This window comes from Amblyraja radiata, chromosome 14 (genome assembly GCF_010909765.2).
Source record: "Amblyraja radiata isolate CabotCenter1 chromosome 14, sAmbRad1.1.pri, whole genome shotgun sequence".
In the NCBI taxonomy this organism is placed as follows: Eukaryota; Metazoa; Chordata; class Chondrichthyes; order Rajiformes; family Rajidae; genus Amblyraja; species Amblyraja radiata.
In genome coordinates, this window is record NC_045969.1 from 14,823,097 (window position 1) to 14,895,185 (window position 72,089).

The 72,089-nt window shown below is 43.0% G+C and overlaps 1 protein-coding gene across 1 annotated transcript; it reads right to left on the reverse strand.

Annotated features, from left to right (window-relative positions):
• Window positions 1-14,629: 14,629 nt before the first annotated feature.
• LOC116980414 lies at window positions 14,630-26,671 on the reverse strand. Its single transcript, XM_033032596.1, has 5 exons — window positions 26,473-26,671; window positions 25,557-25,889; window positions 25,385-25,459; window positions 16,699-16,794; window positions 14,630-15,397 (listed from the first exon to the last, which is right to left on the reverse strand). Exons 1-5 carry the CDS (start codon window positions 26,525-26,527, stop codon window positions 15,270-15,272), a joined length of 687 nt encoding a protein of 228 aa, XP_032888487.1. The 5' UTR covers window positions 26,528-26,671; the 3' UTR covers window positions 14,630-15,269.
• Between the last annotated feature and the right edge of the window lie 45,418 nt (window positions 26,672-72,089).

Consider the following 72,089-nt stretch of genomic DNA (forward strand, 5'->3'; position numbering starts at 1 on the left):
CTGAGACCCCAGAATTAACATATTGGAGAACACCATCTCATATTTCGCTCGGGCAGCTTACAGCCCAGTGGTATGAATATTGATTTCTCTAACTTCAGGCAGCCCCGGCATTCCCTCTCTCTCTATCATTCCCTCACCCAAGTCGCACTAACTTCTCATATTCACCCTACAAACAGCTTACAATGGCCTGTTTCGTTTATCATCATTACCTTTTTTGCATATCTTTCATTCATTGTTCTTTATCTCTCCATATCACCGTCTGTATCTCTCGTTTCCCTTATCCCTAACCAGTCTGAATAATGGGCCTGTCCCACTTAGGCAACTTTTTAGGCGAGTGCAGGAGACTCTGTTGAAAAATTTTGGTCGCAATGGAGAAAATCGATAATCCTGTAGTTGTAGGTGCAGTTGTAGTGCAGTCGCCATATAGTTATGCGTAGTCGTAGGTAGTTTTAGTTAATCGCCTTTGCTGACCAGTCATTTTCATTAGCTCATTGGGGGGAAAAAAAGTAAGCAGGAGTTTTCAGAACCAAGGATAAACGACCGGTTTTTTAAATGTCCGCCGATCTTCACAGTTGTGTATCTCTGGCTTATTAAAAGTTGTCTGGTTTCCTAAAAGTTGTCTCCACTCCTTCTCCCCCCCCCCCCCACCCCACTTCTCCCCCCTTCTCCCCCCCCCTCTCCCGCCCTTTCCCCCCTTCTCCACTCTTTTAAAGGACTTACCGTACACTGTGCTAGCCATCTTAATGACAGCACCAACCTTCCTGTTCTTTGCGGTGTGTGTCTAGATCACCTTGGCTTTGTAGCGTGTGAATTTCAGACAGTGCTCCCCCACTTGCCCTGGCCCCCGTCTTTGCGATGTGTTTGTGTGTGTGTGTGTGTGTGTGTGTGTGTGTGTGTGTGTGTGTGTGTGTGTGTGTGTGTGTGTGTGTGTGTGTGTGTGTGTGTGTGTGTGTGTGTGTGTGTGTGTGTGTGTGTGTGTGTGTGTGTGTGTGTGTGTGGACAGTCGCCGTTCCAGTTCCCGGTTTTTCAGGCGACTTGACAGTCGTCGGCAGTACACTGAAAAATTGCCTAAGTGGGACAGGCCCATTGATTCTCAACCTGAAATGTCACCCATTCCTTCTCTCCAGAGGTGCTGCCTGTCCTGCTGGGCTACTCCAGATTTTTGTGTCCTGTTTCAGTCTACTGGTGAGGATCAAGTTTATTACCAATTTCTTTGGCTTTTTTGTCATGTAGAAGTAGTTCAGCACTCTTGAAAATTAAAAAACAGCAAATTTAAAAGCTAAGCTAGACACAAAATGCTGGAGTAACTCAGCGGGACGGGCAACATCTCTGGATAGAAAGAATGGGTGATGTTTCGGGTTGAGATCCTTCTTCTCGACATTCCTTCTATCCAGTGATGCTGCTTATCCCGCTGAGTTACTCCCGCATTTTATGTCTATGTTCAATGTAAATCAACATCTGTAGCTCCTTTCTGCATATCTACAAGGCTCAAGTCAGGAGTGTAACAGAATACTCTCCCCTTTTCCTAAACAGTTAATAGAAATCACTGGAGATCATCCTCAGGTATTATGGAGAGAAAGATAAGAGTAAGGGTGTCTGGGGTTAGGGGGAGAAGGCAGGAGAATAGGGTTCCCTCAATCTATCTTTAAGCAAAAGATACAGTAAATCAGCCATGTTTGCATGGCAGAGTCGACCTGATGGGCCGAATGGCCTAATTCTGCTCCTACAACATGAACTTACGAGAGAGAGTGAGAGAGAGAGAGACTGGATACCATGTTGATATGGTTGCTTGTTTCTGCTGAGCCATTTCAGTAAAGATGTGATACGGCTTGTAACATAATTGACATTAGTGTCCTTGGTCTTGATGAGTTGAGATTTGTGCTGATTGAAGTGACCTTTGATGATGAAGACGTGTATGATATTGATTTAGAATAGCTTTAGACCTTGGAGTGATTTGTGGTTCGATTAGCTTTTCCCAGATATTGCCTGTGCTTTCAGCTAGAAAATGGTCACTAAGGTTGCGTGATGTACAGTGCTTGTGAAATTAAATTTTAGGATGCATCTTGGCTTTCATGAGAAAAGCCATGAAACAGAGTGGATACAAAAATATATATATTTCATTCTCGTGCCTTATACTGATCATGTGTAGATGGCATTCATTCTGATTAGTCTGAGAGAAAGGAGGTCAGTAATGGATGAACAGTTCATTGTTATTACATTAAGAACCAGGACAAGGGGTCACAGCTTAAGGATAAGGGGGAAATCCTTTAAAACCGAGATGAGAAGAATTTTTTTCACACAGAGAGTGGTGAATCTCTGGAACTCTCTGCCACAGAGGGTAGTCGAGGCCAGTTCATTGGCTATATTTAAGAGGGAGTTAGATGTGGCCCTTGTGGCTAAGGGGATCAGAGGGTATGGAGAGAAGGCAGGTACGGGATACTGAGTTGGATGATCAGCCATGATCATATTGAATGGCGGTGCTGGCTCGAAGGGCCGAATGGCCTACTCCTGCACCTAATTTCTATGTTTCTATGTTTCTAAGACAGGATGGCAAAGCCAACTGAGCTGAGACTGGGGAGTGAGTGGAAATCAAAACAGACTGTGGCAGATAGAGAGAGGCTGCCTTTCATTTAGTTTTAGAGATACAGCGTGGAAACAGGCCCACCATGTCCACTCCGACCAGCAATCACACATACACTCCTTCTATCCTACACGCCTGGGCCAATTTACAGAAGCCAATTAACCTATAAACCTGCAAGTCTTGGGTAACTTCTACAAACACCTCCCTTCTCCTCCCTTCCCTCTCCCCCCATCTCCCCCTACCTCTACTAAAAGTCTGTAAACCAGTTCCGCAGTTCACACCAATGTATCCTTCTTGGGCTCACACTGCCCCTAGGCAATCATTTGCCTATCAGGGAACCTCCTTGCCTGACATCATCTGGTGCCGGTCCCGATTTGTCCTAGTTTTTTTCTTGCTTCCAATTATCCCCCCCCCCCCCCCAACACCCCCCCCCCCCCAACTACAATATGACAAAGTGTTCCAATCTGAAATACCACCTATGCATTTCCTTCAGAGATGCTACCTGACCTTCTGAGTTACCCCAGAATGTTGTTTCTTTTTAGTTTAATTAGTTTAGAGATACAGCGCGGAAACAGGCCCTTTGGTCCACTGGGTCCGCGCCGACCAGCGATCCCTGCATATTAACACTATCCTACACACACTAGGGACAATGTTTAGTTTTACCAAGCCAATTAACCTACATATCTGTATGCCTTTGGAGTGTGGGAGGAAACGAAAGATCTCGGAGAAAACCCACGCAGGTCACGGGGCAAACGTACAAACAGACAGCACCTGTAGTCGGGATCGAACCCTGATCTCCGGCGCTGCATTCGCTGTAAGTCAGCAACTCTACCGCTGCACCACCGTGACGCCCATCTTTGGTGTGAACCAGCATCTGCAGTTCATTGTTATTACATTAAGAATCAAGGAAGCACGGGAAACAGATTCAGATGAGTTTTACAAGGGAGCATTAGAAACAAGGCCCCTGTGAATATCAGAGAAATGCTGGAACAGGACCCTGGGGAATTTCAAGACAGAATAATTCTTTAATCTTCTTATCCTCAAAGGTGCCATTTTCTGACTAGAATCTGTAATTGCAGTAAACTGTTTACATAAAAGAATTCTATCTAAATGTGGCATGAATTTGAATGTTAAATTTGCCCAAAATATGTGACTATATGTAGAAGATAAGAAGCACAGCAGCCAAGAATCCGTCAGGAATCCTGGCGACTGCACAGGACTGGCAGCTTTCTGTAGACCTGGTGAAACAGCTGAAGTTCCCACAGCACATTGCCATGACCACCTTGAGGCCAGATATCCTCCTGGTCTCAGAGGGGACCAAAAACATCGTCTTGTTGGAACTGACAGAGGACCGTCTGGAGGAGGCCCACGAGAGGAAGATGACGGAGTATGAAGAGCTGGTCATAGACTGCCGTAAGCAGGGCTGGAAGGCAAGGTGTATGCCCATCGAGGTTGGCTGCAGAGGTTTTGCAGGGCAATCGCTCTACAAAGCCTTGAGTGCACTGGGCATCAACGGAGTGGCGAGGAGAAGAACCATCAAGAACACCAAAATTTTGGAAAGGTCCTATTACCCCCACAATTAAAATGTGGATTGTGGAAATGTCGGAGACCTTACATTTGGAAAGAATCAGACTTGGCTTAATGGACAAACAAGAACTTTTTTTATCAGAATATGGTCTCCGTTCATTGACTACTTGAAGGGGCAGACTGGCTCGGCACGTGAACCTGACTGAAACTCGAATTAAGGATTAGATGAAAAGTTATACTTAATAATTTACGAACTTATCTCCAAAGTTGTATTTCTAGTAAATTATTCCATTCTTCTTTTTTTTATTTCTCTTTCTTATTTTCTACCTATATAAAAAAAAATAATAATACTAGAAGCAGACTTAATATCAATGGATAATATTAGTAATGTAGGAATGATATACATGAAATGTTTTTAATATGATATGTACCGGCCTCTAATAAAAAGATTATTAAAAAAAAGAACATCACAGAGGCAGCGAAGAAGGCCTCGAGATGGCTCTGGATCAGGAGAGAAGGTCTATGGGGAGGAGTGAATGCCACCTGAACACAAGTCGTGGTCTGATCAACCACGGCTGGGTCGCCTGGGTGAGGGTGTCTGATGTTGAAAGACCCGAAACATCCAACGACCCCAGGTTACATCACTGATGATGTGTTCAGGAGCATCAATAGATGTATTTTCATCAATCAATAATATCAATACAATATATGGGAAGTGTTTATATGCAGACAATTTGTAATCGTGTACAGAAAGATGGCTGTGTTTGTTTAAGTGATGTGCTTGGAAAACGTAGTTCAATGAAATATCTTCAGGCTCCTCATAAAGGAGTAGAGAGTAGAACTTTTCAGTATAAATAAAAGTTCTAATTTAGTAAATTGGATAATTATCCTAAAAAAATCTGGATTTTTTTTTGTGCATGATACTATTACTTGAAGGTATAAATCTTGATGAAGGCACTTTTCAAAACCCCTGTGGTGAAAACAACTCATGTTTTTTTTCAACACCTTGGTCATCCTCAAATATAAAATAGCATGTAAATTTATTTCTTCAAATATTTGTCCTTCTGAATTGCCTTGAATCTGCCTACAGTTTTGCTTCTTCACTGAACTAGATTTATTCTTCGGGGAATTGGGATAATTACCCGTCTGTTCCAATGAGCCGTAGCTATCTTAACAGCAGATGATACATCGCTTCTCAACGTACTTGGAAAACAGGCAGCATGGAAGCTCTTTTGTGTGCGCCAACTCAAGCTGAAACAATGTTATCTCAAAATGATAAAGGCTTTTATGGAAGAGCATAGTGAATCCTGAGACAATTTCTTCACAAATATGTTAATAAAAGGAAGGCACAGGGTGATGTTATCATGCTGATAGCATTATCAGAAGGAGGGGGTAAAACGGCTGGAAGATGGCAGATCATAATCATCAGCCAGAATAAAACATTACAAGCACTGCAATCTCCACTGATACCATTTGATAGGTTCAGCTTCTATCATGACTTCAGATCCCGATCACAGTTCATCCTGTCGCCATGATTTTCAGCTTGATTTGACAATTTCAGAGTGACTAATTAACACAACCCCTCAAGATATGTTTTTAGTTTAGTTCAGTTTAGTTTAGAGATACAGCGCGGAAACAGTCCCTCTGCCCCACCAATTCCACACTGACCAGCGATCCCCGCACATTAACATTACCTTACGCACACTAGGGACAATTTTACATTTTAAACCAAGCCAATTCACCTACAGACCTGCACGTCTTTGGAGTGTGGGAGAAAACCGAAGATCTCAGAAAAATCCCACGCAGGTCACAGGGAGAACATACAGACAGCACCCGTGGGCAAATTGAACCCGGGTCTCTGGCGCTGTAATGCCCCTGTCCCACTTGATCATGATGATTATAATTAAGATTTTACAGTCCTGGTGTGATGGACTGGAAGTTTATTGACCACAGGCAGTCTTGAGTTGGGAGATAGGTTCATGAGATGCCTGCTTGTTTCTCTTTCTTCAAGGGTAAATGGTGTGATATAGAACTAGGATTCATTGAAAATGTTAATGAGAATGCAACAAGAGTTAATGGTTTGAAGGATAAAGGATATTTCCGGGTTTAGTTTAGTTTAGTTCAGTTTAGTTTAGTTTAGTGGTACAACGCGGAAACAGGCTCTTCGGCCCACTGAGTCCGCACCGACCAGCGATCCCCGCACATTAGCACTATCCTATACATGCTAAGGGACAATTTACACTTATACCAAGCCAAGTTACCTATATACCTGTACGTCTATGGAGTGTGGGAAGAAACCGAAGATCTCGGAGAAAAACAAGATCATGGGGAGAAAGCACAAACTCCGTACAGACAGCACCCTTGGTCGGGATCGAACCCGGGTCTCTGGTACTGCAAGCACTGTCAGGCAGTAACTCTATTGCTGTGCCTCCATACAGCCAGATTCAGTTCAATTAAATTAAAAATGAATGTAAGCTCTTCATGTTTAGCCCTCTTCAAAACCTTCAGTGAAGCTTTTACAGAAGTTCATTCATTGATTTTCCAGTTGGTTGTTTTTTTCTCTACTTTCGAAAAATGCAGCTGTTTATTTCAAAGTTAACCCCAGATGTTGGAAAAGAGACAGTGACCCTAACATAGGAAACTTCGTTTAAAGTTAAGAATAAACATTTTCCAAGGCAAGGTTAAAAACAAATGGAATGTATCGTTTTCTAAAGTAGTGAACCCAGGAACTGTAGACCTGCTTAAAAGATGATCTGAAGAGGAAATTGTATGGTATAAACCTAGATCTAGGTTAAGATAATACTAAGTTTATGACACATTGTATAATTCCTTCTTGTCGGCAAAAAGTGGTATTTTGAATGCCACGTGTCTGGCTAATATGTTTCACATTATATGTATCTATTATTGCAAATAAACACAGAATTTTAGATTTGATGGTCACGGTATAGCATTTCTGCTTGCATTTTAATCTCATCAATTATTTACTTTTATTTAAAATTATTTGTTCTAAAAAATAAAGTTAACATTAACATGGAATAGATGGCTAACAACATGGAATTGCTCAGAGTACAGAGATGAATGGGGCATAAAACTGTATCATCTTCTGACTGATTTTAATCTTCCGTAGTTCACACGCACGATTTTAAAATTAGATTAGTTGCGGCAGTCATCTGGAGGAGGAGAAGTGTCAACAGTTTAATTCTGTAAATCCAGCAGTATAATCGTAATGGATGTGGTGATACCAGAGAGCAAATTGGAGCCAAAATGCCGTTGGGTTGTTTTTCTGTACCATCACCATTTTGAGAAAATTCTGCCTTCAAAGTTGTTCTTGAGGCACAATAGTATTTTCAGATCATTTTGCTTTCTTCTCAACATTCAGTATCTGAATATTATGGTATTTCATTACAACAGGCAGTTTTATGAGTGTTGCCAACCAACATGGCTGGAAGAAGGACTGATTCCTGGGATGGCAGGACTTTCATATGAAGAAAGACTGGATAGACTCGGCTTGTACTCGCTAGAATTTAGAAGATTGAGGGGGTATCTTATAGAAACTTACAAAATTCTTAAGGGGTTGGACAGGCTAGATGCAGGAAGATTGTTCCCGATGTTGGGGAAGTCCAGAACAAGGGGTCACAGTTTAAGGATAAAGGGGAAATCTTTTAGGAACGAGATGAGGAAAACATATTTCACACAGAGAGTGGTGAATCTCTGGAATTCACTGGCATAGAAGGTAGTTGAGGCCAGTTCATTGGCTATATTTAAGAGGGAGCTAGATGTGGCCCTTGTGGCTAAAGGGAACAGGGGGTATGGAGAGAAGGCAGGTACAGGATACTGAGTTGGATGATCAGCCATGATCATATTGAATGGCGGTGCAGGCTCGAAGGGCCGAATGGCCTACTCCTGCACCTATTTTCTATGTTTCTATGATACTCAAGGGAGCCATCTTTGGGACAATGCACTGGTCCATAAACAAAAACCTTTTTCATCCGATGTGCTGTTTATGTACTAATGTTGCGACCACATTCACACTGATGAATAAAATCAACCTCAAGAATTTAGTAATAAATCTTCATGGTATCTTAATCAGATACTGATACTAATACTTATATGATTCACCTGAAATACCTTTACTTCTATTTTCATAATGGTATTATGTTATTTAAAATGTTGAGTCAGAACAGGGTGAAGAGTTTGTGATTACATTAATTAATTAGTATCTTCTCTTCCCATTTCAGTAACCGATTTGAAAATGATGGTTAACGGAGACTTGATTTTAAATACATTAATTTAACAACATGGTACTAATAAAACCTAATATTTCTGCATAGGATTTTATTTCATGGCACTTTTCTAAAGCACTTCCTATCAAAATAAAATAAATATCTATAGATGTTCTGGCAGAACCACAGATGAATATAGAGATATAAGAGGAAGACTACTAACCAAAATGGTAATATTACAGACAGATCAGCATCCATTGAAATAAATAGGAAATAATACGTTAACAGAAAATAATGACTATCTACTAATGGTGATTAGTTCGAAAGTGATGACTAGCTGATAACTAATCCTAGTTTCTTATTTTCCATCACTTGTGGGTGGTTATTATTTTTCCATTGACTTATTATTTCCTGTTTGTTTAAGAATTAGTCATTAATGAAGAGCCATTACAAGGTATGTCTTTGAATCTATTACTATTGTAATTTCTAGAGTTCAGAAATTTAATTTGCCATCTTGTTGCCAATATACCGTATATTGTTGATTCACATTCCAGTCATTCAACCATTGCCAGCAACGTAAATGTGGCCTGACTCAATATAAGCTTTGGCATTTACCAAATGGCAATTATTTTCTACATAGTAACCACACGAGAAGCATTTTTTTAGTTAGCCCAGTACTCAATCAGAGCAAATGTGACTCTTACATTTTCAGAAATGTACTGGAAATAGCAATAAAACCCAGAGCAGAAATAACGTGGATGTGTTTGGACCTGACTTCTGTCTTGAGTCACATATCTTAGGGGGTAGCACAATGGTGCAGTGGTACAATTGTGAATTGTCTGAATGTGTAGGATTGTGCAAGTCTTTTTTTGTAAAGTTTTTATTTTTTTTAATGAAATTCCACTCCTTAAAATGGCAGACATTGCAGCAAGCCTTGTCCTTGGCTTGGTATAAATGTCAATTGTCCCTGGTGTGTGTAGGATATTAGTGTGTGTTAGTGTATGGGGATTGCTGGTGAGTGCAGACTCATTGGGCCGAAGGGCCTATTCCCATGCTGTATCTCTAAACTAACCTTAACTCTTATCTCTAAAATCTAAAGTAAAGTCTTTCTTGTTAGTTCAGTTTAGTTTAGAGATACAGCGCGGAAACAGGCCCTTCGGCCCACCGAGTCCGCACCGATCAGGATCCCCACACACTAACACTATCCTACACACACCAGGGACAATTTACATTTATACCAAGCCAATTAACCTACAAACTTCTTTGGAGTCTTAGGTTTCAGCATTGTGTTGATAAAAATTGAGGTTGCCACCATCTGACATGTGAGAAACCTAGTCAGATGACCAGTTTGCAATCGAGAGCATGTGACTGAAAAGCCAGACTGATCAGAGATGCAGCAGAAGAGATTAATTCTTCTGAAGCAGTTATTTGGAGTACTATGCAGGAAAACAACAGTCTTAGTGAAATCAGGAATATTCATTCACTCTGTTAGCCATTCATCTAATCACATGAATGGATAACCAATTAAAAAAATTGATAGGGTACATGTTTTGACTAATATGACGGTACCTGGTGTGACAGGATTGCTTGCAACAATAGACCTTAGACTATTATGACTGTATGGGTGTAAAGAAAATAATATATTTGAGTATCCTTGCAATTTGATGGTTTAGGAAAGATTAGGTAATGAGGAAGCTATAGAAACATAGAAAATAGGTGCAGGAGGAGGCCATTCGGCCCTTCAAGCCAGCACCGCCATCATGGCGGGTCATCCACAATCAGTAACCCGTGCCTGCTTTCTCCCCATACCCCTTGATTCCCAAGAGCTCTATCTAACTCTCTTTTAAATTCATCCAGTGAATTGGCCTCCACTGCCTTCCGTGGCAGAGAATTCCACAAATTCACAACTCTCTGGGTGAAAAAGATTTTTCTCATCTCAGTTTTAAATGGCCTCCCCTTTTTTCTTAGACTGTGGCCCCTGGTTCTGGACTCCCCCAACATTGGGAACATTTTTCCTGCATCTAGCCTGTCCAGTCCTTTTATAATTTTATACGTTTCTATAAGATTCCTCCTCATCCTTCTAAATTCCAGTGAATACAAGCCCAGTCTTTCCAATCTTTCCTCATGTGACAGTCCCGCCATCCCAGGGATTAACCTCGTGAACCTACGCTGCACTCCCTCAATAGCAAGGGTGTCCTTCCTCAAATGGAAAGACACCACGGACAAAGTGTCACATTAAATGGAGCTGGAAAATAGAACATTTATAATATTTAATTGCAGCACATTCTGACCATATCCCTCGGGGCTCCAGTTTAAAGTAACACGTCCATCCTGTTCATTGTCCACCCACTTCCTGTTGTAGCTACGGTGGAGTCATTCGAAGTAGTGGATTATATTTTAGTCTTGGCAACTTTCCAATTTTATCATCTTACAATGTTAAAGCATCGCGAGATCTTAGGCTGGGAGTATATCATGTAGTAAGCCATATGAATAATTATTATTATGAAAGGATAAAGTTATTAAAACAAAAAAAACCAAAACCAATCATTTTAAGACAATGTATTGCATTGTAATAAAATAATTGCCATACATATTTATAAAAGACAGGAGGGAACAATAGATGCTTTGTAGTTTGAGAAAGGAAATTATGGATGCTGATTTAGAAAAATGGAAGCAAGTGTATCGAACCTTTTTAGATATGTGGAGCTTTTCAAAATATATATAAAACGTATATTTGGATAGAAAGGGGAGAATTTAAATGTTTGTGAACACAGCAAATGTTATAAACAAACCACTGAAATGAACAGGAACATAATGTGCAATTTAAATTAGAGGTGTGAAATGATTCATTTTGAAATGATTCATTTTAGTCAGAACAATAAAAAGTGCAGTTATAAACTAACTGACACAATTTTAAAGCACGTGCAGGAATGAGGAGACCTAGCGACGTTATTTATATAAGACTCTGAACATGGTAGAAGTCGTTGAGAAGACTATTAAAACGGAACATAAGTTCCTCGGTACAGGAAGAGAGTTGAAAAGTAAAGGGAGAATCTTAACAATATATTGGTTAGGACAATTCAGTAGTGTTCTTGGTAGTGTATTGGTTTAGCAGCAGCAGTTGCCGATGTTTCAGTCTGACCACCAATGCTGTCGTCTAGACTGAGCATGTATATATATTCATTGTGGTTTCTTGGGTTTTCCTCGGTGGTCCATTCCTCCCACGTCCCAAAGACATTTCATTCGGTAGGTGGATACTGTAAATTACCCCGAGTGCAGGTGGCTGGTGGGAGAAACTTGAAGGTGTTAATGGGCATGCATGATCAAATAGGCGGCACAGTTTTGCAGCTGGTAGAGCTGCTGCTTCTAGATACAGTGACACGGGTTAAATCCTCACCTCTGGTGCTGTCTGTTGGGAGTTTGCAAATCTTCTTGTAACCACAAGGGTTTCCTCAGTGTGCCCAAGTTTCTTTTCACATTCCGAGGACATCAATTTTGTCATGTTGAAAACACAGATTGCTGGAAGACCTCAGCAGGTTAGGGTGCATATGGGGAGGGAATGGACAGACTTCAGAATCCGGTCGGAAACCTTTTTCTGAAGAAGGTCCCAACCCTAAATGTTGTCTGTCCATTTTCTCAGTAGTTGCTGTCTGACCTGCTGAGTTCCTCCAGTACTTTGTGCTTTGCACAAGGTTCCAACATTTGCAGCCTCTTGTGACTCCAGGGTTGTAATATTAAATTGTTCCTGATGTGTCAGTGAGTGGTAGAATCTAGTTTAGTTTAGTTTTGTTTAGAGATACAGCGCAGAAACAGGCCCTTCGGCCCAAAGACTCCGCACCGACCAGCGATCCCCGCACATTAACACTATCCTACACACACTCGGGACAATTTACACATGCACTGCTGCAGTTTTGTGTGGCACTAAAGTTCTATTGTATCTTGTGAATTGTGTATAAACTGGAAAGTGTTAATCGTGATTTCAACAGATGTGTCCTGCTTTATATTTCAACATGAGAGATCTCATAACACAGCACACAGTTAACTACCAATAAAAATATGAAAATCTCATTTTATTTTGCACGTTTTGTTCCACTTTATATGTAGTCACAATTTGTTTCACATAGTTGAATATTTTAGTGTGCATAACATGTTCATTTTCAGCATTGTAACTTTACATTTTGTTTGCTGTCTTTCTAACATACAAGATAAGGCAACATTATATTTGTGTGTGTCACAACATACAGGTGCACAACCTTTTATCCGAAGATCCAAATAACGAAAAGCTCCGAATAGCGGACATTTTTTTCGGTCCTTGAAGAAAGGTCCTTGAAGACGTTCACCGAGGGCGGCCCGCAGAGGTGACAGCGGAACCTCCGGTCGGTCCTCGAAGAAAGGGGAACTAAATCCCCATTCATAAAAGAGAAGATGAGGGTATATTGCGCGGGAGGGTTAATAATTGACAATCTGCTGCTGCCTGCCCGCTGAGTTAAAAAGTTCCCACGGTAGACTCACGATACACAGTGTATCATGAGTCTTGCGTGGGAACTTTTTAACTCAGTGGGCAGGCAGCAGCAGATTATCGCTCCCTTCAGTTTCACCCCACCTACACCCCTCTGCTTCCCGGCCATGTGTGTGACCCCTTCCCTCCCCTCTCCAGCTCCCCGCCCATTGCACCGGCGCGGGGGCTTTGCACTGTCTTCACGTCGGCGATGCCAGCAGGTCAGTGCCAGTCACCAGAGACGTCAGGACCAACGGGACACCGACCCCCAGGCCCACTGCAAGCACGGAGATCCCAGATCAGCAACTCCAGCCCAGCCCCGCTCCAACTCCAGAGGAACACGCTCCCCGTAGGGGCAGAAGCTGATGGTGTGCAAGGTACGTCTTGTTCTTGGGGTGGCGCAGCTCGGGCTGTGGGCGAACTGCCACTTGTCGCCGTAGCGGCCCATCGGGGAGTGGATTCCTCTGGAGTTGGAGGGGGAGGGGGGTATTGTGCTGTTTGATCGACCCCTATTATCCCAGGGACAGGGAGACACAGCGGCTTTTGAGAATGGTGGGCAATCGCTTCCAAAGTTCTGCCCACACAGTCAGTACACCTCTCCTACACTTGTCTCCCGCACTAAGATCATCTCGCAGACTAACCCTCCCTATTCTCTCCTATTCTGCAAGAAAAAACTACATTGAAGACTCAAACTCGCGATCTAGTAACTGCCGGGATCGAGGCGCAAACTCGCGACCTTGCGGATATGAGCCGAGCACTCTACCACTGAGCCAGCCGTTAAAATCTACGCTAAAAATCTTCCATTCTGAAAGCCGATAAATTCCGAATTACGAAATGTGTCTGGTCCCAAGGCTTTCGGATAAAAGGTTGTGCACCTGTAGTTCATTATTCTAAGGTAACATCAACATGATCAATTTGGTGAGAAAAAACCCCCCCATGTAAACAGGCATTAAATCTAAACATTTTAATTTAAGTGGTGCATTTAATCAGCGGTTTGAATATTAAATGTGCCATTTCTTTACAAATTCGACCTGAGAGCTCAACACAAGTAACCTCCTTCATGACTTTGCTATATTACCTGACACTGAACAGATCACTGACCAGTTCCCTTAGTCTCGAAAATTGACACAAAATGATGGAGTAACTCAGCAGCATCTCTGGAGAGGTGGGAGAGGTGGTATGGGTGACATTTCGGGTCGAGACCCTTCTTCAGACAGAAAGTCAGTGGAGAGAGAGTTCTTACCTATGGAGGGGTAAGGTTTGAAAACGACATATCAAAGCAGACGAAGATAAGGAAATGCAGAATGGGTCGTTGTTAGCTGAGGGAAAGGTGATAAGGAGCATACAATCAGTAAAATTAATCAGAAATCTCCAACCCTATTTGAAGATGGATGGGTCAAAATACGTTCTCCAGTGCTAACCATAAGCTTCCCAACTACAAAGACAACTGAGGCTGCAGCAATCGTGACCCCACTGAAATCATGAGAGGAATAGATCAGTTAGATGCACACAGTCTCTTGCCCAGAGTAGGTGAATCGAGGACCAGTGGACATAGGTTTAAGGTGAAAGGGAAAAGATTTAGTCGGAATCTGAGGGGTAACTTTTTCACACAAAAGGTGGAGGGTGTATGGAACAAGCTGCCAGAGGAAGTAGTTAAGGCTGGGAGTACCCCAACATTTAAGAAACAGTTGGACAGATACATGGATAGGACAGGTTTGGAGGGATGTGGACCAAACGCTAGCAGGTGAGACTAGTGTAGCTGAGACATTTTGGCAGGTGTGGGCAAATTGGGCCGAAGGGTCTGTTTCCACATTGTATCATGACTATGACTCTACGACTCTAAAATCAACTCTGTAGAAAGGCAATATAAATCAATGCACAGACTGCCTGTTTAAATGAACATGTTCTGTGCTGGTAAATATTTGACTTCAGCTATAACGGGTGGAAGGAAGCATCAATTTAATGTTTCCTTTGGCATCCTCTTGTGAGCTGACGTCTCTTCATTTTAACCATCCAGTCCTACTTACCATTGACTTTATGACAAGATTCAAAATGCTGGTAAGTGCTGATCTGACCGCACTGATTTCTTCTCCGGGTGGATTTAGAATAGAAACAACCCCCTGTGTGTGCGCAGTACACCAGTCAAAAATGGGCCCATTCAAACAGGCACACTGTGTTCAACTCAGCACTGTGGCTATTGCTGGCTGCAACTGCCGAGGAGAAAGTTATTATGGTGTTTTGGGGCGGTGATGGATCCATTTGCAGGTGGGTGCTGGGCAGGCAGATGTGCTTGTATTTAAGCTGCCCCACAACACAAACCTGTGTAGACTAACTAACAAGATGGATAACAGGAGTCCAAATGTGCTAAGACGTTCTACTGTGCTCTTTTAAATAACAGACAAGTTCATCAAATAATTTTCACAGTAGATTTCTTGTCTTGTCATGTTTGATCCAAAGAAGTTGTTTGATGTGACTTCCCATAGTTAACAAAGGCACCAACATAGGTTGAATAAACAATCTCTGGAACATAGCTATTTTGGTTCTCGTTCCTCTTCACACCTTGACCATCTGCAATAAAAATGATAACATTCATGAAATTCATTGTAATCATTCTCTTCACATCTAGATCTCAAAGTAGAAACCAAGTTCATCTTCAGGACCAATATCATTTGAAATTACAATATCATTCGTAGTGTTCAATAGTCTGATGGTTATTGGGAAGAAGCTGTTTCTAAACCTGCATGTTACAATTTTCAAATCCCTATACCACCTTCTCAATAGCTGGACTGAAATGAGAGTTGCTAGGCTGCTGTGGGTCCTTGATAATGCTGGCGGTCTTTTTGAGATGGCACCTCTTGTAGATCCCTTTGATGGTGGGAAGATCAGTACCCGTGATGGACTGGACAGTGTCCACCACTTTATGTAATCTCCTATGTTCCTGGGTGTTAAGGTTGCTGAAACAGGCTGCGGGTGATATCCCCTTCCTTTTTTAGGGGTGTCTTCATCACACCCTGTTCCCCAATGTGCAGCAGCGGAAGGACCCTAGACTGTTGTCCTCCCCCACAGAGCCTTGCCGTTGACTGCACCAAGCTTCAGTGCGTCCCTCAGCACGTACTCTTGCAGTCCGCAGCAGGCCAGTTGGAAGCATTCCTCGACGGACATCTTGCTCTGCTGGATGGTCAACAAGACGTCCGTCTCTGAATGTATCCCTGGGTACAGTTCTTAAATCAGAGTCCTCTGTTGCGGAGCTGTTCGGGATAAACCGTGACAAGGACCCTTGCATCCTTCTCCGGACTCTCTTTGCAAATCCACACTCTCATTTTTTAAATTTCAAAATAGACTTTATTCGAGAAATAAATATATACAATGCATGATCTTTACAAAACTCCATCCGACATTCTCGGAGGCTATACATACATTCAATACAGTTTACACAAATCACACAATATTTCCCCCCACCCTGACCACTCATGTGGCAAATCCACACTCTAGCCTGTGCTATGTATTCCCCATTTAGAGTCAACAATGATTGTTTCTTTGTGGTGTCTTCCCTAACATCTCATAATATAGCCATAGGGTCGTGGCAACCATATACAGAAGCATAACCATATTCCTAGCTGAGACCGAAATCAAGGTTGGCGGCTACCTTATTGTCCAACCACCAAACTGATGAGCGAACAGTGGAAATAGAAATCAATAAAGGGAGTTATGAAACCCTCCTACTTCCACAAGACTTAAATTTGCATATCATTGCTATGTGCTCTCACATCACAAATGCATAAAACTAGATTAAAAAATTATTTAAAAAATGTTACCATATAAACAAATTATTAGGTCGCAGGGCATTATATATGTTTGGAAAGACTCACCAGTCTCTGTATTTTTCTGCAGTCTTCTCCATATGAAGTATATAAGTGTGACACAGATTACAATTGCTCCAAGCAGACTAACACCAATGATAATGGCTACGGGGGAAGACACAAAATTCAATGTCAACGCAAACAAAGTAGATAGCGTGCCTAAGGGCTAAATTAGTAAATCTGAAACTCCAGCAATGCTTTTCCAATGATGCAAATCTTTTTATCAGCTTCAAGTTTCGGGAGTCCTACCAAATGACATCCAAGGAAATAGATGATCTTAAGTGGAACAGTTATAAATAGCATCCTATTATCAAGATGAACATAAAGTGCCAAAATGATTAAGAAATGCTTCCTCTCATTCAAAGAACAGCAAAGACTCTTTATATTTTCTTTAACGGTGGAAACAACCTATGACTCATTCATTTATTGTCCCCGTGAAACGTTGAAACCAAGAACAAACGTTATAACAATTTCATTTTAGCAATACCCTAAGTGCGTGTGCATTTGTGAACTCTGAAGGCATAGTTTATTGTTGGTGTGTATTAGCCTGATCGTACCAAGAACAAACGACCATGAAACTTGGAAGGCCATTCAGCCCTGAGGCTGTTACACTATTCAAAAAGATAATTAATGATCTGGCAATTTTTTGTTCATGTGCCTGCCCTTTCCCCAAAAACCCTTGAATCCTTTACTGATTAGAATCCTTTACTGATTAGAATCCTTTACTGATCTCAGCTGCCGATATACAGGACTCAGCGCTCTGAAATATGTAAAGAGCTTCTGATACACTGGATTTGCATGTAATTATTCTTATCTTTCAGCATTGATCTGAAGATCCCCTGCCATATTTCACTTAACTGCCTCAGCAAAAAGCTAAGAAAAACATCATATCCCAAGACCATTCCACATTGAAGGAAGGAATGGAGCAGAACTAAGCTCCATTTTTAAAATAGACACAAAGTGCTGGAGTAACTCATTGGGTCAGGCAGCTGCTGCATGCTGCCTGACCAGCTGAGTTAATCCAGCACTTTGTGTCTATCTTTGGTGTAATCCAGCACCTGCAGTTCCTTTCTACACATACATTTACACCAAGCCACGTAATAATCCAAAAATTCAAAATTCAGTTTGATGTAGCTCTGAAAATTGCAATAGTAAAGGAACATTTGATAAGATGTCTTTTTTCCGTCACTGGCTTTCTACAAATGCAACATGGATAGAGATATATAAATAATTTTCTATTCATTGATCAAAGTAAGTTACAAAATGTAAAAGAGAGGCCCTGACCTGAAAAGTCACCTTTCCGTGTTCTCTGGAGATGCTGCCTGACCTGCTAATTTGCACCAGTATCTTGGGTCCGTTTTTTTTGAAATGTAAAGGTTTCTTATAGCAGTGCTTCCAGAAACCCCATTTTAAATAATAAAAATTTTCAAATAATTTTCTGATCCAACTACTTTTAATAACAAAGTTCGACTGTAGCTGTTATCCAAAGTAAAAATGGAGTTAAACAGCACCATGCTTATGGGGCGAAGGCAGGAGAATGGGTTTAGGAGGGAGAGATAAATCAGCCATGATTGAATGGCGGAGCAGACTTGATGGGCCGAATGGCCCAATTCTACTCATAGCCCTTAAGAAATTAAAATTTATTTATAAGCTTATATTAATGACGTCTTGACTGATTATCTTGACCAATTTTAAAGTAATATTTGGGAGTTACCTGAATTCAACTACTCAACTTACAAGTGGGGCAAGACAGGGAAATTTTCAGATGATGCAATAACTGTCCGTGTCATCATCAGTGAGGATGGAAGTTGCATTGTGCTGGGATATACGGATGAAATATAATGGAATTGAATCTGGGAAATGTGAAATTTTCCATTTATAGAGGTGTTACACAGCAGGGTAATGTGCAACTATTGTGATTATGGAGTTGTTTAATTCTGGAGAAGTACTAAAAGACTATATTGTTAGGTTCACAGGTCTTTATAGGTAACAGGACAGGCTGATAATAGAATTAAAAAGGCTAATTGGATACTTTATTTTATTTACCGGGGCCCAGAATATAAGAACAGGGAAGATATTAAATAATTCTATACGATGCTAGTTGGTATAGCGATTGAATATTGCAGGCAATTCTTGTCATTACCTCACGGGAGAGATGTAATTGTACTGGAGAACATGCAGAGGACATAGACCAGAGAACAGTACAGCACAAGAGCAGGCCCTTTTACCAACAATATATGTGCCGAACATAAAGCCAAGACCATCTCTCCATTCCCTGCATATCCATATGTCTATCCAAAAGTCTCTTAATAAGTCTCCTATTTGCCTCCACCACCACCCCAGACAGTGAGTTCCAGGCATTAAAAATAAACTTGCCAGTGTATTAAAAAAACTTGCCATGCACATCTTCTTAAGACTTTGTAAAGATTGATAAAAATATCACCAGGAATGGAAAGTTTTAGTTAAAAGGAAAGATTGGCTAAGGTAGAGCTGCTTTCATGGGAGGAAAGACTTAATTCAAGTATATCAAATTATGAAGGACTTTGTGATAAAATATAGGAAAATCTACCAGACTAAGGAGAGGTTCAAAAAATAATGGATATAATTTTAAAGTCATTAAATGAAGGAATAGAGAAGAAATAAGAAAAAAATGCAACCAGAGACTGGATAGGATAGTGGACGGAGAAACACTCTCATCTTTTAAAGGCACTTGGAATTGCACTTGAAAAGTTGTGATGAACAGAGCTACAGATCTGATGCTGGAAGGTGGGATTAGAGCGGGATTAGATTATTTTACGCTGGCATAAACAAGATAGATTGGATCAAGTCAAGTCAAGTTTATTCGCCACATACGCATACAAGATGTGCAGTGAAGTGAAAAGTGGCAATGCAGTGACAAAACAGTGACAAAACAGAATGGGTCAGAATCAGTAATTACATATTTGTGGGAGAGAAAAAAAAGAAGAAACAGCAATTTAAAAAGACAACTCACAACAGCAAATTGGTACAGTAGTTTAGTCCCTGGTGAGATAGGAGTTTACAGTCCTAATGGCCTCTAGGAAGAAACTCCTTCTCATCCTCTCCGCTTTCACAGCATGGCAACGGAGGCGTTTGCCTGACCGTAGCAGCTGGAACAGCCTGTTGCTGGGGTGGAAGGGGTCCCCCATGATCTTGTTGCCTCAAGATTTGCACCTTCAGATGTATGGTTCCTGCAGGGGGGCGAGTGTAGTTCTCATAGTGCGTTCGGCCGAATGCACTACTCTCTGCAGAGCCTTCTTATCCTGGGCAGAGCAGTTCCCAAACCAAATTGTGATGTTTCCAGCCAAGATGGCCTCATGTTAAAATACTTTATATCAACTCTATGTCTACTTTAGCCTACGCAAGCTTTGCTTGTAGAGATTCTACTTGCTGTCTACTACAGTCTGTGTCAATGTGCCATGCATGTTTTTAGGACGTGTAGCTCAGATAATGCAACCAACACCGATTTTATTATAGTTTGAAAAGAGCTTTAAGACACTCTCATGTATTAGTGAAGAAGGGTCTCAACTCGAAAAGTTACCCATTCCTTCTCTCCAGAGATGCTGCCTGTCCCGCTGGGTTATTCCAGCTTTTTGTGTCTATCTTAGTGAAATGAATGTCAATTAAGAAAATAATAGCAATTTCCATGTAGTTAGCACTGTAAATGTCAAAGCAAAAGTACAGACTGAAGACTTGGAAGCTTCCAAATATTTTGGATCTTATATTTGTGAAATCTTGCTTTGGTTTAGTAACGTATCACCAGATGATGATAATGATCTTATTATTTTATACATAAAAAAAATACGCCCTAACATTAAAAATCTAGATTAGGGGTATTAGCGGCAAGGAGACAATCTTGGATTATTTTCTCTAGAACATCGGAGGTTGAGGGGAGACCTGATATATAAATTATGAGAGGCACATATAGAGTAGACAGTCAGGACCTTTTTCCAAGGATGGAAATATCAAATAGTAAAGGGCATAGCCTTTAGATGAGAGGGGCAAAATTTAAAGGATGTGTGCACGGCAAACCTTTTTTTTTACACAGAGAGTGGGGAGTGTTGCCAGGGGTGCTGGTGGAGGCATATAGGAGGGAGGCATTAAAAAAACTTTTGGATAGGCACATGGATAGGCATGGGATAGCGAAGATAGATAAGACAGACACATAATGCTGAAGTAACTCAGCGGGTTAGTCAGCATCTCTGGAGAGAAGGAATGGGGGATGTTTCGGGTCGAGACCCTTCTTCATAAGATAGATAAGAGTTGGTCTTGGAACATTATATTCGATACAGACCTGCTGGACTGAAGGGCTGTTCCTATGCTGTACTGTTTTTAAGCAAACATCTTGGAAACATTCAGTTGGTCAGGATTTCTCACATATTCTGTTTTTACTTCAGATTTCCAACGAGTACAACTTTTTGATTTTCATACACTAAAAGACATGTCATATTCAGCATAGCACAAAGCCAACAATACTGAGCTACCCCAAACGTTCTTGAAACTAGTTGTTTAAAAGCAAAGTTAGTAAAGCAGTTTTTTGACTTTACAATTTGACAACATCAACTGCAGGGAAGCTTACTAATAAAACACTGTTGCTATTTCATACACATTGGTGAGTAACTCACCTCTTAACTCCACAAAGTTTGTTCACCATCTACAAGGGGCTGAAAAAGGGTCCCAACCCAAAATGTCACCCATCCCTTTTCTCCAGAGATGCTGCCTGACCCACAGAGTTACTCCAGCACTTTATGCCTATCTTTGGTTATATGCAGTACTAGCATCTACAGTTCTTTTCTACACATCTACAAAGCTCAAATCAGGAGTGTAACAAAATACTCTCCACTTGTCTGGATGTTGTTAAGTTGGAAAGGGTGCAGAGAAGATTTCCAAGGATGTGTAGGAAAGAACTGCAGCTGCTGGTTTAAATCAAAGGTGGACATAACATGCTAGAAGAACTCATTGGGATAGGGAGCATCTCTGGAGAGAAGGAATGGGAGATGTTTTGGGTCGAGACCCTTCTTCAGACTGATTGTAAATAGGATAGGAGCGCAATAGGATAAGGGATGATCTTATAGAGGTGTATAAGATAATGAGAAGAATAGATAGGGTAAATGCACAGTCTATACCCAGAGTAAGGGAATAAAAAACCAGAGGACATAGGTTTAAGGAAAGGAAACTCGGGTGGTCACGGGGAGAATGTACAAACTCCATACAGAGAGCACCTGTGGTTGGGATCGAACCCAAGTCTATGGTGCTGTTAGTGCTGTGGCAGCAACTCTACTGCTGCTCCACCGTGCTGCCCTAAATCTTAAATTTTTTTTTTTAATGTATTTCAATCAAGATTCATCAGTCTGCTGAAGATTCCTGGCTGACCCACAGATGATGCCTGACCCACTGAGTTCCTCCTGCGATTTGTGTTTTGCTGAAGATTCCAGCATCTGCGGTCTCTAGTGTCTCCATCTTTCAATCTCCCTAACCTAATTCACCAGTCTTCCGTAAATTAAAATCCTTCTTGTAGAATATCCCAGACTCTATCCTGAATTCACCCTATCTATTCCAGATTAAAAGAGTTCTTTACCCACAGTAGGGGAATCAAAAACCAGAAGACATAGGTTTACAGTGAGAGAGGCAAGATTTAATAGATGATGTTTCGGGTCAAGACCCTTCTTCAGACTGGAAGAAGGGTCTCGAAGATGCTGCCTGCCCTGCTGAGTTACTCCAGCATTTTGTGTCTATCTTAGGTGTAAACCAGCATTTGCATTTCCTTCCTACCCAAGATTTAATAGGAACCTGAGGGGCAATGTTTTCACTCAGAGGGTGGTGGGTATAAGGAACGAGCTGCCTGAAGAGGGTAGTTGAGACATGTAAAATAACAGCATTTAAAAAACACGGGCAGGTACATGTATAAGAAGGGGTTAGAGGGCTAAATACTAGCAAATGGAACTAGATTAGATGGGGCATCTTGGCCAGCATGGACGAGTTGGTTTGCAGGATCTGTTTCCATTATGACTCTATGTTTCTATGTTGTATCGAAAGGTTCAGGCTGGTTTAAGCAATAAGCCTGATGTAAACAATGCCCCATCAGCAAAGTAACACTGTTGAGCAGCTAAAAATGTTTAAACATTATTCCTTTGAGGCTGCTGGTAGAAGTTCCACATGGATGTAAATTCCCAAACTTCCCTCTGTTCACAATGAATCTGAGCAGGTAGTGACATTTCCATCCACTTTTCCTTTGCTCCACTGAGAATTTCAAAACATGAAATATGATATTATCATTATATGAACTGCGATGACATTGATTTGCCCCATTCGGTGGAAAAATAATAATAAAAAAATCATTGCCTTTCTCCAAGTAAATAAACAAAATAATCATAGGTTATACCTGGTTTAATGTCAGGCTGTAAAGCATGGTCAATCATTTTAAAATCTGAGTCAATAAATTACTTCCAGATTCAGGGACAGTTTCTTCCAGGCAACTGAACAAGCCTCTCATCAGCCAGAGTGCAGTCCTGACCTTCATCTATGGTACCTCATTGAGATCTTTGAACTATCTTTAATCGGACTTTATCTTGTACTAAATGTTGTACCCTTTATCCTTCATCTGTGCGCTGTGGACAGCTTGATTGTATTCCCGTACACTCTTTTCTTTGACTGGGTAGCACGTAAACAAAATATTTTCACTGTAGCTCGATACACCTAGCAATAATATATTGAACTAAAATAAACTCATTATAGCTTTAATGCAATATTATTTTCTACAAAGTAACCTGGGTCCGTCATGTACATCACTTTCTTGTTAATACCTGGATATTTCTTTGTATCAAACTAAACTTTAATTTAATTCACATTTGTTATTTAATTCCTTGGAACATTCGGGTGGGCAGAACATTGAGCTGGAGGTACTAGGCCACTTGCAAGTTAGCCCTGACTGCTTTTAAGTGGCAAATATTTAAACCGTTAAAAAAAAAGGTACTATTAATTTTGTTATCTGGTTTTTGTATATGATTTATTTAGCTTATATAAATGAATGCAGGCACATGAATATGTTAGTCAGCCCTTTAATGCTATCCCACAATTTGCTTAAATGGAGACTGATCCATCTCAACTCAGCTTACGTATTATTGATTTAGTTGTCCTGATAAACAATTAATGAAAATCCTCTAAACATAATTTTGAAAATTTCAAGTGAACCCCTATCCACTATTCTTTGAGAAAAGAACTTCAAACTACCACAATCATTTGTGTAAAAATATGCTTCCTGATTTCCGCTAGAAACATTTTTTCTAGAACAGAACATAGAGCATTGAATAGCACAGAAGATAGACACAAAATGCTGGAGTAACTCAGCGGGACAGGCAGAAACTCTGGAGAGATGGAATGGGTGACGTTTCAGGTCAAGACACTATGTCCTGCTGAGTTACTCCAGTATTTTATATCTATCTTCGATTTAAACTAGCATCTGCAGTTCCTTCCTACGCAGCTCAGTAACGGGCCGTTTGACCTACAATGAGAGTGCCGAACGTGATGACAAGATAAATTGATCTCATCTGACTGAACATGATCCACATCCCTCCATTCTCTGCATAACCCATGTGCTGATCTAAATGTGCTGATCTAAATGCCATTATTGTATCTGTCTCCACCCTACCCATCTTAGCGTGTTTATGCAAAAAACATGCCACACTCATCTCCTCTAAACTTTGTACCTCTCAGTTTAAAAGTTTGCTCTCTAGTCTTTCACATCTCTACCGTAGGGCCAGGGTTCTGACTGTCTATCTATGTCTCTCATAACTTTATATATTTCTATCAAAACACTCCTTAACGTCTGGTGCTCTGGAGAAAACTGTCCAAGTCTGTCCAACCTCTCCTTGAAGCTAATACTCCTTAATCCAATACACATTCTTGTAAAGTTATAAGATTTAAATAAAATCTAGTTACATTTTAATAAAATCTAGCTCAGTTATAAGATTTTATGGTCTTGTTGGTTTAACCAGTAGCGGATAAAGCTTGTGTAGGAAGGAACTGCAGATGCTGGTTTAAACCGAAGATGGACTCAAGTGCTGGAATAACTCAGCGGGACTGGCAGCATCACTGGAGAAAAAGAATGGGTGACGTTTCAGGTTCAGACCCTTCTTCAGAGTGAGGGGAGAGGGAAACTAGAGGTATGAAACCAGATAAAAATGAGGCATACATCTGGTTTTGCTCTCCCCTGATTCTCAGCCTGAACAAGGGTCTCGACCCAAAGCATCACCTATTCCTTTTCTCCAGCGGATAAACCTTCTCTGTTTATCTAGACAAAATAATGTTATTATTTTAAACATCTCAGTTAAATAATTTCTTGAACACCACAACCAGAGAGCAGTGCTGAACTACAATCTACCTCATTGGTAACCCTCGAACTATCCCTGATCGGACTTTGCTGGTTTTCCCCTGCACTAAATGTTATTCCCTTATCATGTATCTATACACTATAAATGGGTTGATCATAATCACGCTTTGTCTTTCTGCTGACTGGTTAGCACGCAACAAAATATTTGCACAATACCTCTGTACATGTGACAATAAACTAAACCAAACTAATGTTCATTATACTGTATTATTCTGAGAAACTTAAGTCAGTACCATTCAAAGTACACCCCGCATCAGTCAGATTGAATAAATGATGTTATAAACATACCATTGAGTTTCCCACTTTTGTTGCCCTTGGTCGTATTTCCTCCATGCTTATAGTGGTCATCTTTGCGACCATTTGCTTTGAAAAGAGGATATAGGAGTCTGTTACTGGAACAGCCCAGGAAAAACAAAGTCTCTTTTTTTTTAATGTTATTCCAAACAGGTGAAAAACTTACCAGTGACAAACAACTTTTTGGTTTTTGTGATTTCCTTCCCTTCAGTGTCCACCAGTGTCACAGTGTAATACCCTGTATCATTTAGTCGAATGTTGGTTAATAAAAAGGAGCAATTTTTAAAATCTGTCACCCGTTCCCTGTAATCGGCAAAGATGGTGCGATCGCCTACGATGTCATCGACCATGATATTTTTTATGGTTGACCCGTTCATCTTCCATTCTATTGATCGATTCATGTAGGATGTACAGTTCACAGAAAATAGCACATTTCCTCCAATGGTGGCGTTGATCAGCTCTACCGTCTCAGTGGCTTTCGATGGGGCCACGATCTGATCTGCAATCCAAAACAAAAACACCGGCTGTGATTTAATCTGGTTTTACTGATTAAATGATCAGAATAATTAATTATCCAACAGGTAGACAAAGTGATACGATCGTGTACACCATCTTTTGCCTTTGCCAATGCTAAATGCAGCATTCGTATCAAATTATTTCGAAAGCAGAAACCAGGTAAAGTAATGTGGCTGTACACTGTAAGGCAAAGTTTGTGCCACATGCTTTCAAACAGAGATTCAGGGCTTAATACTTAACCGTGTTAAGAATGTTCTCTTTAACTCCCCTCAGAATCGTTCGCCTATTATTTTAAGTTAGCGACAGGCACAAAAAGCCGGAGTAACTCAGTTGCGTTACTCCAGCTTTTTGTGTCTATCTTCGGTTTAAACCAGCATCTGCAGTTCCTTCCTGCACATATCTTAAATCAGCACTCTTTGACTATGTGCCCCTCAATCATTTAAAATGTTGTCTCCTTACATTAAAATCTTTCCTCCTTTTTAAAAATATTATCTATTTTCCCCTTAATCTTCTCTGCTCCAAGGAAAAACAATCCCCCGATTTTGAGAAAGAAAATTATCACTTACTTTTAAATAACAAAATGCAAAGCTTGAACATTACAGCTTTAATTATATATGTCATGCTGCCGAGATCGCAGTTCTGCACTGAAACAAGGTAAAAAACGACGTTGGTGATTTTAGTAAAGCTGACGCGTGCATGTGTGGTTAGACCAGCTTTGTCAAGACGCTGTCTCACCCACACATTAACACAGCGCGATGAGTTCTTGCCATTCGTGTTTCTCTGCAAGGGGAAGGGAATATAAAGTTCACTCTGTATGCTATAAAAAGCACGAGAACCGAAACGATTATTTCAATGTAATGTCACACCGGCCAGAATCCGCACTACCAACTAGTCCATATGTGGATATTGTCAATAAAAAAAGTGTCATTGTGATCAAATTTAAGAATCATGTTTTCACAGGAATGCACATTTTCCAAAGTAAGTAATTTTTTCCAAAGTAAGTAATTTTAAAATATTTAAATCAGAATAATAACCATCGCAATGGAACAAAAACTAACAGTTCACGGATTGAGACTGACAACTGAGTAATGCTGGAATCATGTTCATACGTTCCAGAAGCATAATTAGGCCATTCGGCCCATCACGACTACTCTGCCATTCAATCATGACTGATCTATCGTTCCCTCTCAACCCCATTCTCCTGCCTTCTCCCCATAACCACTGACACCCGTACTAATTGAGAATCTGGAATCATGAGGAGTTACCTTCTCAATATGTTTTACACTACACTGCTTGCTTGCTGCACAACTGCACTGGAATGTTTAATTCAACTTTCAATCATTGACCTGGTATTGAACCAGAATTGTACTGCATTTTAAAACAGCATCCATCTCACTAACTGCTGGTTCTGAAACTTTTTAATCTAGTTATATGAACCAGCAATAAAGCAAGGTTAATTGTGTAATCCTTTTCTTACTTCTCAGATAGATTAAAACCTATTAATATTGGATTTTAAAAGAGGTTTCACTTTCAATTTACAATATGATTTTGTTCTGATGATTTAAAAAATTCAATAAAAAATAACAAACAAACAACCAAACAAACTACAAACAGAATAGAACAGAATCACATATTCTTTTTCATATTAAATATTATGGGCGGAAGGAAAAAAAACAACAATTTTTTAAAAAGCAGCAGAGTGGTACAGTGAAGTTAGTCCCTGTTGAGATAGGAGTTTACAGTCCTAATGGCCTCTGAGAAGAAACTCCTTCTCAACCTCTCCGTTCTCACAGCATGGCAACGGAGGCGTTTGCCTGACCGTAGCAGCTGGAACAGACCGTTGCAGGGGTGGAAGGGGTCTCCCATGATCATATTGGCTCTGGAGTTGCACCTTCTGATGTATAGTTCCTGCAAGGGGCGAGTGAAGTTCCCATAGTGCGTTCAGCCGAGCAAGAGCCTTCTTGTCCTGGGCAGAACAATTCCCAAACCAGATTGTAATAATTCCGGACAAGATGCTTTCCACAGCCGCTGAGTAGAAGCACTGGAGGATCCTCGGAGACACTCTGAATTTCCTCAATTGCCTGAGGTGGTAAAGGCGCTGCCTTGCCTTACTCACAAGTGCTGCGGCGTGTGATGTCCATGTCATATCCTCAGAGATGTGGACTCCCAGGTATTTAAAAAAGCTCACCCTATCCACAGTATCCCCTCAATGGTGTGTACGTCCTCGGATGATGTGCCCTCCTAAAGTCCACGATCAGCTCCTTAGTTTTTTTGATGTCCAAGAGGAAGCTGTTGTCCTGACACCAGAGTGCCAGATCAGCCACCTCCTCCCTGTAGGCCTTCTCATCGTTGTCTGAGATCAGGCCCACCACCACAGTGTCATCAGCAAACTTGATTATTGAGTTGGAGCTGAACCTAGCCACACAGTCATGTGTGTACAGGGAGTACAATAGGAGGCTGAGGACGCAACCCTGGGGGGATCCTGTGCTCAGGGTGAGGGACTTCAATGTATTCCCTCCCATCTTGACTACCTGGGGCCTGGTGGTGAGAAAGTCCAGGGCCCAGGCACACAGGGGGGTGTTGAGCCCTAATTCCAGTAGCTTCTCAGCCAGTCTGGTGGGGACTATCGTGTTGAAGGTGGAACTATGAACAGCATCCTCACGTAGCCCCCCTTCTGGCTGTCAAGATGAGAGAGAGCAGTGTGCAAAACCTGGGAGACCGCATCGTCCGGTGATCTGTTTGGACGGTATGCGAATTGTAACGGGTCCATGTTGCGAGGGGCTGTCCCACTTGGGCGACCTAAGCTGCAAGTTTAGAAAAGTTTGCCCAGGACTCAAACTCGCAGCATGGTCGACACGAGGTCCTAGGAGGTTGTATGAGGTGGCTGGAACTCTCCTTCATGCTTGAGGGAGGTTCCCGCCTACTCGCGGCCTCAGCTAGGTTGCGGAAAAATTTTCAGCATATTGAAACATTTTCCCCTAGTAAAATTTGGTCGGCATGGGTCTTTTTCACTCGTAGTGCAGTGGAGTGGGGTAGCTATTTACTTACAGGCACTCGTGGGCAGCCGTAGGCCATCTTCTTCGCTGACCGGCCATTTTGATCAAAGATCCTATAGCAAGCAAGATAGATCACTCGATGAAAAAGACGTAGTACGGTCATGGGCAGATTATTGGGTAATTTTCGGCCCCATTTCCGTAACCGGCTTCCGTCTCCGCACCAAAGGTCCCATAACGGAGCAAAGATACTAGTGTGGGGACGGAAACCGGTTATGGAAACATCCTCGTAAAAATAAAAGTTGTTTGATGAAAATCTTCTCCTGATTTTCGGAATTATAATTTATTAACACGAACTGTTCCCCCGCAACGTTGATTACACTGCGTGTTGGGTCGGGTCGGGTCGGCTTACTGAAATGGATGAAAAAAAGGCCCACGTTCCGCTCCGTTGCGTACTCCACGTCAGCCCATTGCATTTAGATGGAGTAGTCTATCTTGTGGTAATTCCGGCCCACTGAGTCCGCACTGACCAGCAATCGCCCTGTTCACTAGCACAGTTCACAAAGAGTTCACAAGACAGTTCACATTTCTGGCGCCCACAAAGTTTCAAAGTTCTTAAGAGTGCAGTCTTGTCTTAGCCCGTTGCCTGGCGACACTGATCATCTCCTCCCCGGCCGCCATCTTGAAAACGGCTCTTTGTTTTGCGTCCGCCGCCATCACTAACTCCCTCCACCCTCTTGGTGTCGCTGGGAGCCTCTTTGCACCTTACACATTATGTCAAGTTCTGACCTCCCCACCATCAAAAAGATTTACAGGAGTCACTGCCTCAAAAAGGCAGCCAGTGTCGTTAGAGACTCACACCGTCCTGGCCACACTCTCATTTCACCCCTGCCATCGGGAAGAAGGTGCAGGAGTCTTGAAACTAACATCCAGGTTCAGGAACAGCTACTTCCCTACAGCCACCAGGCTAATAAACATTGCAACCATTAAGCTCTGAACTACATAGGATGTTATTATTATTATTATTATTATTATTTGTTTTATATATATATATATATATATAATATAGGTGTGTGTATATGTGTGAGTGTGTGTATATATGCACACACTGACCATTTTTCTTTCTTATTATATTGTTTTCAAAATACTATTTTTACATATTCTGTTGTGCTGCTGCAAGTGGGAATTTCATTGTTCTACCTGGGACATATGACAATAAAACACTCTCGACTCTTGACTCGTGAAGTTTATTGTCATGTAGACAAGTACAATGGGGCTCACGTGCAATGATTACATTTAAGATCTACAAGACAGCGAAGAGTAAAATATTGTGCAAAAATAGACATTAGTTCCAAAATACACAATTTGAAAACATCCACAGTAGTTCTAGAGGTGATCTATGGTGTTCTGTTGCTGAGGTAGGATTATGATTGTGCAGGTCGGTTCAAGAATCTGATGGGTGCAGGAAAGTAGCTTTCGTAAAACTGGCAGTGTGGGTCCTTTAGTCTTCTGTACCTCCTGCCTGATGCTCGCAGAAAGAGGAGGGGGGTGGGGGGCACGGCCTGGATGGTGGGGACCCTTGATGATAGATGCACCCTTTAGTAGGCAGCGGTTCATGTGGATAGTTTGGTTGCAGGGGTGGAGGGTGTGCCCATGATGGACTTGGCAGAGCGAGAAGCCGACACTCTGAAGCCTCCTGAATTACTTACACTATCCTCTATCGCTATCACTGAAACTGCTGACTTTCTTACCCGCCTATCATGTGTCTTCTTCCCAGTATGTTCCTCGCCTACATGCCCTTCATGTCTTCCCACATCTCTCTCTCTCTCTCGCTCGTTTCTACCCATGACAACATCTTTCCAGTCTGCCCTTTACGCTCAGAAGTAACCTTAGAACCAAGTAGCTGCAGCTAAACACTCCTCACTTTAAAATGCCAATCGTTCTGCTGCTCCTGCTAATGACAGGAAATGTGTCATACGACGTTTCCTGGTCTGTAGATGGGTTATTGAATGTGTGTGTGTGTGTGCCCGTATTAAGGTGGAAGCAGTCAGTGAGAGGAAATCTTGAAAATGACGGGTGTAAGCAGAATAACTATTTTTCTCAGTTTTCTGCCCTATCTGGTGTGAAAATCTGGGTTAGTAGCACAGCCTTTCTTTCACGTTTAGTACACCAACAATGTTTTGCATTTTATCATGTGGAACTATCTTAAACACCTTCGCAGAACCTTAGTGAGAAATAGTGGATCCCAAGCCAAAGAAGATTAGATAACAGAGAAGAGTGCTGAGGAGGGTTTAAAAAGTGAAGAGGAAGCTGGTGTGGTGGAGGCTTTTTTGAGAGCGAATTATCAAATGCGGTGGCTGGATGTCAGTGGCAAGGCAAACTGATGTCTGAGGAAAATCAGAAGAGATCAGTATAGCAGGTGTAAGGTCATGCTGCAGTTATATAAGACGTTGGTGAGGCTATATTTAGAGTATTGTGTTCAGTTTTGGTCACCTTGTTATAGGAAAGATGTTGTCAAGCTGGAAAGGGTACAGAGAAGCTTTGTAGAGGGCCTGAGCTTTTGAGAGACATTGAGCAGGCTTGGACTTGGAGCCCAGTAGGATAAAGGATGATCTTATAAAGGGGTATAAGATAATGAGAAGAATAGATAGGGTAAATGAACAGTCTATACCCAGAGTAAGGGAATCAAGAACCGGAGGACATAGGTTTAAGGTGAGGGGTAAAGATTTAATAGGAACCTGAAAGGTAACTTTTTAACACAAAGGGTGGTGGGTGCATGGAACGAGCTGTCGGAGGAGGTAGTTGTGGCAGGTGCTATCGCAACTTTTAAGAAGCATAGGTACATGGATAGGACAAGTTATAGAAGTATATAAACAAACATAGGGAGGTGGGCCTGGAGTAGATGGGGCATGTTGGTCGGCATGGGCAAGTTGGGCCGAAGGGCCTATTTCTGCCCTATATGACTATGAATTTATGACTTGAGAGGGGAGGCTATGGTTGGAATTAAACATGGGATTGGGATTGTGAAAACTAAGATACATGGTAACTGGTATGAACTTGAGAAACCAAAACAGGTGCTCCTCAGAAGCTGCAGAAAATAACTGCAAGGCTCATTTATGTGAGGGTTTCCTCTCACGGGCAGTTTGATCGATGGTCCATCAGATTGGAAGCCTTCTTCAATAGATCATGGGTGCAGATAGGGGGTAATGAAACATTATGGAGGGTGATTGGGGAATTCTGGCTGCTGTGGTTGGTGTGTTTAACTTACTTAATACAGTTGTTTGACGCGATAGCAGGATAGAGGTAAATTCAATTGATGTTTATATAGATATTTGAAAGGTGTTTGAAAAAGAACCCGACAATAGGCGTCATTAAAACTGAAACCAAAAGGTGGAGCAGCAACATGCATAGAAAGTTGACGAGCAACAGGATGTTGCATTAAACAGGAGACACAGGAACTCCACAGGCGGCACGGTGACCAGGCGGTAGAGATGCTGCCTTACATCGCTACAGACCCGGGTTTAATCTTGACCTCGGGTGCTATCTGTGTGGAGTTTGTACATTCTTCCTGTGACTGCATAGGTATTCTCTGGGTGTCCCGGTTTTCTCCCACACTGCAAAGACGTACAGGTTTGTCGGTTAATTGGCTTTTATAAATTATAAATTGTCCCTAGTGTGTCGGATAGTGCTGGCGTAGGGGGTGATCGGTGGTCACCGCGGACCAAGTGGGTCAAAGGGCCTGTTTCCACGCTGCATCTCCAAAGAGTAAAATCTAAAATCATGGATGGTGGCACTCTTCTGAAACAGCTTAGGCACATCACATCACCTCCCAAAAATATTGAGATTTCCTCTAACCTTCTGACATTATTATGTTAGCAAACGGCCATTTCAGGAGTTGATTTGACTATCTCAATTTTTTGACTAAAATGTGGAAATGTGTAGGCGAACCGAAAGCCTTATTTGGGCATAGCTTCCCATGTTCCAATTTTAGTTTGGTACGGTGGTTGGAAATTGTGAGGCGGGTGGATATAATTAGTTCTTACCATATTATTTTATGGCCAGTTTATGCTTATCTGGTTTGTATACTCAGAGTAGGACTAACTGCCAACCATGAATGATTTGCACAACGCTATTATGTAGGTTTGATGAATCAAATGCTTTGTCTATTTGTTACTGAATCAGCAAGTTAACAATGGAGAATCGTGCAATTATCAAAAAGCCAAATGGTTATTGTTCCGCTTACTTACCTTTTACCAGGCATGGTTTTGGTATTGATAGCAACATCTTGAAGGCTTATTATCGTTGCAATGATGAAAGCTATATTTAAGAGGGAGTTAGATGTGGCCCTTGTGGCTAAAGGGATCAGGGGGTATGGAGAGAAGGCAGGGATGGGATACTGAGTTGGATGATCAGCCATGATCATATTGAATGGCTCGAAGGGCCGAATGGCCGACTCCTGCACCTATTTTCTATGTTTCTATGTTTCTATGAAATGATGAAAATAACATCTTGTGAATTAATATACCAATTACTATTTTAGTTGGGGTTTTGGGAAAAATTAACAGTGTCCAGGAAATGATCTGAAGCCCATTAAGTTGAGATGCCATTTGTTTTGCCCCCAGCTGCCCTTCTGAGTACCTTTAAAGTAGCAGTTATTATTTTGAAATGAAAAAAAGTATAAAAATATCTTTTACAAAAAATGCATTCACCATTTCTTAAAATTCGGTAATTGAATGCTGACTAACCTTTAATGATATAATGAGCTATTGTTTAGTTTAGAGAGAGACATAACATGGAAACGGGGCCTTCGGCCCATCGAGTCCATGCCAACCATCATACCAGTTCTACGTTATCCCGCTTTCGCATCCACTCCGCACATGCTCGGGGGAATTTACAGAGACCAATTAACCTATAAGCCTGCATGTCTTTGGGATGTGGGAGGAAACCGGAGCACCCGGCGAAAACGCACATAGTCACAGGGAGAATGTGCAAACTCTACATAGACAGCACCCGAGGTCAGGATCGAACCCGGGTCTCTAGCTCCACCACTGTACTATTGGAAGGCTACTGGAAACACCTTTCTTTTTCTTCCAATGGTTTACGACCGAAAACAATCAGAAGAAAGAGAAAGATGTAAAATTATATTGCGACCATACAATATCTAAGTTCTTTGCAATTAATAAAGTGCTTCTGGAAGGCTAGTTCACGACTGGAATCAGCATGCACCCAGTAATTTCCCACAGGTAGCAAGCAATGTGATTACTTATTTTGTTATTGCAGACAGAAAGACTAATATTAGTCAGGGCACCAAATATAAATTCCCTGTTCTTCTAAATAGTGCCGTGGGATCTATAATGTCCACAAAGGATACATAAAGGCTGAAATTCCTGTGCCCTGGGAATGCTGGCAGGCTATCCAGGAATGACAATATTTGTTTGAACTTGGCTCAAGGTGCAGTCTTCTGTGGGAATCTCTGCTGCAAGCGAGACTGTGTGATAAAATGCAGCTCCAGGCACCATGTTACGGGAAAGATTGTGTCAAGCTGGAAAGGGAGCGGAGAAGATTTACGAGGATGTTGCCAGGTCTCGAGGTAGAGCTATAGGGTGAGGTTGAACAGGCTGGGACTCTATTCCTTGGAGCGCAGGAGCATGAGGGGTGATTTATAGAGGTGTATAAAATCATGAGAGGAATAGATCGCGTGGACGCACAGAGTGTCTTGCACAGAGTAGGGGAATCGAGAACAAGAGGACATACTGTACGTTTAGGTGAAGGGAGAAAGCTTTAATAGGAATCTGAAGGGTTACTTTTTCACAGAAGGGGTGGTGGGGTGTATGGAACGAGCTGCCAGTGGAGGTTGGTGAGGCAGGGATTATTGCAAAGTTTAAGAAACAATTAGACAGGTGCATGGATATGACAGGTTTAAAGGGATATGAGGCAAACACAGGCAGGTGTGGCTAGTGTAGATGGGACATGTTAAAACATGCGCCCACCCACCTCCTTTAAACTTTGCCCCTCTCACCTTAAAGCTATGCTCCCTAGTCTTTAAAATATCCAGCCTGGGATAAAGGGTCTGACTATCTACCCTATCTATGCTTTCTAGAAAAAAAAATCTTCTACTAGTCTCCTCTTAATCTCTGACGTTCTGGAGGAAACAGTCTAAGCTTCTTCAACCTCTCCTTGTAGCTAATACCAACTAATCCAGGCAGCATTCTGGCAAATGTCTTCTGACCCTCTCCAAAGTCTCCACATCTTTCCTGCAATATGGTAAACACAATTGCACACAACTGCCCCATCCTAAGGACTCATTCCCTACTCCAGTGTGTACTTTGTAAAAAGTTCATGGCAGTTAATTAGGTCATATGGTCATAAGGAACAGGAGTAGAATTAGGCCATTCGGCCCATCAAGTCTACTCTATTTCTTCTAAACTCCAGTGAGTACAGGCCCAGTGCCGACAAACGCTCAGCATAGGTCAATCTACTCATTCCTGGGATCATTCTTGTAAACCTCCTCTGGTCCTTCTCCAGAGCCAGCACATCCTTCAGATATGGTGCCCAAAATTGCTCACAATATTCCAAATGTGGTCTTGTCAGCGTCTTATAGAGCCTCAACAAGACATCCCTGATTCTGCCAGCACAGATTAAATCAGCAATCTCATCAAAGCAAACAAAACAGGAGGTGCAATGGGAACGCTACTGACTGTAGGTGCTCATCCAAATTGCACATCATCCTATCTAGGAAATAGATTGTTTGTCCTTCGCCATCATTTGAGCTGAATTGTGAAACTCCCTAACTAGCAGACTGTTGGGGAACATCCGCCTGAAGGAATGGAATGATTCAAGAACTTTCTTAAGGGCGATTAGGGATGTGCTATAAATGCTGGCCATGCCAACAATGCAAAAATCCTAAAAAGAAAAAGTATAAATAAAATAGTTCTGCCTGCTGTTCAGTGTCGACAATTGTGCTGCAAAGTGCTTGAGTATCTCTTTGGAATTGGCATGTACAAATGTTAACTTGGCAGGTCAGGTCAGCTCATTAACAGTGTGCATAAGCCAGCAGCTCGTTGGTGTTTTCAGTACAACATTTTCTAGTGCTATAAACATTGGAGTGGAAGAGCTTAGCATGAGTGGAGGAAGAGAAAATTTTATGAATTCTGAGGAAGCGATGGGTTTTTCCCCGAATGCTGACGGACATTATTTGTATGTCAACAATTTTTCTTAATGATGTTGGAACAAGAGACCTGCACTGCTCAAAGACTTGAGCATTAACGGTTAGAACACAATGTTAATCAAAGAAGCGATGCCCTATTCTATATAGAGGGGCATGCAGGATAAAACGGTGGAAACATGATTAATCCAACAAAAACCTGAAAATGGAGAAAGAAAATCCCATATAGAGGGAAACGCAAATCAAATAATCTTTCAGGTGAATCCCTGTCACTTCTCTCAGCTGGGCATTTTGCATAACCCGTCACCCGCATCACAAATTGCCTTTTATAATGTTTTTCTTCGCAGTCCAGATGAAGGGTCGCTGATATGAAACATTGACTCCGTTTCTCTTTGCACGGCAGCTGCTGGATTTGCTGAGTTTTTCTATCATTTTAGTATCTGCAGTTCTTAAAAAATATTTATTTCCACATTTCTCTAACATGTACTGAGGGACTGTAATAAAATCTCATTTCTAGGGTAAGCAAAAGTACGCTGTCTCTTTATATTTTTCATGAATGGGTGTGACCCAATATTTCTATTGACATCTCTGTTTTGTGTCTTGTCTTTTATTCAGTACTTACTTTGTTTCACCAATTTCAAACATTTTGCCCCCAATGTAAGAATAAGGTGGCAATGAAAAGTCATTACTTGACCTCATCGGGCACTTCCACGGGGATCAGCTACAGTTGTAGTTGTTGAGAGATGGGTTTTCCCCCCAACGCAGATGGAAATGATTTGCGTGAGGAGTCACCTTGAGTGGGTGTAAGTGTACTTGCCCCATCACATTTCCTTCCATCGTTAATGGGAATGCATTTACAATACATTTCGATCCTCTCTGACAGCAAAATAAAGCCTGATTGCTTTAGATCATTGATATAGAGAGACATATAGTTATACCGTGTGGAAATAGGCCCTACGGCCCAACTTGCCGATACCGACCCTCATGCCCCATCCACACGAGTCTCACCTGCCTGCGTTTGGTCCATATCCCTCTATACCAATCATATCCATGTACCTGCCTAAATGTTTCTTAAGCATTGTGATAGTAGACGTTAGTAAAGCACAGAAACAGGCCCTTCAGCTCAACTCACCCACATACCCCATACACCAACATTCCCCATACACACTAGTCCCACCTGCCCGGGTTTGGCCCATATCTATCTAAACCTCTTCTACACATGCACCTGCCTAAATGTTTCTTAAAAATTGTGATAGAACCTGCTAAATGTCATGATAGTACCTGCTAAATGTTGTGATGGTAACTGCAATGACTATGACTGATCATTGTTATTTTGTAAAATGGCATGATATTGAAAGGGAACAAGTGCAATTCAGAATTAACTGCTGCAGGGGGTTTGAATTCATTGGACAGCAGGTGGACTGACATTTCCTAATTATTATTTCTTCTCTATTTTTGTTGTGCACTTTATGGTTAACAGACACTCTAAAATCATTGAGACCATTTTCCAACTGCAATTGATTTTCTCTCTCAATGGATGATGATGATTATTTATTGCCACTTCGACATGTGCCTAGGCACAGTAGAAATATTTGTTTTGCATACAATCCAGTAAAAATCATATATAATCATATTATTTCACCAATACTAATAATTAGGTCATGCATTTTCTACACTCTTTGACATGTCTTATGATGTTGAGAGATGACACTAAAGGAAAAATGTCTTTCTTTACGATTTTACTTGATTGCTGTGATGATTAACATTCAATTCCACCTTTCTTTGTTTCTTTCCCTTACCACTGAAATTGTTGGTTACATTTATTAAAACACAAAGTGCTTGTGCTACAACACCAGGATAAGCGCTCAACCAGGAAACCCAAGCTCAAAGCCAAAGTAGCATCTAAACTGCTTATACACACTTATGCTAAGGACAATAACCAACTCCGTATGCAATAATAAGCTACCTGCATGTCAACAAGCACATGAAAACTGATTGTATAGATGCAAGTATATCACTGGGGTCATCATAATAACACTGAGATGTCAGGATAAAAATTCCCTTGCGTTTCTCTGAAATGCAGGATGTTTTTCTTACAGTATTGGTTTAATATTTCAGATGGCACGTTTGATGGTGCTAACTACAGTATTGTGTTGGGGTGTCATTTCAAATTGTAGTCTGCTAAAATTCCTAAAGTGGAACTGGAAACTATTGGCTTCTTACTCAGAGGCAAAGATAGATCCATAGAAAATAGGTAGGCCATTCAGCCCTTCGAGCCAGCACCACCATTCAATATAATCATAGCTGATCATCCAAAATCAATATCCCGTACCTGCTTTCTCCCAATATCCCTTGATTCCGTCAGCCCTAAGATGTGCCTAACGAAACACAGTTCATCATAATAAAGCAACTAAAAGTGCTGAGGTAAGGTGATAAATTACCCTTGTGAATACACTTTTCATATTTCTTGTTAAAAATTGAAATTCTTTTGATATCATTCCTATGCCTAAAATGTATGGCAAATCATTTGGGATACATTGATTCTGGTGGTATTCAAAAACAACAAAATCTAAAGTTAAAATTGGCTTGGAACAGTTGCCTGGTAATTAATCCACATATGAGTAAATTAATCCACATATGAGGTTGGGTGGTTATTATCATTTCTAACACAAATATTTCTAACACAAATCTAGATGCTTGTGAATTTTTTTGCCAAAGCACCAGTACTGTTTTTCTGACCACAAACGCAAAGTTATAAAGTTAACATGTAACTTAGTAATAATAGAGGGAGCTTCAAAAATGCTATAATTTTCCATAGCAAGTCATTCCAGTCACATATGGGTCTATTTTTAATCCTCACATGATCTATATATTTCTAACAGACACTGATAAAAATAATTATCTTTACTGAACAAAATATCTGCTGTTGGTCTCTTAATGATTTGTATACAAATGGAAAATGCTTAATCTTCACCTTCAACATTCGGGTGATCAGAATCTGCTGAGAAAACATCTTAATGAATGGTACTGTATATATTTAAACCATTAGTATCTAGTTCCTTCACAGCTTTGTAGGTTCAACACTTTCTTCCTATATCCAGTATCATTCAGTTTAGTTTATTATTGTCATGTGGACTGGGGGACAGTGAAAAGCTCTTTTGGTGCCTGCTATCCAGTCCATGAAAAGGCAAGACATGATTGCAATCAGGGCATCCATAGTGTGCAGATACAGGTTAAAGGGAATAATATTTAGTGCAAGTCCAGCAAAGTCCAATTAAAGATAGTTAGGGATAGTTCAAAATATTTGTAGCTCTGTCCTTTCCTTTCCTCGGTCCTGTCCTTTCATCGGTTTAGCTAATGTGCTGTTTGACATCAGTAACAGCAAATAAATAATACATTTGTCAGGAATTGGGATAAGAGCAAATCAGTGGGATTCATTGGAAACCTCTTTCAAGTGTCATCACTGACATTGTCAATGTTCTGAATTTGTCTGCAGTTCATGGGGGCCTAGTTATCTCCTCTATTGCACAAACAGAGTTTCTTAATGCCAGTATTTGTGACAGTACAGTGATGGCATTAACATCACTGAATCCTCCACCATCACTATTCTGGAGGTTCCCATTGACTAGACACTGAACTGAAGTACCATCTCTGCAAAGTGGCTATGAAAGTAGGTCAGAGGCTAGGAATCCCATGGTAACTCGTCCCTGAATCTTCCCTAAAGTCTGTCCACCATCGACAAGGCTCAAGTAAGGAATGTGATGAAAAACCCTCCATTTATCAGTATCAGTGTAGCTTCATCAACACTCAACTCTATATATGGAATTAGTAAATCTTATCTGAATTGCTTTCAATGAGACGTTCTTCCTTATTTAAGAAATGACCTTATTGCATTGAAAGCCATTCAGATAAGCTTTACTAATTTCAAATGTAGAGTTGAGTGAAACATATAAGATTGTTAAGGGTTTGGACATGCTCGAGGCAGGAAACATGTTCCCAATGTTGGGGGAGTCCAGAACCAGGGGCCACAGTTTAAGAATAAGGTGTAAGCCATTTAGAACGGAGACGAGGAAACACGTTTTCTCACATAGAATGGTGAGTCTGTGGAATTCTCTGCCTCAGAGGGTGGTGGAGGCAGGTTCTCTGGATGCTTTCAAGAGAGAGCTAGATAGGGCTCTTAAAAATAGCGGAGTCAGGGGATATGGGGAGAAGGCAGGAACGGGGTACTGATTGGGGATGATCAGCCATGATCACATTGAATGGCGGTGCTGGCTCGAAGGGCCGAATGGCCTACTCCTGCACCTATTGTCTATTGTCTATTGTCTATTGAGTGTTGATGAACTCAGGAGCACCAACGCTCCATATAACCGAACCAGTAATCTCCCTACTTTTGCATTGAATTCTCTTTCCAATATTTAATATTGTAATTTTGGAAGTAGGCCAGTATGTTTACAGCAAGCTTGCACAGACAGCAATAAGATAGTTGTGTAGGAAGGAACTGCAGATGCTGGTTTACATCAAAGATAGACACATTTTGAGTCTATCTTTGGTGTAAACTAGCATCTGCAGTTCCTTCCTACACAACTATCCTAGCAGTAAGATAGTTGTTCGGTGTTATTATTTGAAGAATAAAATGTTGTTACGGTCAATTAAAATGCAGAGAATAATTCCATTTGATGCCTCAATCTAAATGATAGCACTACATCCTTTGGGATTGTGGTAAAATGTTAGCCCGGGTAAGTGCTCAGCTATATGATGTGCATCCTGAAACCACAGCCACTGATTGGAAGCAATAATGTTAAATTCAGTCTTTGAACCCAACTGTTCCTTCAAGCACCTCTGGCATCGACCAGCTCTCTTTAACATCATCGGCCCTTGACCCTGGTTGTCTGCCTGGTATTGATAGACTGTTGGCAGTACTTTGTCTATCTACACCTTTTAAACCAAATATTTTAAAATGGCCTAAATCGGGAAGAGACAGCCGGAGAAGAGGAAATGCACTTTGGATTAGATTCAGTCTAAACACAAACTGATGAAAACGAGTTCAATTAATGAATGTTCTCTACATTGCGATTGCATATATCAGCCTGTCCCATCAAAAACGGTCCAAGATCACTTGTGGATCTAAGTAATGCATCACATTGGACAGGTTTAACTAATGATTTGTGTACGATGAAAGATGGCGGCAGCAATATGGCGACTCTTGCATACTGCCTCAGTGTAATCTACTATTCGTACACTCTTGTGCTTACGTCTGATTGCGTTTGCGTATAGTAAGATTTTACTGAAGTGTAAACAAAAAAAGAATTTCACTGTACCTAGGTACATGTGACAATAAAGTACCATTGAACCATTGGACTTATCATTCAGGTAAGATGATTTGTGTGAGTTAGATGCACACATGAACAATATGAACATTGCTGGGAATGTCACACAAAGGTTGTACCAAGTGTTGCACGATAGTGTTACATGAGGCGTACCTTTTTCACAAAAAGGGTAATGGGTGTATGGAACGAGCTGCCAGAGGAGATAGTTGCGGCAGGTACTATCGCAACGTTGAAGATACATTTAGACAGGTGCATGGATAGGACGGGTTTAGAGGAATAAGGGCCAAATGCAGGCAGGTGGGACAAGTGTAGATGGGACATGTTAGGCGGTGTGGATAAGTTGGGCCAAGGGGCCTGTTTCCACGCTGTATGACTCTATGACTCTAAGACTGGTAATGCATTTGAGCCACACTATAGTTGTCTGTTTTGTGAACCTGGATTTCAGCTTGAATGCAGAAGTGAAACTGAGAGGCTGGAAATGGAGACATAGTAAAATAAGAAAAGCATTCTACCAAAGGTTTGTACACATGCCCCCAAAACTTGCATGATGTGTTATTCTGAAGTATATTCAGAGAACCTTCAAGTTGAAGCAACTCTGTAACACGAATAATCGTGGACAGAGTGATGCTTGCCACAACTACTCAAGAAAGATCACTCAACTTTTTCTGGCAATAGCAGCAACTCCCTGGAGTTCATCACTCCTGGCATTCCCATAACCTTAAAACTTTTCCCTGTGCCAGCAGAGTTGGAAGGCTTCCTAACCACGGGAGGAAGTGGATGTTCTTATGTTTATCTCCTGTCAGCTCGGCGCCATCTGAGAACTTTGTTCTTTTCTTGATGCTTCCTTGAATCAGAAGTTTACCTTCCAATGAGTGTTTTCCTGATGTCTATATGATGAATGCATATCTTTGTTAAAAACTAAGGCTCTTTCTTAAGAATGCAAATGTGTTTAACACACGGTATTTATCTGTCGGTGGTGTTTGCAGCCCCCATTCCCATTCACAAGTGAAAAGTGGTTGTTCGTGTGAATAATTCTAATACCATTTTAACTGGCTTCCTCATACATTTTCCTCCTTGATCCTTTGATGATAACTTTCTCAGAATTTGCTTGGTTAGCTACAAATGCTTTCACAATCCAAATCTCCAGTCCTCTTTGCGGTAAAGAGCACAATTTGTGTAATGTTTATCATTGAATGTATATAGTTGAAAGTTGATCTCCTTCAAGCCAACAGTGGCCATGGTGTATTTGTGGGCTTAACCTATGTCACTGTTTCAATCCTTGGCATTTTGCCATTGTGTTGCCCTCAAAAAGAGTTGTGTTGGCAGACGAGTGTACTCAGAGAGCTTGAAAAAATAAACACACTCCCTGAAGGAGAAAACTTGGCATCCATCTTTCTGCACATTCAGATATACTATACTGGTGATAGGAAAATTGTTCCTGTATTTAGCTTGGTCTCAAAAGAAAACCATTTTCAAAAAAAAAGTAGAAAGAAGAAAAGCTTAACATCTATTTACTTTAAAAATTATAATGGAAAAATTAGCCACGACAATACACTTCATTGCAGCATTTGACTCTTAAACCTAGACATGAGTGTAATTTTGCACTTTTTTGTTGTTGCAAACATTGATGATGAAAATAAACAGAGGACTAACCTGACTAATGTCATTGGAGTCCCTGCATAGAGTTTAAACCTGATGAATTAGGAGAAATATGATAATAAGATAAATAAGGAATCACAAAATATCTGCAGATGTTGGAAACTGGAGCTAAAATGGAGAGAAACTTGGGGAACTCAGTGGGTCAAAGTCAGTCAGATGAAGGTTTAGACTTTTAGACTGTAGTGATACAGCGTAGAAACAGGCCCTTCGGCCCAAATTGTCTGCGCCTCAAAGTGTCTGCACCTACCATCATTCACCCCATACACCAGCACTATCCTACACACTAGGCACAATGTGCAATTTCGTGTGCGGACGGGACGTCGAAGGACGAGAAGCCGAAGCGAAGAAGTGGAAGCCAAGATACCGAACGGAAACGACGCCAGAAAGCCAAATAACCGAATGGACACTATGCCGAAAAGCCAAATAACTGAGCGGAGACGATGCCTAAAAGCCAAATAACCGAAAGGGCACGGCGCCTAAAAGCCAAATAACCGAAAGGGCATGACGCTGAAAGGATACAAACCCGAACGGACGCCATGCCGAAAGGACAATACGCAGAACGGACATGACGTCGAAAAGCCACCGAACGGACATGTTGTCTCTGGGGAAGGGATTGTCCGAATGTTCCAGACCGCCGCGTCCATCACATCACTGGCCGGGGGAGACGGGTGGGTGGGGGGGGGGGGGGGGGGGGAGACGGGAGGGTGGTGGGGATTTTTAATTTTCCTTCGCCGCTTTTGGACTTTCCTGAATATAAAATAAAACCACGTGTGATTGGAACTTTCGGTTGATTTAACAAAATGATAATTCAAATTGGTTCCATAGATATTTACACAAAATGTTAATCCAACTTGGTTCCATAGATATTTACAGCAATAGTAATACTGTAACAACTATATTTTGGCCAGCACAATACATACACTACTGTGCATCTTCAAAATTGTGCAAAGGTGGAAATTTGATTTAGAGTCTGGAAAATCTACCGAAACAGTGGCTGAATATTTAGGCAAATTGAGGAATTTACCCCACATTTAATTATAGCAATGCACTCTCTGAGAAACTAAGGAATAGATTAGTGTTCATCATCAATGGCTGGATACTAAGCAGCTTTTATCGGAGGTGGCACAGAAAATTTCCCAAACAGTGGAATCAATATTAAAAACATGCAAAACCTGCAAGTGGGACCTGCTGTTTCTTATAACAACATGCCACTTGGGACAAGTGGCAAAACATATTGCTCTGAAACAAAATTAAACACTATTTTAAAAAGGTAAATAGAGGCTGTTAGCACAGAGGAGGAAGCATATGCCGTCTAAACGCTGTTTCATCAAAATTAAAATTGTCACGTATGCGGTTTATAAAGCCACATCACCAGAGTTTGTGGAAATAAACATAAAGTAACAGAATGAAAGTAAGAAATTTAAAAGAAGATGCTTAAAGTTTCTGATGTTCCCACCGTTCTCACCACATAATGGAAACAAGTGAAATATAGAGGTCTCGATCATGTGTGAGAAAGAATAAGTTGCAGGGTGCTTAGAATATTTATGAGGATTTTGCCTGGACTGAGAGAGCCTGAACTATGGGGAGGGGTTGAGCAGGCTAGGACTCTATTCCTTGGAACACATGAGGATAAGGGGTGATCTTATAGAGGTGTATAAAATCATGAGATAAATAGTTTGGGTAAATGTGCAGAGTCTCTTGCCCAAAGTAGGGGAATCAAGAACCAGAGGACATAGGTTTAAGGTGAGGGGGGAAAGATTTAATAAAGATCTGAGGGGGTAAGAGTGGTAGGTGTATGGAACGAGCTGCCAGAGGAGGTAGTTGAGGTAGGTACTATTGCAATGTTTAAGAAGCAATATTGGAGAAACATTTAGACAGGTACATGGATAGGACAGGTTTAGAGGGATATGGGCCTAACACAGGTAGGTAGGACATGTTGGCTGGTGCGGGCAAGTTGAGCCGAAGGGCTTGTTTCCACATTGTAAAGGGCCTGTCCCACTTGGCCATAATTTGCATGCCATTTACGCGACCTGGTAGTGTGTGGGTAGCGTGTGGGTAGCGAAGGACGGGCGCATGGAGTGGCGTGGAGGAGTGTGGAGTTCCGCGTGGTATCACACAGCGTTCCAGGATTTTGTTCTGTACGAAATCTTTGCGCGCCACCGGCGTGTCATGTAAATGGCGGCCTAGTAGGACACCCTGGCGCGGTGCAACGTCTCACCTCCAACAGCAGCAGAAGCAGGCAAGCGATCGTCGAGCTCGGCCTGGGGCTCACGGCCGTTGCGGATCCGGATCCGCCCCCACTCCTACTCCCAGAGCGAGGCCAAGACGATTGGAGATAGACACAAAATGCAGGAGTAACTCAGCGGGACAGGCAGCATCTCTGGAGAGAAGCAATGGGTGACGTTTCGGGTCGAGACCCTTCTTCAGACTGAGGGTCGCTGTATACTCAATGATGTCCTGGTTATGGAATCTCCTGCACATGAAAACCTGCAGAATCTGGATTAAGTGCTGAACCTTCCAGCAAATGAGGATCTGCTTTAAAATGAATGAAGTGTGCTTTCCTGATGAATGAAGTACAGTAGTTGGGGCACTGTGTGGACATTAAAGGTTCAAGAGAAGGCAGAAGTCATGACCAATGCTCCTCGACCCATTACTGCAACTGAATTGACGGCATATATCAGATTGATGAATTACCTTAATAAATTTTTACAAAATCTAACAATGTCTGAAGAAGGGTCTCAACACGAAACGTCACCCATTCCTTCTCTCCCATGATGCTGCTTGTCCCGCTGAGTTACTCCAGCTTTTTATGTCTATCTAATGCTCTTAAGTCTGTTATATCTCATCCTCTCCAATGGACACAGTGGAGGTGACTCAAACACACTTTGAAGCTTCTGTACCTTTCGCCCGGTGGGAAGATGAAGAAGAAGGAATGAGGACTGGAGAAGAGGAAGGGTGGAAGGTTTATCAGAGGGAGGAGATCTCTGGCATATTTGAAGGCTTAAAAATAAAATAACTTAGGAGTGAGGGATAGAGTAGAGGTCCTAACAAATGAAATGCAGATATAATCAGTAATTGTTGCTCTCCAAGCCAACTGGATCACAGTGCTTTTGAGACTTACCTTGTGCAAATGTTTTGACATTTGGCATGTCATTTTGGTTGGTCTCTCTGAAGGATTTCTATTGTAGCTGCGCACTCAGCAGGCTTGACGAGGATAAATAAATGATCCGAACTTTGAAACTCCAGCCTCCAGCTTTGGAGGATGTTAAGATATAAGGTGATAGAGGTTAAGATATAACACTCTGCTTTCCCCTAACACTGCGGGCAGCAGTTGCCCATCTGGTTTAGAGTCATAAAGCCATACAGCTCGGAAGCAGGCCTGTGGCTAACCACATTGCACTGACCATTAAGCACCGTGTACACGCTTGTTTTTCTCCTGCATGTCCATTCAAATCATCACCAGTGGCGACTTGCTTTTACCATTCACCTGCCAAACAACACATCAATGATGCACGGGATGAAACTGGAGCAACTTTGAGGAAACTCATGTGGTCACAGGGAGCACGTGCAAACTCACATAAACAGCACTGGAGGCCAGAATGCTCCTTTCGAGAAAGTGGAAGCCCTTTGTATCTGAGAGGGTGATAACCTTTCCTGATTTATCAATATTCTCACTATTTATTAGAGATTTATTTTTGGAAGGTGCAAATTGTTTCTCTATATGGTGCCTTTTGCCATGGGCCAGAGCTGCACTTAACATAGATCAGCACAATACTCTCATCTTCTCTACAATTTCCAATCCGACAACGAAAGAAAACCAGGTTGAGAGGTGGATTAATTGTACTAATGGATGTCATGCCTAACAGTCACATTTACACTATTCTTGAAATTATATATCTTCTTTCAAAGCTGAAAAAGGAAACAAAATTGGAAAATTAGAAAATTAGAAAATATTTTCCACAGGTTGAAAGTTGTTATTGAATGTTCTTTGATTGATCACATATATAATAGAAATCATTATGGATGTTCAATAAAGAAAATTATAATTTATAAAACTGTTGCTGGAATTACAACGTCATGACTTCTCAATTCACCAACTCTGAAAGATATCTTCAAACAGAACTTTTATCCTATCAGACAGTTCTCAAAAGAATAAAGTTAAGCAACTAAAACTCTGTGCATCTGTTTATAATTCTATTCTCTAAATGAATCTAAACTGCTAATCGTGTTACACTGATTAGCTGGACAGGGAAAATTGTTTTATTCAGCCATTTTTAAGAGACGACATCATTAAACACAATTGTCTTGAATAGATTCTGGACAGAAATAACATCAAATTGATGTTAACTTCATTAAATAAATTGGTGTTTGCTTCTCATGAAGCAAATCCAACAATAACAACATAATTATCCATCTACCCCAAATGTCAAAGCAAGAATAAACTTCTACTTATTTCTCCAGATGGGAGGGGAGGAGGATGTTACGTTGTCATAATCACACGGATTTATAGAGCTTAGAAACCGGCCCTTTGGTTCACACAAAGTGCTGGAGTAACTCAGTGGGTCAGGCGGCATCTCTAGAGAAAAAGGACAGGTGACGTTTTGGGTCAGGACACCGTGAAGAGCTGGATGCGAGAAAAGACCAGGAGTAATCAGTGCCTGTCATACTGTAAATGACTCCTGGCAGGTTGGTGCCCCGGTAGGCCCTATTGTTGGCCAGGAAAGGTGTCATCTCAAAAGGGATACTATGTGGAGAGCTGAGGAACTGGTTAACTGACTAGGGGGGAGAAAGGGGGCAAGGAAGCATTTGCAAGGGGATGGTAGTGTAGGTGGAAGTTACTTAAAATGAGAGAATTCAATGTTCGTCCCACTAGGTTGTAAGCTACCCAAGCAAAATAAGGCATACCGTGGCCCTATCCCCGAACTCTACCTCCGTTACATTGATGACTGCATTGGTGCTATCTCCTGCATCCATGCAGAACTCACTGAATTCATCCATTTCACCACTAACTTCAATCCGGCACTCAAATCACCTGGATCATTTCCGACATCTCCCTACTGTTTTGAGACCTCACTATCTCCATTGCAGGTAACAGACTACTGACCGACATCTATTACAAACCCACTGACTCCCATGGTTATCTGGAGTACACTTCTTCCCACCCTGCTTCCTGTAAGGACTCTATCCCTTACTCCCAATTCCTCCCAGGATGAGGTGTTCCAAACCAGGGCATCGGAGATGTCCTCATTCTTTAGGGAATGGGGGTTCTCCTCTTCGACTATAGATGAGGCTCTCACTAGGGTCTCCTCTATGTCCCGTAGCTCCGCTCCCCCCACTCATAACAAGGACAGAGTCCCCCTTGTCCTCACCTTGCACCCCACCAGCCGTCACATACAACAGATTATCCTCCGACATTTTCACCACCCCCAACGGGATCCCACCACTGGCTACATCTTCCCATCTCCTCCCCTTTCGGCTTTCGGCAGAGGCCGCTCCCTCCGTAACTATTTGGTCAATTTGTCCTTTCCCACCCAAACGACCCCCTCCCCTGGTACTTTCCCTTGCTACCGTAGGAAATGCTACACTTGTCGCTTTACCTCCCCCCTTGACTCCATCCAAGGATCCAAGCAGTCTTTCCAGATGTGGCAGAGGTTCACCTGCACCTCCTCCAACCTCATCTATTAAATCCGCTGCTCTAGGTGTCAGCTGCTCTATATCGGTGAGACCAAGCGTAGGCTTGGCGATCGCTTCACCCAACACCTATGCTCGGTTCACACTAACCTGATATCCCGGTGGCTCAGCACTTCAACTCCCCCTCCCATTCTGAATCTGACCTTTCTGTCCTGGGCCTCCTCCATGGCCAGCGTGAGTCCCACCACAAATTGGAGGAGCAGCACCTCGTATTGGGCAGTCTACACCCCAGCAGTATGAACATTGACTTCTCCAATTTTAGGTAGTCCTTGCTTTCTCCCTCCTTCCCCTCCCCTTTCCAGCTCTCCCACAGCCTACTGTCTCCGGCTCTTCCTTTCTTCTTCCCGCCCCCCCACACCTCCACATCAGTCTGAAGAAGGGTCTCGACCTGAAATGTCACCTATTCCTTTGCTCCATAGATGCTGCCTCACCCGCTGAGTTTCTCCAGCATTTTTGTCTACAAGCAAAATATGAGGTGCTGTTCCTCCAATTTACATGTGGCCTCACTCTGGCAATGGAGGAAGCCCAGGACAGAAAGATCAGTATGGGAATGGGATGGTGAGTTGAAATGGTTGGCAACCTGGAGATCCCAGTAGGCCTTGGTGGACTGAGTGTTAGTGTTCAGCGGAACTGTCGCCGATTCCACATTTGGTTCGCCGATGTACAGGAGTCCACATTGGGAACAGCAGATACAGCAGATGAGATTAGAGGAGGTTCAGGTGAACCTCTGTCCTTTGGCCCACCATGTTCATGTCAGACATGAAGTACTACTGAAAAATGACACAAAGTACAGGAGCAACACAACTGGTCAGACAGTATCTCTGGAGCACCAGGGTCAGGAAGGGTTGGGACCCTTCTTCAAACCAGTCCAATCCATTGAGTCCGGATTCAGACTCAGACAACACACACAAAAACTAATTACACATACATTATACATAATTTGCACCTAAAATTTCTAAAAGAAGACTGTGCAAATAAGAAGCCACTAGTGTACAAACACAATGCATTGTTGGGGTAGGATTAGAGTTGTAAAGGTTGGTTCAAAGACCTGATTGTTGTAGGAAAGTAATTGCTCCTGAATCTGGTAATGTGGGACTTTAGGCTTCGCTACCTCCTGTCCAATGGTGGCAGTGAGAAGAGAGCATGGCCTGGATGGTGGAGATGTTTGGTGATAGATGCTGCCTTTATGAGACAGTGCCTTATGTAGATACGCTTGATAGAGGGGATGAGTGTGGCTGTGCTGGACTGTGCTGTGTAACATGTGTAATATGTGTAATTGTACAGTATATCTTTATTCAGACTTTGCTGGACTTTATCTTGCACTAAACGTTATTCCCTTCATCATGTATCTGTACACTGTGGATAGCTCTATTGCGATTATGTGTAGTCTTTCCACTGACTGGTTAGCAACAAAAGCTTTTCTCTCTACCTCTGTACACGTGACAATAAACTAAACTAAAGTAAACTAAAATTCTGTGTCTAAAGTCAATAGTCAATTTTATTTGCACATACATATATAAGTGCAGTGAAATGAATTTGCCAGCAGCGGTACAATTGAAAAAGAACACACAATACACAATAAGATTTAACATAAACATCCACCACAGCATTCTTCACTGTCGGGGCCATAATCCTCCGCAGTCGCCGGCACGGATGGCCAGATGTACAGGCCCTCTCGTCGGGACGGTCGAACACACTCCGGTCGAACACACAGGTCCCGAATCAGCGCTTTCTTACTGGAGACTGCAGCTTCAGGATGTTGTAAGCCGTAGGCCGGCGGTCGGAGTTCTTCTCTGGCTACCCCTGGCCTAAACCGGTCTACTCCTGCACCTATTTTCTATGTTTCTATGATCAATGGCCCCAACGCAAGTCACAGGTTACAGAAAATGAACTACTGTGAGGAACCACAAGGTGGCAGTCAGTGAAAGCAGAAACAGGCACCTATCATCCAAAGTTGCCTTGCTGGTAGCGTATGAAGTTAATGGTGATATATGAGCATCAGCTGGGCTATAAGAGGGCTATTTTTTGCTTGCTTTCACACACAGCTACAGTACACTTTGACAAATTTGCTTGATGTTTAACTAGACACTAAAACAGAGTCATACATTCATTTTAAAATCTCTGCGGGGAGAGCATCCTATCTGGAATGATAATTATGACTTCTTAACATGAGGCCCAGAATTCTCAACAGTAAAGTGATCATGTTTGCTTTCCTTGAATAAAGAGCTGCCGATGAAATTTGCAGAAGACAGACGTCTGAACTTTGCAAAGTCTACATTAACCTGCATCGGTGCAGCATCCAGTTCCTTCCAAGGAGAATGAAAAATGCAAAGGGAAATAAAGGGGGTACTGAAATAAAGAAGATAGCAGGAAGTGTGAACAAAAGCTGGGTTGACAAGTGGGTTTTAAACTAGGTCTTAAAGGAGGTCTTTGGATTAGAGACTGAATTAGGGTCCCGACCCGAAACATCTCCTGTCCATTCCCTCCACAGATGTTGTCTGACCTCTTGAGTTCCTCCAGCACTTTGGGTTTTGCTGAAGATCGAGGATTTACAGTTCCTTGTGTTTCTGTTAGAGGTAAAGTGAAAGTTTAGGAGGGACTGCATTGTATCTGCAGATGTTGTGGAAACAGATGTCTTAACTGCAGACAATGTCATCAAGCCTCACCACGTTAGGTGGGTAAGAAAACAATCCAATGGTGATCCCTTGGGTGGTGGTACAGAGAAGGAGTGAAGAAGCCATTTGCAAGGGATCCCTGTCCATACTCAGTTAGTTGAGTATGGAAGCAAAGGAAGACTGTCCCACTGGAAGAGCAGCAGAAGGCCAGTGCTGTGGCCGGTCTTGTCAAAGGCTGCAGAGGGATCAAGGATCATGAGGTGGAAGATGCACCTGTCACACAGAATGGTTTCGAGTTGGTGGAACGGGAAGAAATCTGACTGCTACCATACACACAAGGAAAGTCCTTGATGTGGGAGGTGTCAACATATTCCATGTTAAGAAACACTAAGCAGAGTCATACATTCATTGAAGAATCTCTGTGTGGATTGCATCCTGTCTGGAATGATAATTGTCGATAACCCTCATTGTAACGGACCATAGGGGGGGGAGGAATGGTGTCAGTTTTTGCTGATTGTCTGCTATAACCGAGTAAGGAATTAGCTCCAACCACCTAGTGGCCACTCCGTGAAACAGTGAGTTGTTTTCAAATACAAAATTGCTAAAAATGTAGTTTTGTCATTGCAAGCTGAAGATACTAAAGGCTGTTACATTGTTTAATAGAGAATTATTGCATAAGTGTGGATCGAAACAATTGCTTGTCAATTTCAATGATCTCCCACAGTGTAACTAGCAATCTATGTTCTTAGAGTCATAGAGTGATACAGTCATACAGCGTGGAAACAGGCTCTTTGGCCCAACTTGCCAACACTGACCAACATGTCCCATCTACACTAGTCCCACTTGCCTGCTTTTGTTCCTTATCCCTCCAAACCTGTGTCTGGTTACTGTGGGGAGGCTCCGTCCCCTACAACCAAAATCCGTTATAAAGAGGTCTATAATAACAAGGGTAGACTGTATGATAATTCTAATTATGAAACTGCAGATTGTAGATCTTGAACAAACGCAAAGTGCTGGAGGAACTCAGGGGTCAGGCAGCATCTGTGGACAGATGAGGTTTCAGGTCGGGACCCTATTTCAAACTCTAATCCAAAGACCTCCTTTAAGACCTAGTTTAAAACCCACCTTGTCAACCCAGCTTTTGTTCACACTTCCTGAAATATCTTCTTTATTTCAGTATCCTTTTTTTCCCTTTGCTTTTTTCATTCTCCTTGAAAGGAACTGGATGCTGCACAGATGCAGGTTAATGTAGACTTTGCAAAGTTCAGACATCTGTCTTCTGCAAATTTCATCGGCAGCTCTTTATTCAAGGAAAGCAAACATAATCCCTATACTGTTGAGAATTCTGGGCCTTATGTCATAATTATCATATATTTCATGTCATATATTTTGGGTCGGGAGATGAGACTGTGGCTTTCAAGCACAAAGGGTTGAAGAAGGTTACATGTGAGGAGAGGTGATGATTGCATATTTAAAGGGACAAGGGAAGCAATGTTGGAGAGGTTCCAAAATCAGTACCCTTTTCCTGCCTTCTCCCCATATCCTATGTTTCCCTTAGCCCTAAGTGTTAAATCTAACTCACTTTTGAAAACATCTAGTGAATTGGCCTCCACTGCCTTCTGTGGCGAAGAATTCCACATATTCACAACTCTCTGGGTGAAAACGTTTTTCCTCATCTCAGTGTAAATTTTCTTCGATATCCCACTGGCCGAGGTAAACTTGGGATTTTCATGTGCACTTGACCATTTTTGACGCATAATCCTTAGATTATAAATGACAATGGCTCCTGCACAGAGTCTTAGGACACGAAAAAAATCTTTTTTTCTTTCAGGGAATCCAACTGTGTCAACCCCGCTTCGATTGATTACACTCCTGGTTGTTGAATCAGAAGATTATATGGAGGAGGGTCCCGAACCAAAACATCACCCATCCTTTCTCTCCAGAGATGCTATCTGACCCGCTGAGTTGCTCCAGCACTTTGTATCTATCTTCTGATGCGATGGGCTGATTTCACTGTTCTTCATGGAGACCAAAATCATTAGATTCTCAGTTCAGTTCAGTTCAGTTCAAGTTCAGTTTAGTTTATTGTCACGTTTACTGAGGTACAGTGAAAGCTTTTTTGTTGTGTGCTGACCTGTCAGCAGAAAGACAATACATGATTAGAATCAATCCATTTACAGTGTATAGTTAAGAGTGTGGAGGGATTGTAATGGGAGCCTGTAGATCTGCTTCTGTGGCTAGTACGCAAACAGTCGCCTGGGTTGGGCACCATCTTGGAAACTTGGATTCTGGTCTTTCCCTGCACTGTCTCTTCTTCAGCCATTCCTCAGATGAAGGATTTCTTATGTCCACTCCATTTTTGACATTTGGAAGATGCCTGGATATTGAATTTTCAAAACTGTGAGACCACTACACACCAGGCACCAAAATCGCCTGACACTACAAGGTCTTGGTCTAATGCCAAGCAGCTCTGCTTCCAGATTAACAGAAAGCTGGAGTGCACTCTGAATTCTGGTGAACTGGCCAATATTTATACAATATCAAAAAGGTTCTGCTCTTTGTGCCCAAGCATGTGGGCATCCTTAATGCATTTTAGGAGTCACCTGAATGTAAAATCTGACTGGTAAGTGCATCTTGAAACCATCAGACTAGGGGAGTGAGTCAGAAGTTCATGTGATAGGAGCGGAATTAGGCCATTCAGCCCTTCGAGTACATTCCGCCACTCAATCATGGTTGTTCTATTTTTCCCTTTCAACCTCATATTTCTGCTTTCTCCCCATTAGACAACATCCTTACTAGTCAAGAATCTGTTAACCTCCGCCTTAAAAATACCCAATGACGGCCTCCATTGCATCTGTGGCAATGAATTCCACAGATTCACCACCCTCTAACTAAAGAAATCCCTCCCCATCTCCTTTCCAAAGGTATGTCCTTTTATTCTGAGGATGTGCCCTCTGGTTCCAGACTCTCCCACTATTGGAAACATCCTCCATTTGTTGGTTAGAAGTAACAGGGTTATAATCCTTGGCCAGTCAAGCCATTCCCAGTTGTAATTTCTGCTGTTATTGTTTCCATGGTTTATAACCTTCACCATGTTCCCAGCTAAGCTGCCATGACAGTCTCTCGTGGTGTCATTCTTCACAAGTTTCCCTACTGGTATCCATCCAGAGTCTCAATCTGCAGAAAGAGAAGCAGAGTCAATGTTTCAGATGGAAGAACTCAAACATTGACTCCCAAGAAGTGTAAGTTTGTTAGTTAATTGACTTCTGTTAATTGTCCCTAGTGTGTAGGATAGAACTAGTGTAAAGGTGATTGTTGGTTGGTGTGGACTTGTTGCACTGAAAGGCTTGTTTCCACACTGTATCACTAAGCTAAACCAAACCAAACTAATCCAAACTAAACAACCGGAAGTGGCGGCGCTGGGAACGGCTGCGGCTCGCCTGCAGTCCGTTTGTCTTTTTTTTCGTTTTGTGTAGTTACGTTTTTGGTTTTTAAGCTGTGTTTATGTGGGGGGGGTGGGGGGTTGAAACGGGGCTTGCTGTCTCTCCCTTCGGGGGAATATGACTTTTTGTCGTATCCCCCTTCTTTGCCTCCGTCTGCGCTGTGGCCTAATGGCGGAGCTGGCGACCTCGAGGCTCCGGAGGCAGAGCCTGTCAGGACTCGCCCTGGGCTCGCTCCCGTGAGGGCGGCCTGACGAGGGGCTGAGACTCTCTCGTGAGGGGCTGTGGCGCTCCCGTCGGAGTGGCCCAGCCTGAGGTGGAACGGCACTCCCGTCGGAGTGGCCCAGCCCGAGGTGGAACGGCACACCCGTCGGAGTGGCCCAGCCCGAGGTGGAACGGCACTCCCGTCGGAGTGGCCCAGCTCGAGGGTGGAACGGCACTCCCGTCGGAGTGGCCCAGCCCGAGGTGGAACGGCACTCCCGTCGGAGTGGCCCAGCTCGAGGGAGGAGCGGCACTCCCATCGGAGCGGCCCAGCCCGAGGTGGAACGGCACTCCCGTCGGAGTGGCCCAGCCCGAGGTGGAACGGCACTCCCGTCGGAGTGGCCCAGCTCGAGGGAGGAGCAGCACTCACGTGAGGGCGATCCGGCTCGGGGCTGGAACGGTGCTCCGGTGGCTGGGACGGCGTTCTGGCAGCGGCGACCTGAGTCCTGGGTTCAGCCGCGGGCCAGTGGCTGCGTCCGCTGGACTGGAGGGCGGCAGCTTCGACCACCCTGGGCCGCGGTGTTTGAGCCGGCCCGTTCGCGGGGTTCGGTGAGCCGCGGGACTGTTTGAGCCATCGCCCGGTGGGGAATCGCCTCAGCGCAGAGGGAGAAGAGGAGGGAAGAGACAGTAACCCTAAGATTTTTGCCTCCACCACAGTGAGGAGGTGCTTGGAGGATACACTGTGGTGGATGTTAATTTGTGTTTATTGTTGTTTTTTATTGTATGTGTGACTGCAGGCACGAAATTTCGTTCAGACCATAAGGTCTGAATGACAATAAAGGTATTCAATTCAATTCAATTCAATTCAAAGCTTAACTACACTAAACTAAACTGTTACTCTTCTCACAGATGTTGCCCTGACCATCAAAATGTTTCCTGCATTTAAAATTTTAATCTCAGATTTCCAACATCTGCAGCTTTTTGATTTTCAGCTTCTAGATTTGCTCAGCTGCCAGGGAGGAAAGATCAAGGCAAAAAAAAAAGTAACTAGGTCCTGTCATGACACTTACAGGAGCTCTGTGATTCCAGCATCTGCACGTCTCTAGGCGACAAAATCCACTCCCTTGTTTGCTGGAGCTCTTGTTTGCCTTGCTGCATTGTGAAGCCCTGGTTTTATAAGAACATGTGGTTATTTGTGATGTTCACAGATCATAAAGTTGGGCCCAACTATTTACAATAAGCTGTTTCTTCTGGAGAAAAGAGGAAAGCTGCACTATAGGTGAGCTGCAATCACCTTTAAATGAGCTGTTTCTGTCGATAAAGTCCGTTACTGAACTTCTTTGGGCTGGATGAAGGGGCCACCACAATATACAGCTGGCCCGTGTAAAATTGGCACATGACAGCTAAATAGGTCTGCTTTAGTGATGCTTTTGTTGCAGTGGCGTCAGCTGTGGTTTGGTGCATTTCTCCTGGCTCACCATTTTAGTGGCCTTTAATACTGCTCCCTAGAGGGTCCCTTTTATGCAGCTTGTCCAGTGGTCCGAAGACAGACATATCTGAGGAATGGATATGCTGGCTGTGGGGAAGGTCTGGAGGAGGTTTTCGAGAATTATCCCATGGATTGAGCGGGTTAACATATGATGAGCGTTTGACGGCTCTACTCGCTGGAGTTTAGAAGGATGAGGGGTCACCTTATTGAAACCTACCAAATAGTGGAAGGCCTGAATAGAGTGGATGTGGAGACGATGTTTCCACTAGTGGGAGAGTCTGGGACCAGAGATCATAGCCTCAGAATTAAAGGACGTTCCTTTAGGAAGGAGATGAGGATGAGTTTCTTTAGTCAGAGGATGGCGGATCTGTGGAATTCATTGCCACAGAAGGCTGTGGAGGGAAAGTCAATGGATATTTTTAAGGCAGAGATAGATAGATTTTTGATTAGTATGGGAGTCAGGGGTTATGAGGAGAAGCAGGAATTCTGTTAATCACATTAACTTAGGAACTTATAAATACCCAGCAGGATCTCTGGAGAATTACGTTTTGGGTCGAAAGCCTTCGTCAAATCAAATGTGTGTGGGTGGGCAGGGGTGGATCTGGATGTAGGAAGAGGCCAGAACAAATCAGGGCCAACTACAGGTGACCAAGAATGGGTTGAGCCCATTATGGCCCATTTTTGACCTGCGACGTGGTGATGACGAAGGGATCCAGGGAGGACAACTAGGGTTGGGGGTTGGGGGGGGGGGGGGGGGAATGGAGAGGGGGAAATCAAGGTTTACTTGAAATTAGAGTAATTAACATTCAGACCGCTGGGTTATAAGCTGCCCAAGCAAAATATGAGGAGCTGTTCCTCCAATATGTGAGTGGCCTCACTGACAGTGGAAGAGAGCCAGGACAGAAAGGTCAGTCGGGGATTGGGAAGGGGAGTTAATATGTTTGGCAACCGGCAGATCGCCGAGGCGAAGGTGGACTGAGTGCAAGTGTTCAGCTAAACAATCGCCCAGTCTGTGCCTGGTCTCGCGCACACCAGGAACAATGGATACAGTAGATGAGGTACAGGTGTACCTCTGCCTCACCTGAAAGGACCAGCCATCACCAGTTTATGTTGCATTGATGTTGTCAGCTAAGGGAACCTTCTACTTCTTCCTCTTCTTAAGCCCTTTGCTCCTCTAGGGAGCATAGGCCATTGACAAATGTCTTCCACCTCACTCGGTTGTTGGCAGTTCTTTCGAGAACTCCCCAGTTGAGCCCAGTCTCAGACATTTCTGTCTGGACACCTCTTCTCCAGCTGTTCCTGGGGCGACCTATTTTTCTTTTTCCTTGGGGTTCCATTTCAGGGTTTGCCGAGTGATGTTTCCTGAGGCTGTGTCCAATCCAACTCCATTTTCTCCTTCAAATTTGTAAGTCAATGGGCTCCTGGCTTTTTCTTTTCCACAGGTCCACATTGCTTACTTTGTCTCTCCACCAGATGTTAAGTATTCTCCTAAGGCCGGTGTTAATGAATGTTTGCAGCCTATTTGTAGTGTGTTTTGTTGTTTTCCATGTCTCTGATCCATACAGCATCACACAGTTTCACATTTGTTAAAGATGCATATTTTGGTGTTGATTGAGGTGTTTCGATCTCCAGGTCTTCCCGAGCATGTTAAACACCACCCTAGCCTTATTGATTCTGCTTCTGCCCCTCCGGTGATATCCACAACACTGCCTAGGTATGTGAATGTTTCTACCTCCTCCAGAGCAGTGCTGTGCATAAGGATAGGGTTGCTGGTTTTGGAGTGGATCCTCATCACCTGTGTCTTTGCTGTATTGGGTGTGAGACCAAGTTTTGTTGCAGCTTGTGAGAGTCTGTCCGTCTTCTCCTGCAATTGTATCTGTGTGTGTGAAGGGAGAGCTATGTCGTCTGCAAAGTCAAGACCATCGAACTGCTCCCACATTGTCCACTGAATTCCACTTCTTTTCCCTTCAGTTGTTTCCATCATGATCTAGTCAATTGCCAGGAGGAACAGGAATGGTGGCAATAGACATCCCTGCTTGACGCTGGTCCTGACACTAAAGGTCTGAGAGAGCTGGCCTGCATGCATAACTTTGCATGAGGTTCCATCATACGACTTCTTGATTAAGTTTATGATCTTGGTGGGAAGTCCATTAGGCGCCATAGTGTTGGCCTGTCTAAGCTGTCAAACCTGGCAATCGGGATTTCTCCTGGCCTCTATCCTTGATTTTGAAGACTTAGACAAGATGATGGAATTCTGATGGTCTAATATCTTAAGCTGGAAAAGCTTTTCAAAACACCGTGTATATTTCTGTTCATTCGCACAAAAGCTAATTAGTGGATTTAACTGGTGTACGTCAGGCTGTTTGCAATTTGCTGCAGAGCTATTTTGTCTGACAGACAACCCTCACGCATAGGCTTTCTCCTCATGCATGTATGAATGCCAACTTAGCATTATGCTTAACACTGCAAAGTTCTTCTGCCCGATGCTGGGAAACTGCTTCCAAACTGCTTCTAATCTTTCAATGGTGTTCACAATAAACACCAGCCACAATAAACAGTAATAAAAGAATCAGGATGAGGTGGCGACAGGCTGTCGGCAAAGGTTTAACATTCTATGAAATAACGATGGACTTGCTTGAACGTTCGAACAACTGGGGCCCCTGAAAAGTAATTGCAGGTGTCTCAGCCTGACTGTTTTATGTTACGTTATATATTTATTGAGGGTCTTGACCGGAGTGCAGAGCTACACCGTTACCAGCAACACCTCAGCAAAGCAGGCAGTGAACTACATAACCTACCTCACGAGACTTCTTTCCACCTTGGTAGTTGAACAGACTACTGCCACTATTTAATCATTGACCTGCTGGGAAGTATCCTGCATGATGTACTTGTTCTTTTAAGTGAACTTTCACCTGGTTTAGTTTGGTTTAGTCTAGTTTTGGTTTAATTTAGTTTAGTTTAGTTTAGAGATACAGCATGAGATTGGAATGGAATGCTATTTATTGTCATTCAAACCTAGGTTTCAACAAAATTACATTTACTACATTGTCATTTACATTACAAAAAAACCCAAGACCCACACTTAACACAGTTTACATAAACATCCATCACAGTGTGTCTCCAACACCTCCTCACTGTGATGGAAGGCAAAGTCTTATCTCTTCCCTTTAATCTTTACCCGCGGTCCAACTGCAGCGTCTAGGCGAACAGGGATTAGGCCCGTTGGCCCACCAAGTCCACACCGACCAGTTATACCTGTACACTAACAGTATCCTACACCCATCAGGGATAATTGACACTTATACCAAGCCAATTAGCCTACAAATCTGTACGTCTTTGGAGTGTTGGAGGAAAATGGAGCGCCCAAAAAAACCTACGCAGGTCACGGGGAGAGCGTACAAACTCTGTACAGAAAAGCACCCGTAGTCAGGATCGAACCCGGGTCTCTGGTGCTGTGAGGCAGCAAACCATCTGCTGCATCACCGTGCCACCCTGGTCAATGCTCATTTTTAATATTTTGTTCCACAGAATGTGGACCTTGATGCCCAACCCATTATTTATTGGTCATCTTCGGTTCTCCTTTGAACCAAATGGGTTGCAGGTAAACCTCTTCAGCATCCTTTCCAAATCCTCCACATCCTTCCTGTAATGGGGTGACCAGTACTGCACGCAATACTCCAAATGCGGCTGAACCAAAGTCCTATTAAGAAGCATCATGACTTTCCGACTGTTATACTCATTGCCCCGATCAATGTAGGCATGCATACCATCTTTACCACTCTAGATAGATAGATAGATATAATTTATTTGCCACACAACCAGGGTTGGTGGAAATTTGGGTTGTCAGCAGCAGTACAATAATAAAGAACACACAATAAAACTGTAACACAAACATCCACCACAGCATTCATCACTGTGGTGGAAGGCACAAAAATTTGGCCAGTCCTCCTCCATTTCCCCCCCGTGTACAGGACCAGAGTCCAGTCAGTCCAGGATCGGCTCTTCCTCACCGGAGACCGCGGCTTTAGATTGTTGTAGGCCGCAGGCCAGCGGTCGAGATTTAAAGTCCCCGCCGCAGCCAGAAGCACCGTAGACTGCAGGGCCGGCGGTCGAAGCTCCCCTCCAGGGGTGATGGTAAGTCCATGCCGCACCCGCGGTAGAAGTTGGCCGCGGGCCGGCAGTGATGGCTTCTTCTTCCCCCGGGTCCCCAACGTGAGATCCCGGGCTGTAGACGCCGCACCAGCTGGAGCTCTGCAGACCGCGGCTTCAGGCTGCGACTTCAGGCTGCCGGCTGCCCCGGGCCAGCGAAACGGAGCGCTCCCCTCCAGCGAGGGTCGCCCGCTCCACGCCGAGAGTCCACGCTGCGCCCGCCGCTGAAGCCCCGGGCGCGTCTCCGGGAAAGGCCGCGTCGATCCTTGATGTTAGGCCACGGGGGAGGCGACCTGGAAAAAGTCGCCTCTCCATGGAGGAGGCGACCGAAGCGGTTTCCCCCTTACCCCCCCACACAAAACACACGAAGAAACACAAAATACACACTTTAAAACATACTAACTGGTGTTGCCACTTTCAGAGAGTAATAGGCCTTTTTCACGGGGCGACTTGACGCAAGAGTTAACCAGAGTTTAACATCGTGGGAACCTCGTGCGATAACAGTACGGCATTCGTGGACCACCATGGACCACCGTGGCGCTAACGGCAGGTAATCGTGTAACTTGGTGACTCGGGAGAAAATTCAAGCAAGCTTGAATTTCTCCAAGAGTGACTTGTACACTTGTGTCTGATTCCACTTTTCGTAGCAAGTTCCACTTTTCGACACAAAATGCTTGAATAACTCAGGCAGGAAGCATCTCTGGAGAACATGGATAGGTGACGTTTCGGTTTCGGTTCCAGCTGGGAAAGAGGAGGCAGGATCAAGCGTGGCAGGTGTCGGAAGGAACTGCAGATGCTGCTTTAAATCGAAGATACACAAAATGCTGGAGTAACTCAGCGAGTTACTCCAGCATTTTGATCTCTGGATGGAAGGAATGGGTTTCCCAAACTCACCCATTCCTTAAACCCATTCTTTCTCTCCAGAGATGCTGCCTGTTCCTCTGAGTTACTCCAGCATTCTGTGTCTATCTCAGGTAATAGATGGACACGGGCGAGGGGGCAGATGGTTTGAACAAAGACCCTAGATTAAAGCATAGTCTGTAAGATAGGATTGTGAAGCATGGGGAAGGAATGTTTGGGGGGGGGGGGGGGGGGGGGGGGGGGGGGGGGGGGGTGAGAAGGGTGAGGGGAGGGCTGAAAGAGGTGCGAGTCTAGATGGGCCACAGTGGGGTGGGGTGGGGTGCGGGCGAGGGAAGGGTAAGAAATGGGAGGAGAGAGAGGTTGTTAGAGGTTACCTTGTGGCTAGCATCCGTCCATCCATGAGAGATGATGGTGTGGCTTTAGAAATATAGAAAACAGGTGCAGGAGTAGACCATTTGACCCTCCGAGCCAGCAGCGCCATTCTCTATGATCATGGCTGATCACCCAAAACCAGTACCCCGTCCTGCCTTCTCCCCATCTCCCCTGATTCCGTTAGCCCTGAGAGCAAAATCTAACTCTCCCTGATAGGAGTAGAATGAGGCCATTCGGCCTATCAAGTCTACGCCATTCAATCATGGCTGATCTATCTCTCCCTCATACCCCATTCTCCTTCCTTCTCCCCATAACCTGTGACACCCGCACTAATCTCTGGGTTAGGCAGCAACTCCACTATTGTGCCGCAGTGCCGTTCCAAAATTCCCTGTCTGCGTGTGTTTTAATATCCAGCCCAGCTTTAAACCTGGGAATGGGAAGGGTGATTTTACAGAAAATAGAACAATACAGGAGGGGACCAGTAAATGATCAATTAGGGGAGGGCACCAGTAAATGGTGAATTTGGGGAACGCACCAGTAAATGGGGAATTAGAGGAGCGCACCAGTAAATGAGGAATTAGGGGAGCGCACCAGTAAATGGGGAATTGGGGGAGTAAATGGGGAATTAGGACAGCAGCAGTGATAGTCATTGATTGTGTTATGTTATGCACGGATATTACACTGGTGTGAACTTGTATAATACGCTGTGCAGCAAAACTGGACCATGAGTTTAAGATCAAAGATTTGCATGTAAATTGATATGACTGATAGACACAAAATGGACCCTTCTTCAGACTCTCTCCAGAGATGCTGCCTGTCCCGCTGAGGTACTCCAGCTTTTTGTGTCAATCTTCGACAGATTGGGTTTGCTGTAAATGTCTGTATGTTAATATGTGTGTCTTTTCCTCTTGGGCATTACTTTGTTTCTGTTGGTGGCTCCACAACTTTATATGAACGTAGTGGCCAGTGCGATATCCGTGCGATATCCGTAATAACTCTTGCGGTTACCGTGGGAACTCCTGCGAACGGTAAACCCGGAAGCTGGACAGAGGGGACAGAAGGTGAGTAAAAAAGGTGTTCTCAATATCCTTTATCTCGCGAAAACTTTGGAACTAGTCGTTCGGTGCGAGTTGATTAAAAAGTGTTTGGAAATTTCAAACTTCAAATCAAATGTCTCTCAAACCTGCTGATTGTATCTGATTCCACTTTTCGTAGCAAGTTCCACTTTTCGACACAAAATGCTTGAATAACTCAGGCAGGAAGCATCTCTGGAGAACATGGATAGGTGACGTTTCAGGTTCCAGCTGGGAAAGAGGAGGCAGGATCAAGCGTGGCAGGTGTCGGAAGGAACTGCAGATGCTGCTTTAAATCGAAGATACACAAAATGCTGGAGTAACTCAGCGAGTTACTCCAGCATTTTGATCTCTGGATGGAAGGAATGGGTTTCCCAAACTCACCCATTCCTTAAACCCATTCTTTCTCTCCAGAGATGCTGCCTGTTCCTCTGAGTTACTCCAGCATTCTGTGTCTATCTCAGGTAATAGATGGACACGGGCGAGGGGGCAGATGGTTTGAACAAAGACCCTAGATTAAAGCATAGTCTGTAAATAGGATTGTGAAGCATGGGGAAGGAATGTTTGGGGGGGGGGGGGGGAAGGAGGGGGGGGGGGGGTGAGAGGGGTGAGGGGAGGGCTGAAAGAGGTGCGAGTCTAGATGGGCCACAGTGGGGTGGGGTGGGGTGGGGTGCGGGCGAGGGAAGGGTAAGAAATGGGAGGAGAGAGAGGTTGTTAGAGGTTACCTTGTGGCTAGCATCCGTCCATCCATGAGAGATGATGGTGTGGCTTTAGAAACATAGAAAACAGGTGCAGGAGTAGACCATTTGGCCCTCCGAGCCAGCAGCGCCATTCACTATGATCATGGCTGATCACCCAAAACCAGTACCCCGTCCTGCCTTCTCCCCATCTCCCCTGATACCGTTAGCCCTGAGAGCGAAATCTAACTCTCCCTGATAGGAGTAGAATGAGGCCATTCGGCCTATCAAGTCTACGCTATTCAATCATGGCTGATCTATCTCTCCCTCATACCCCATTCTCCTTCCTTCTCCCCATAACCTGTGACACCCGCACTAATCTCTGGGTTAGGCAGCAACTCCACTATTGTGCCGCAGTGCTGTTCCAAAATTCCCTGTCTGCGTGTGTTTTAATATTCCAGCCCAGCTTTAAACCTGGGAATGGGAAGGGTGATTTTACAGAAAATAGAACAATACAGGAGGGGACCAGTAAATGGTCAATTAGGGGAGGGCACCAGTAAATGGTGAATTTGGGGAACGCACCAGTAAATGGGGAATTAGAGGAGCGCACCAGTAAATGAGGAATTTGGGGAGGGCACCAGTAAATGGGGAATTAGAGGAGCGCACCAGTAAATGAGGAATTAGGGAGCGCACCAGTAATGGGAATTGGGGGAGTAATGGGAATTAGGACAGCAGCAGTGATATTACACTGGTGTGAACTTGTATAATGCGCTGAGCAGCAAAACTGGACCATGAGTTTAAGATCAAAGATTTGCGTGTAAATTGATATGACTGATAGACACAAAATGGACCCTTCTTCAGACTCTCTCCAGAGATGCTGCCTGTCCCGCTGAGGTACTCCAGCTTTTTGTGTCAATCTTCGACAGATTGGGTTTGCTGTAAATGTCTGTATGTTAATATGTGTGTCTTTTCCTCTTGGGCATTACTTTGTTTCTGTTGGTGGCTCCACATTTTATGATAGCCTGAAGTGTGATAAAGCTTTTACCTCAGCAGTTTGATTGTCAGTGCTTGTATACCTCATTGTTAAATAAATATATTTTTTACTATCAGCTTGATGTCTGCAATTCTTCATTAACACATCACTACAAGATGAATGTCTCTAATGTTATAATCCCTCTCATGCTGAAACACAAATTAGTTGAAGGGAGGTGATATAATCACATTTTCATTAATTTTCATTTTTGAGTGTTCAGGTCCATCAATTGTTGAGCTATTTAAACGTTTGAAAGTTTCACCTCTCGGTAGAAAATAAAATAAGCCAATCAGCACGGTAAATGTGAGACAAAGTCTTTATTCCTATTTGACAATATAAAAAGACGACTTCTTGCACATATTGCAAACACAAAAATCAACAAATGAGGCACGATAGATTATTTTAAACACATTATATTCATTAACCTCCGCAACAAGCCTAAACTCAGGCATTAAAAGGGACAATGCAATGTGCTAAATGGCAGGTTTTGCGGACGAACATCTTATAGGAAGCACTTTTCAGAGGACAACACTAGAAAGTCAGCTTATTTGCTATGCATTCCTGCTAACATGCAGTAGTGTTCCTGTGGTCGGCTACCCATCAATATAGCTGTCCTGCCACGGCACACTCCCCAATTGTGAATTGTAGTAAGCGCAGAGATGGCCTCTTTGCTCTTTCACACCCAGTGAGACTTCCTCTTAATTCTCTTTTTAATTAATCTCTCCCTTCTGCCTTCACGCAAGCGTCCTCGATGCACATAGTGGGCTGCTGCATACAGCGCGTCAATGAAAAAAACCACCATCCTGTACTCGAAACTACTTAGTATAGGCATGTCTCCAAATGAGCCAATTCAACCAAGGGAGGATATTTATAGTGTGTGAAAAAAAAAGTGACATCATTTGTGCCCAATGTTCACAATGTTCATTCAAGATTTAACGTGAAAGCTCGGGAGACGGACAAGTCACTCGCACAAATAACGGAAATGCCGAGTACCGTGGGAACTCTTTATCTACACCCCGTTATATCGTGTGATATCGTGCTAGACCACGACCACTTCACTCTGGTTACATCTTGCGTCAAGTCGCCCCGTGAAAAAGCGCTTTTATGGACTTGAATCCCACAATCTCTCTGTACATATAGTGTTAAGAGTCATGCCATTAATTGAATATTTTCTCTTTACTTTTGACCTCCCAAAGTGCAACACCTCACACACCTGCTCAAATTAAACTCCATCTGCCGTTTCTCTGCCCATTTCTGTAGTTGATATATATCCCACTATATATTTTGACAGCAGTCCTCACTGTCCTCAACCCAAAGAAATTGGTGTAATCTGCAAATTTACTAACCAACCTGTCTCAGTTTACATACAATATACATCAAAAACATTATAGGTTCCAGCACAAATTCATGTGGAACTGCACTTGGCACAGACCTCCAGCCAGAATATTGTCCTTCCACCAAAATCTTTTTCAGTAAGCCTGTTCTGAATTCATAAGGCCAACTCATTGTTCATCCTGTCTTAATCTTCTGGATCAACCTACAATGGGAGACTTTAACAAATGCCATACTAAAATCCATGCAGACAAGATGCACCACCTTACCCTTATCGATCACCTTCGTCTCAGAAAATGCGATCAAAAGGCTGCTGTGTCTTTGCTCTAGTTTGGGCTGCCTTGCACTTTACAAAACTTTACAAATATTGAGAATGTTAACAAACAAGACAGATTGCTGGAATTCTTCACCATTTCATGAACACCAAAGATGAAAAAAAAAGACTTTCTGCTTTGTTCTCTTCTTCTGTTTGAAGCCAGGTCCAGTCCCTTGCTCACAGAGGAGAAAAGAAAAGAAAAACTTGCATTGATGTGGTGCCAGCAAGACATACAGTATCAATGTGTTTTAAAGTAAGTGTTGCTGTAGTTTGTGTGTCATCCTATGTTTAGTTTAGTTTAGAGATACAGTGTGGAAACAGACCCTTCGTCTCCGAGACCGTATATTAACACTATCTGACGCACACTAAGGCCAATTTCTATATACAAAGCCAATTAACCGACAAACCTGTAGGTCTTTGGAGTGTGGGAGGAAACTGAAGATCTTGGAGAAAACCCACGGGGAGAACGCACCCATAGTCGGGATCAAACCCTTGTCTCTTGCGCTGAAAGCGCTGGAAGGCAGCAACTCTACTGCTGTGCCACCATGTCTTTGCAGATGGCAGGATTCCTGTGGAGTATCTGTTCGAATGTGGTAAGTTTCTCAAACGTCTGTGGTTTTATTCAAACGTAAGAGATTTCACTCTGCTTATCTTTGTGGGTAGTTTTGCATGTTACCGTGCTTTACCATGCCCTCGGCATGTTTCATAATACGTCACAGTTAAAGGTTTCATTTGGAAGCACCGCTTTAGAGGCAAAGGCATCGATAAAATAACCAGCTAATGATTCCTATGCTGGTCTCGAAATGGGAGAATTTACCGCTCTTTGATGACTCGATTTTAGAGTTCTGGAAGGTTGGGCCTCAATTTATCTCAGCGAGTAGCTGGCATGTTAGACAATGCCAACTGAGAGGTTCTACTGGCAGAAACAATGGGCGGACCAGGAAAAGCAATCAGCAGCTTCTGGGACTGAAAGACTCCTCTGGGAGCCAGATGCTAATTGTAATCCATTTGAGGGAAGTGGCCCAGCTTAAGATTTGAAGTTTCTATTATGAGCAGCAGTCCATTTATTCAGGTCCCAAGCAAGTCCATCAGTGAAATCAGTCAATACCACGTGCTGATAGCAATGTTCATCAGAGGAAGCAGTCAAACTGGTCTCTGGACTCTCAAGCAGCAATCATGGCAAGAAGTCACGGCTGTTCAAAAGCATAGAATATGCATCAATAGACAATAGACAATAGACAATAGGTGCAGGAGTAGGCCATTTGGCCCTCCGAGCCTGCACCGCCATTCAATGTGATCATGGCTGACCATCCCCAATCAGTACCCCGTTCCTGCCTTCTCCCCATATCCCCTGACTCCACTATTTTTAAGAGCCCTATCTAGCTCTCTCTTGAAAGCATCCAGAGAACCTGCCTCCACCACCCTCTGAGGCAGAGAATTCCACAGACTCACCACTCTCTGTGAGATAAAGTGTTTCCTCGTCTCCGTTCTAAATTGCTTACTCCTTATTCTTAAACTGTGGCCCCTGGTTCTGGACTCCCCCAACATCGGGAACATATTTCCTGCCTCTAGCGTGTCCAAGCCCTTAATAATCTTATATGTTTCAATGAGATATCCTCTCATCCTTCTAAACTCCAGAGTGTACAAGCCCAGCTGCTCCATTCTCTCAGCATATGACAGTCCCGCCATCCCGGGAATTAACCTTGTAAACCTACGCTGCACTGCCGCAATAGCAAGAATGTCCTTCCTCAAATTAGGGGACCAAAACTGCACACAATACTCCAGGTGTGGTCTCACTAGGGCTCTGTACAACTGCAGAAGGACCTCTTTGCTCCTATATTCGACTCCTCTTGTTATAAAGGCCAACATCGAGATAAATATCCATTGCAAAGACCTTAGAGATAAGCTTTTTCAGTTGTTGCGCCATCAAGCACGCTTCACTTTTCATCCACTTGGATTGTTCACTTAAGGCTACTCATTTTTTTATTGAATAGGTAGGCCAAGAAAGGAAGTCTGAGACTATTCTCACTAGTTAACTCTGGAAATGAAATTGAATTGAATTTTACTCCTTGTAAATAGTCAAGGATGGCACGGTAATAGAATTACAGATTACATGTCAGCTGCCATTCATCTTGTTCCTTCTCAGTCCCATTGTAGCTTTAACCTGGAGAGTATCCAAAAGTTATATTAGTTTAGTTTAGTTTATTAGTTTAGATATACAGCAAGGAAACAGGCCCTTTGGCCCATCAAGTCCGCACCGACCAGCGATCCCCACACATTAGCACTATCGTACACACACTTGGGACAATTTACACATACACTAGGCCAATTGACCTACATACCTGTACGTCTTTGGAGTGTGTCAGAGGAAACTGAAGATCTCGGAGAAACCCCACGCGGTCAGGGAGAACGTACAAACTCCGTACAGACAGCACCCGTGGTCGGGATTGAACCCGGGTCTCCGGTGTTGCAAGCGCTGTAAGGCAGCAACTCAACCGCTGCGCCACCGTGGCCGTCCTAAAGCCACGACATTTATTATTTTACTCAGTCCTCTTCCTGTGCAGTAATGCTGAGCAGAAGCCTCTTGGGCTGTCCTTGTATCCTGCGCTGTATGAGGCTGACAGAGTCAGTTCTTGTTAGGGGAAGGTAAACAAATCGGTTTGGATTAAGCAAGGGATCGGGATCAAGAGACAAAGCAGGCCTCAATTTTCAAGAGCAGGCAGGTTAAGCGTGCGAAGGCTGATAGAATTGTTCAAAGGGATTTAAGTAAATTGTACAAATGAGAAGCAATCAAGTCATTAGAATGCTAGCAGAATGAAGTACAGCCAAATGCATTCAGGAAATTGAATTAAATTAATCAGGACAGGAAATTTAGAATATACCTGATGTGCAGATTCTGTACTTGCTGAAGCATATCTACTGCTGAAACCTTCGTCCTTGTCTTTATTACATCCAGACTTGACTGGTCTCATGTGTAGGAAGGAACTGCAGATGCTGGTTTATATCGAAGATGGACACTAAATGGATAGAGGTCTTTAAAATGATGAGAGGGATAGACAGAGTTGACGTGGATAAGCTTTTCCCATTGAGAGTAGGGAAAATTCAAACAAGGGGACATGACTTGAGAATTAAGGGACAGAAGTTTAGGGGTAGCATGAGGGGGAACTTCTTTACTCAGAGAGTGGTAGCTGTGTGGAATGAGCTTCCAGTGCAGGTGGTGGAGGCAGGTTCGTTAAAAATAAATTGGATAGTTATATGGACGGGAAAGGAATGGAGGGTTATGGTCTGAGTGCAGGTAGATGGGACTAGGGGAGAATACGTGTTCGGCACGGACTAGAAGGGCCGAGATGGCCTGTTTCCGTGCTGTAATTGTTATATGGTTATATGGTTATATAAATGCTGGAGCAACTCAGTGGGTCAGGCAGCATCTCTGGTGATAAAGAATAGGTGCTTTTTGGGGTCAGAACCCTTCTTCAGACTGAAACTGTGGGGGTGGAGGTTGGAATAAACTGGAGGAGAGAAAAGGCCAGAACAAATCAGGGCCGGCAGCTGATGACCTCAGGAAGGGTAGAGCCCATAATGGCCCATAGTTGGCTGGGGAAGGTGTGATAACAAGAGAGATACAAGGATGCTACAGTGGAACTGGTAGGATGATTAGGGAGGTGAGGGAATGCATTATGACATGCATTAACTCCAGGTCCACATTCACACCGCATAATCTAGTCTAAAACATAGTGGTTGGATACCAAAGATAGACGCAAAATGCTGGAGTAACTCAGCGGGACAGGCAGCATCTCTGGAGAGGAGGAATGGGTGACATTTCGGGTCGAGACCCTTCTTCGGACTGATGTCAGGGCAGAGGGATATACACGGATAAGGAAGTGTAAGGTGTGAAAATAAGACAAAGGGAATGGCGATCAAGGAAAATGTAGAATAGATCATTGTTAGCTGGGAGAAGGTAACAAGAACAGAAGCAAACAGAGATAAAATGTAGTCGGAGACATTAAGGCTGGCCGGAGAACTGGGAAGAGGGAGGATTGGAGAGAGAGGGAAAGCAATGGTTACTTGAAGTTAGAGAAGTCAATGTTCATTCCGCTGGGGTGTAAGCTACCCAAGCGAAATATAAGGTGCTGTTCAGATATCATCTCACTCTGGAACCTCGTACCTGTCCACTCTGACTGTCCATCTCTGGTTTCTGAGCTCCCTTGACTTCATTTGTCTCAACGTGGCATGGTGGCATAGGGGTAGAGCTACTCCACAGACTTACAGGTTTGTTGGTTAATTGGCTAAGGTAGAATTTTAAATTGTCCCTAGTGTGTAGGTTGTGATCATTGGGCGGCACGGACTCAATGGGTCAACAAGCCTCATTCCACAATGTATCTCTAAAGTGTAAAGTCCAAAGATTGGCAAACGTGCTCCCCGCTGCTAGAGACTCCAGCTCTGGAATACCATTCCCAAAGTTCTCTAGCCTTCCCTTGCATTGCAGGATTGCAACATAATTTCGTTCAGACCGAAAGGTCTGAATGACAATAAAGGATCTATCTATCTATCTATCTATCTATCTATCTATCTATCTATCTATCTATCTATCTATCTATCTATCTATCTATCTATCTATCTATCTATCTATCTATCTATCTATCTATCTATCTATCTATCTATCTATCTATCTATCTATCTATCTATCTGTCTATCTATCTATCTATCTATCTATCTATCTATCTATCTTCTGTCTTTTCTATGACTGGAACAGGCCAAAAGCTTTTCACTGTACCTCGGTACACGTGACAATAATAAACTAAACTAAATATTTTAAATCTTACTTGTTTGGTCACTTCCCCTAAATTCAGCATTAGCTTTCCTTTCACTAATGTTGAAGCACTTTGGCGTATTTTACTGAGTCAGAGGCATCACAGTTACAAGCTGTAGTTTTGGTGAAGACCTGGAACAAGCATTTCTGCACAAAATTGGGGAATCATCCGCATTCCTGGTGAGAACAAAGGCTCCTGAATCATACTGTACATTGTAGGAGATGACCACCCACAGCTGGAAAGCTACCAGTGCGTCAGAGGGAGTGATGTGAGTTGCCACTATTGAGAGAGAGCGAGCGAACAAGAGAGCCCAGTTTAAGGAAACTGCAGGAAACGCTTGTGAGATCTGAGGCTATATGATGAGGCAGCTGAGATATGATGTAAACGAGAACAGTGACTCAGCAAAGAGAATTTGTGAGCAATGGCCAGCGTCATGGAACAAGGCCTTGTTGTAACAAAATATGCGGCCAACGTTTTTATGTCAGGAAGCCTCGATGTGTGTGATTGCGAGGCTGGCTTTGATGCTAAACTCTTGCCGGCACCCGTGTTTCCCTTTTACATTAGTGCGTGATTTTAGGGCGGCACGGTGGTGCTGCGGTAGAGTTGCTGACTTACAGCACCAGGGATCCGGGTTCATCCTGACTATGGATGCTGTCTGTATGGAGTTTGCACGTTCTCCCTTTGACCGCGTAGGTTTTCTTCGGGTGCTCTGGTTTCCTCCCACACTCCACAGATGTGCAGCTTTGTAGGTTAATTGGCTTTGGTAAAAAATGCAAATTGTGCCCAATCTTGTAGGATAATACGAGCATATGGGGTGATGCTTGTTGGTGCGGAATCGGTAGGCCGAAGGACCTGTTTCTGCTCTGTATCCAATAATCAATTTATTCGATTGTCGTGATGCTCCCTGTGTAGAAGGAGAAATGTTGTGCCCTTTATCCTTTATCTGTACACTCTCGATGGCTTGAATGTATTCATGTAT

Excerpts from the sequence above, each read along its gene's own strand:
- LOC116980414 (XM_033032596.1), bottom strand. The coding sequence starts at position 26,527 with ATGACATATATAATTAAAGCTGTAATGTTCAAGCTTTGCATTTTGTTA. Across the intron at positions 25,890-26,472 it reads TTGCATTTTGTTATTTAAAA|ATCAGATCGTGGCCCCATCG; the intron begins GTAAGTGATAAT and ends TTTGGATTGCAG. Across the intron at positions 16,795-25,384 it reads CAAAAGTGGGAAACTCAATG|CCATTATCATTGGTGTTAGT; the intron begins GTATGTTTATAA and ends CTTCCCCCGTAG.